This window comes from Scomber japonicus, chromosome 2 (genome assembly GCF_027409825.1).
Source record: "Scomber japonicus isolate fScoJap1 chromosome 2, fScoJap1.pri, whole genome shotgun sequence".
Taxonomy (NCBI): domain Eukaryota; kingdom Metazoa; phylum Chordata; class Actinopteri; order Scombriformes; family Scombridae; genus Scomber; species Scomber japonicus.
In genome coordinates, this window is record NC_070579.1 from 39,522,267 (window position 1) to 39,582,982 (window position 60,716).

The following is a 60,716-nucleotide window of genomic DNA, read 5'->3' on the forward strand; positions in this document are numbered from 1 at the left end:
GACATGCCTTTCAAAGACAGGTACGGTTTAGTACCCGGGAATAAACTTATATCATTTATACAATCATATTATAGTTGACTAATGTATACAGTGTATTTCATTTACACTCAAAGCACATGAGTGATGCTTGACTGTATCCATTTTAATCCTTCATCTTCCTGAGCTATACATAAACTCTCATGTTGGACAGATAAATACTGGTTCATTCTTTAGCTGTTTTTCACTACATAGTAAATCAACCAACATGTACAGCACCTTGATATATAGATGTATAAACTGAATGCACATGATTGGACATTTATACAAGCAATCACTAGATTATTATTATTATTATTATTATTATTTCTGAAAATGTAGCTGTGTGGTCGTGGAAATTCCTTGGAATAAAAAAACTGCTGTCCATTTTCTTGTCCATCCATTTAGCCAATATGATGAGGTAGACTGCAGGTTGATGAATCAAACTCATCTTCCGAGGTCCCAATCTGTAAGACATGGCAAAAATGTGGGGGGAAAGGCTGTTTTTGTTTATTACATCAATCAAACAAATAAGTTTAGTTTGGTTTCAGATAGGTTCTTCTAAAAGACAACACATGTCAATAATGTTTTGTGAAAGACAGCTCCAGTGTCAAATTTGATTACAGAGGACAACATACCAAAAAGAAACATACATAAAAATATAAATCAAAGTATTTTTCTCCATTTTTTATTACAGGCGTGCTCGCTACCTGGCCTACAGGAGTTTTGTGTCCTGGTGCTGGGGATACCTGGGAAAGGACAACCGGGTTGTCATCCCCTCCTGTGTTGTCCTCTGCATTCATCAGGAGTACCCTGATGAAGATGGGGAATACACAGGTTTTAAACCTCCCCTTTTGATTGATTTATTATTTATAGTTTATTGCTTACATATATTGTTATGTGTTTATAAAATGTGTCCAATATAAAATAAATGTATTATTGAGTAATGATATATTTGTGTGTGTCACAACTTACTTCTTTTACAATGGAGGCTGGTGGAGCTCTGGTCCTGAGATTGGCTGAGGCAGGAGTAGGCTTGGGCGGTATAAAGGTGTTGCAGTATACCAAGGTGCTTTCTGAGTGCTCCATACTGTTATAGTGGTTTAATTTCAAATGTTTTAGTCACCATGGAAATTAGTCGCCAGAAATGTGTAATAAATACCATACACCAAGGTAAATGTCTGGAAGCTATGAAGGCTTGAAAAAAATATATATACCGCCCAAGTCTAGGCACAAGGTAAGTCACAGGAACAGTGGCTGCCAGATATGCTGGAGGAAGACACTGAGACCTGTACATGGGAAAAGAAAACAGGAATAAGGAAAAGAGACATTAGGCTGTCATCATGACCACTGCATACATACATACATACATACCTCGTGGGTACCTCGGAAGCCACTTTGACGCTCATCTTAGGTGTCCCTCGGTCCATGTTTTACATTACACACAAACGTAAAACCTCAGTCTACATATAATTCCTTGTCATAGCTATATTGGTGCACATAAAATATTACCTGTCGATTATCATTGTGTTGTCAGATGGATGATGCTCAGGGAATACGGCGAAATTATGTCCCGATTACATGCATGCTAACATTACACGGGCATGACAGGGTGCATGATGTAAAATCACTTTCAGGATTTGCACATTCAGCAAAATGCATTTAATTGCCTAAATGTACAGTATTATAACTTATAAGCACATAACGTTACTTACACTCTCGGTGATGGCGGTGATGATGGTACCTGCTGTCGGCGGGATGGGAGGATGTAAGCCGGTGAGGGAGACGGTCGGTGGCGGGCACGTAATGCCAGTAGCACCTGCTGCCGGCGGGACGAGAGGACGTAAGCCGGGGAGGGAGACGGTCGATACGGCCCCTCTAACCAGACACAACGGACTGCTCAAAAATCCCGACTGTAGCTGGTAATAGTTGGTGAAACTATCGGGGTAAAGTGGACACTGCAGAGGCGGGTGGTGGAGTTGATTATAAATTCTCCACAGTAGCTCCTTACAAAATCGACCCACCGACTCTTGATGCCTTCATCAGTTGGAAACTTAAATAAACTAATGGAGCCACTACCCTGGACACTGTGGCATCCAGTGAAGATGCACACACAAGGAGTCATGACTAGTTAGCTAGCTGAAAATTACTGTAATTGATGCTATCCAAAACGCGAGAGCGAGCTGGAAAACGACTGAGGCTAATGTGCTGAATGTATTTATACTGCAACAGCAGCAGGGGCGGGTTTATGCTAATCTTGGCCACGTTACGTAACGCGGCGGAGATTTTCAGACCCGCCTACTAAATCCTGACACAGAAATGTTGAAACACAGTTTGTGAAGCCTAGCTCCACAATTCAAATCTAAATGGTTGAAATGCTTTTTACACCTTTTTTAGAAATACATTTATGACCTATTTAATGTGTTTAGAAGAAAATGTCTGATTTCACTTTATCTCCTGCAGATGGTTCATAATATCACATGAATACAAGTGTTGGAGAAATGTACTCTAAAGATCAACCACATCAAAATAAACACATTGATGGACAAAAAAGGTGGTGTTGGACAGTCAGGGGACATACCAGATAGAGAGTTCCCACTTACAGTATGTAGTATGTTACCCCTAACATGATGAGGATGCTGGCCCAATTTGGTATCTGACATGCATTCATATAGAAAAACAAAACAAAACAAAAACAAACAAATCATGACAGCTGTACTTACATTTTTCAATCCTTGCCTGGCCATCTGCTGTCTTGTTCCATGTAAAATTGCATACATCGAGTGATTTTATTCTTATTATTTATTTAGATTGGGAACAATGCTTATGCTAATGCTAATGGGCATTATACAAATGTTAATATGCCAGATTACAGCCATGCGTTTCTGTGTGTAAAACAACAAATTGTGAAACTTGCCTCGCCTACGATGAGTTCATCAGGCCTCAATCTCTGGAATTCAATGTGCTGGAGGTTGAAATTTATCTTCTGTTGTGCATCTCTTAAAACAGCTACAACAACCTCTGTTGGTTGCGCTGTCAAAAGGGCATCAACCTCCAAGGAAATTAACAATAAAACTGTAACCACTTTATCAAAATTTCATTCATTGAATATTTTAAATAATCTGTCAATTGATCTCTCCTTGAGAAGAAAGCTATTATAGAATTGTCAGACTTCTAGTCATAGTTTACAATTTTCACATTAATTACTAATATATTACCTCTGTTGCAGGATTGGACCCAGGATTGGATTTTTCCCCCCAGTGTCTTGCAATTTGCAGACGGTCCCTACGCACTCGCTCAGCTGCCGGCTGCTCATAGAGATGATTGTTATCCATCTAACTCGGAAGGCGGCTTATTATTTGTACAAATCGTGTTTTTGGTCATGCTATGACTATAGACAGAGTCATCATTTGTGTTTGGACAACGTTTTGCCTCAGACTTATTGATCCCGGAAGTCCGAATCTGTCAATATCTTTCCAACTTTACCGAAGTCAACTGATCATAAAAGCAGTTTAACTGTGCCTGTATGATTCAGTGTTATGAAAATATGAAGTGTGATTGTGTTAGTTAAATGTTGTCCTGTTGAGGGCAGTAATACACCTAGCAGCTTCCATACTGCCGAACCCTACTAAACGAGGAGGAAGCAAAAGGAGGAGAAGGAGGAGGAGGAGAAGAAGAAGGAAATGACGCCAAATGTTTGCGGTCGGAGGTTGTAGACAGAGAAGAAAGTAGTACTTGTAGCTTGTCATTTAATAGCTGCTCAAAGTTTCCATGACTTGCTGTAGCGCAGCTGTAATGGCCTGAACAAAACTACAATATTCCTTGAGCTTAAAAGAAGACTCAGAAGGTATTTTCCTAACGCAGCCAGCTCGTCACGTACTGGAGAAACAATGTCCAACCGTCTCGCTTTCCAGACTCAGCTGGCCTCCATCATGGAGGTCCTTGCTAATGCAGCGGTAGCAGAGATCTGTAAGCTAGTGGACGACGACTATGCTGTGGTGAGTTTGCAGATGTCTCAGTGCCAGAGGGAGAACAAAGCCCTGAAGAGGAAGCTGCATCTGTTGGAGCTTAAGATGGCTCGGGGAAACGCGGAGAGGAGACTCCGGGAGAGCGCCCTGAGCAGCAACGTTAGCAGAGCCAGGGTTCAGATCAACAACGACAGGCTCCGACAGCACCAGTCTGCTCCCGGTAAGAAACACTGTTATTCTCATTTCTTTTTAAAATGGTATAACTGTTTGTCCTATTAAGTTGCAGAAAATAAACAGACAATTGCAGCTAATGTATAATGCCGGGACCTACAGTTAGCTTTCATTGTTTGAATTGAATTCATACTGATGGTCGTTATACACCAGAATGTATACCATAACGTTGAGCTGTTATTGAATTTATACCGAATTGGTGCAAACTGCTGTCCCCCAACAAAAAAACAAATTGAAAAATCATTTAGGTTTATAAATCTTAGGTGTTTAGAAAGATCCTGCTATTATGTATTGAAACCCAAAATAATATTTGAGATAACAGAAAGTTTAATATAAAATCATAATTTTTAGGGTACTTTTTATTGCGAGGTGGCTGTCCTCAACCCTAACCCTTAAAGTCCGTGTTAAGTAAGAATAAATGTGTTTTGAGTTTGACATACCACAGAAACGTGTGCTGTTAACCACCCACTGCCAAGAAGTTTAGGTTATTGAATGCATTAGTACATGAATGTAGAGAGAGAATATCATAGGAGTGGGAGTCCCCTGGCAGTCTAAGCCTATAGCAGCATATACTAGGAGCAGGTCCAGGACAAGCCTCACTGGCTCTAATTATAAGCTTTATCAAATAGGAAAGTTTTAAGCCTATAAATGTAGAGAGGGTGTCTGCCCCCCGGACCAAATCTGGAAGATGGTTCCACAGGAGAGGAGCCTGATAACTGAAGGCTCTGCCTCCCATTCATCATTTTGAGGCAGGGTGTGTCTGATTTTTACAATATTACGCAGATGAAAAAAGGAAATCCTTGAAATTTGTTTTATGTGGGAATTAAAGGACAGATCCTGATCAAATATAACTCCTAGGTTTCTTACAGTGGTGCTGGAGGTCAACGTAATGCCATCCAGAGTAGTTATGTCATTTAGATAGGATATGTGTTTCTAAGGTGTTTCAATAGTGTCAAAGGCAGCACTAAGATCTAACAGAACAAGGACAGAGAGAAGTCCATTGTCTGATGAAGTTAAAAGGTCATTTGTAACTTTTACTACTTTTACTAGTGTTGTTTCTGTGCTATGATGAGCTGTAAATCTAGACTGAAAATCCTCAAATAAACTGTTACTATGTAGAAAGTTACACAGTTGATTGGTGACTGCTTTCTCTTAGAGATTAAGGGAAGGTTTGATATCGGTCTATAGTTGGCTAGAACCTCTGTATCAAGGGTAGGCTTTTTAAGAAGTGGTTTAATTACAGCTACCTTAATGGACTGTGGTACATAACCTGTTACTAAAGACAGATTAATCATATCTAATAAGGAAGTGTTAACTGAGGGGAATACTTCTTTGAGCAGCCTAGTTGGAATCAAGTCTAAGAGACAAGTTGATGGTTTCATCATTTTGAAGTAAATGTGTTGTAAAGTCTAAAACGTCAGCGTGTAACCTTAAGAAGCGTCACTACCAAACACACATTGTCTGCAATTAAACAAACTTTTATGAGTTTTATTTTATAAAATATAGTTTTCATGTGTGTACCACTGTTCAGAACTGTTCTAACTAACTGTCTAGCATCTATGAGATAGACTCAAAAATGTATTTTTTTGTCACAACCAAAACATATGATGACATTTTGGGTAGTGACAATAGAGAACACTTCATGCTTTATTTGTGGGAAATAATTACAATTTTAGTACAGTTACGCAAATCCAAAGTATTTTAGTCTAAACTACATGTAGTTAAAATTCTATAATGTGAAATATAACTTGAAGATGCCGTTTACAATGCTAGTGGAAGGTTGTTGATTTGAACTCAACAGCCAATCAAATGATCAGCCCTCCATTCTGTGCTCCTGGAACAGTTTCTGGTTCAGTGTTAGCTGCTTCTTTCCTATTTACAGAGCCAGGACTGTGTATGAAGCACACACTAGAGGATCAGACTATCAGAACAGTTTAACACAACCATGTTGTGTTTCCAGAAGATGAGCTGTGAATCAAATACTATAAATACTGTATAATGCCTGTCATGTATGTCTTTTATACTTAAAATGACTTGCAATAAAATAATCTATCTATTGATCTGTCTATTATTTGGACATACCTCTCCTCACTTACACCCTCCTCAAAGTGTATACCTTAGATATTATATGATTTGCACACATAAAAAGATTTGGGAAAAAGAAACTTTTTTTCCCAATATTTTTCCAACCCTGACTTTGCACCAGTTTGGTAGAATTGCCCTAACAGGCAAGGTGGTGTTAAATTGTGAGAATTGTCATTGGTGTAATATATGTGAGAGAACTAACTGCAGTTTATCTACCTAGAAATAACAAATGACCCTTAGCTGCCCCCTCAGCACCAACAATTAGTTATTATTGATCAACAGCAGCCTGAGCAAAATATTTAAAACATGTCACTACCAACCGTCTTTATGACAGTTATGACTTATCTTAATTACATTCAGAACATTGTATGTTTAAAATGACATCAGTCCGGTCACAAGCTCGCTTCTCTAACCTTTAGGCCACATCTGCCCACTTTTAGTGGATATAGCAGCTTGTTTCATTCTCTCTAATGAAAAAGCAGCTGCACTGAATGTAAATGCAGACACGATAAAGCAGCAATGTCTCATTCTAATATGAGTGATTACATCAGTGATGCATCGTTCAGCAGAGGCACCTGGACTGTCTTTGTTTATTTTCCCCAAGTAACATTTCTTTTCACATTTTATATACCCAGAGAAAACGCCAAATGTGAATAAGGCAATGATATCACACATTTTGATGTTTAGCGTTGTTGGAACATTTGGTGTGGTTGTAGAAAACATCATGGAATAAGAGCTCTATTTGTGTGACATAGGTTTTTTATTACGAATTTGTTATAGTTTTTGATAAATAATATAACAGAACCACCACTGAATGTTGAAAGAAATCCTCTTAGCAGTTTTATAACTCAGGGATGTCCAAGCAGCAACATGTTGTTTGAGCATTTTGTTGCATTGTCAATTTGAAATAATGTTTTGTTTTTAAATGAAGGGGTGGAAATTAAAGAAAATATTTTTTTATCAGATTCAATGATTTATCGAAAAAATTATCGACCGATTAATCGATTATCAAATAATCATTAGTTTCAGCCCTACACTGAACAACATTAGCATTTATTTCAAGTTTCTGTCTGTAGCAAAAATAATAAGTCAATGCAGTGAGCTTAAAGAGTTGGGTGGGTTATTTTCTCTTCTTTTTTACACTAGTGACCCATTTCACATTACACATCATTTGATTCAACTATTTTGATACTTCTTAAAAGACAACAATTTCTCTGCTCCTACTGCGGTGTCATCGTCTATACTGACCACATGAATCTACGTTGTTGTGTCTAAAAGGCTTTTGTGTTTTCATGTAGGTGGTGTGTTTGAGCGACAGTTGGATGTGCCTCTGTGGTCTGGCAGAGCTGCTGCAGGGGACACGACCAGTGAACCCATCCATTGTGACAACATCCAGAGTAAAGTAAGCATACCTCCAGGGCTGTGAAGGGGACTGTTGAGTAGTGCTGGGTGGTATGACCAAAAATGTATATCACAGTATTTTTCAAAATAAAAGCCGGTATATGACGGTATATTTTTTTTCATGCATAATCAGGTGTTCACTACATCTTCTACTAGTTGAGAGAGGAACTACTACTCTACTCTATGGCGGTACATTAAAAATTCATATCATAACGAAAATATACACCAGTATTTGGTGTGAACCGGTATATCACCCAGTACTACTGTTGATGTTAAGAGATGTGCAGACAGAGAGACTCAGAGGCAGAACCGGGGGAACAAATGCACTGTAACTGCTCGATTATTTACCAGATCTTTGCTGACCAAGTGACTAACATGGCTTCCTGTGCAGTCACCAGATGTGGAGTTGGTGGAACCGGAGGCACTGCTGGTGAAGGAGGAGAAGGTGGAGGCTAATATGTCACAACATGAAGAAATGGAAGATGATGACGTGCCACTCATAAGAGATGATGGTTAGTACAGACACAGAGACAAAGTGTGTGTGTGTGTGTGTGTGTGTGTGTGTGTGTGTGTGTGTGTGTGTGTGTGTGTGTGTGTGTGTGTGTGTGTGTGTGTGTGTGTGTGTGTGTGTGTGTGTGTGTGTGTGTGTCAGTGACGTGTGGTCAGGGGAGGCAGGTGAGGCCATGCCTCACCTGTTATCATGGAAAAAGACTTAGAAATGAAAAAAATAATAAATGGTTATATTTGTCCAGTGATTTGCACTATAACGTTATTTTCTATCTAACTTTACCAGTTTCGGATTATTTTTAATTCAAAATCGCTGAATTTTCACATGTACTGATCAAACACTGAAAAGAGACGCGCAGTGAGGCAGCAGCGAGACGAGCCTCACCATGGATTGCGCAATGACTCAGCTTACTGCGCTGGCATGCTATGCAGTGAGACAGTACAGCTGTACAGCTGTCTCTCTGTATGTCGCTATTAACATGTTCAAACACTTTTACTATGTGAACTAAATTTCCATAGTTTAGCTGATGATATAATGTACAGTGTTTGTAGCGTGTTTCGTGTGCTGAGCAGCATAAAACGGCTGCAAAAAGTCACTAAGTGAGGCACGCAGTTCTCCGGCCTCATGGCAGGGGGCGCTCCTGATCCCAGTGATTCTTATTACGACTCATTAGCTGCAGAATAAGTGACAGTAAGCTACAACTACAGTGAGCAAGTCGGCAAGTGTATGTGTAAAGAAAGCTGATATGAGATTTTAAACATAACCTGTTAATTGCTGCCAATCAAATGGTGAATAAGCTACTCTGTAGGGTTCATATGTTTGTAAATCTGATTGTGATGAAGTCAGTGCCTCACCAGACATGAACCTCACCGCACGTCACTGGTGTGTGTGTGTGTGTGTGTGTGTGTGTGTGTGTGTCTGTCTGTGTCTGTGTCTGTGTCTGTGTGTGTGTGTCTGTGTGTGTGTGTGTTCTACCCTCTGTGTATTAATATGCTGCACTATGTGAGTACTGAAGTCAGGTTCCTGTGTTCTTATTCTTTCATCACATTACTTAAAGCGTTAACCCACTCATTTGACTTTTCTCCAGTTAAACCTGATTATGTCATAGTGATTCTAGACTGTTTTAACACAAAACTCCTGTTTTTAAACTAGGACTTGTGGAGGTGGACTGTCTAAAAAAAACCCCATCAAATTGCCTCATGGGAAGTGTAGAATCCAGTTTGACCCATACTAGAGTAGGGATGTGCCAGTATCAAATTATTGTTTTGTTTTTCTTCCCAATATTTTTTTTAATTGTCATTTTCTGATGTTACCTCTTCCCATCAAGAAAACATACTGTGATGAAATAACAATTTGGGACCAGGAATACATACATTACAACACACACACACACACAGATTTTCATTGTGCTTTTCTCTCCTGTCTTTCCTTTCTCTCCTCTCTACCCCAACCGGTCGAGGCAGATGTTCTCCCACTCTGAGTCTGGTTCTGCCTGAGGTTTCTTCCTGTTAAAAGGGAGTTTTTTCTTGCCACTGTTGCTCATGTGGGAATGTTGGGTCTCTTTAAAGTTAAAACCTGAAGAGTTGGGTTTAGAACCTGCTCTATGTGTAAAGTGCCTTGAGATAACTTTGTTGTGATTTGGCGCTATACAAATAAAGATTGATTGATTGACACTCAACCTGCACCGAGTACAAATGAGTATTATATAACTGAGTATTTCCTTGCCTTGTTTACAGTTTCTTTTCAGATAAAGCCTGCTTTCTATCTTTCATGATATTCATGTATGATGATTGAATCTTTGGACATTCCTGTAGAAAGTAGAGACCTTTCTCATCCAAACATTTAGTACAAACTAGGGCTTTTAATAACGCGTAAACACAAATTCATTTTAACAGCGTTATTTTTTAAAACACGCCCGCACTTTGTGTTTGACCTTTGTCCCAGCCTGTAGTTTGGAAATTAGGAAGTGATGCAGTAACAACATTTAGGATAACAAGCAGAGTCTAAAATACAAAACATACAGCTGATACAGAGAGGTGTCTTCCTGCTCACCAAAGGGCTATTGAGTGAGTGTGTGTGTGTGTGGGTGTGGGTGGGTGTGTGCGTGGGTGTGTATGAGGCGCCGAACTGGACAAAAGCTGGGCAAAAAATTAAATGTATGCGCGAGCGAGGTTGAAAGTACGTGTGAGAGATTGACACAAAAATTAATTTAATATGAATATACTAATAGTCACTTTCTATACTTCTAGCTTTTGAATAACTTCTAATGTGTGATATGAGTCCAAACACTTCCTCTGGATGTAATTATAAAATGTACCCATCATTTAGTTAGATCAAAGTGTCAAAACAGCTGTTAAAAGGAACCAGAACACAGGAAATGACATCTACTCTGTTAAAAGTCAAATTTGACCATCTGCTTTGTAACACAAAAATGCATAATTAATCATTCACAAAACGAGCACTTACCAAATGAGATATACATATATACACATAGAGTTATAAAATGATATTTCTACTGAATATATCAAATATCTCATACAGCATAAATGCAGAGGTGCAGTTTAACCTCTCTTGTGCAGTAACCCAGTCTCTCTCGCCTGTGTAGAACCATTTTCTGTCACATTTGTCACCTGGCTTTTGTCCAGTTCGGTGTTATTATTCTTTTCTTTTTTTAAATGTGTCAAAATGATGTGTTGTTTTTTTTTTTTGCAGTATTTTATGGCTTTAAGAACATTGAGCAGATTATTTTGAGAGTTTTCACATTGTGATCAGGCAAAGGAAAGAGGGCCTGTGTTTCAAACAGGAATTCTGCATTCTATCAAAAGGCCACCAGGGGGCGACCGTCTCTATACAAGTCAATGGAGAATTCACCAACTTCTCACTTGATTTCTAACCTCAGTAAACGTTTTCAAAATGTGTTTATGATCTCAATCGCTATTAAAGCCTTCTTCAATGCAGTATGATGTTCATTTGGGACAGTTTGGCCTCCCTGATTTTATATTTGACGATAAAGCAGGGTATGCATTAGGGCGTGGCTACGCCGTGATTGACAGGTTGATTGATTGACAGGTTCAGGAGAGCGGACATATGGACTGCATGGAAATAGCCGTGAACTTGTTTCACACCAACAGTTTTCTCTGGAGTTTTGTGGTTATAGTTAGTCATAACAGCTAACTTGGTTAGCATCACCAGGTTGCCGGTGTAGACTGTGGTAGGTAGATGTGTAATTTCCTCGAGATCCAGCCCTCACAATCCCCCCCACTCTGTCCTCTTGCTCCTCCGGATGCCCATATAAGTCGAATCCATGTTCTTTTTTTCCTGACATGCCACCTCAAGATGCCGCTGCTCAGATCTGATACTATTGGCCTCAAACAGGCAGTCCACAAACCAATGGGTGAAGTCACGGCTGTTACGTCCATTATATATACGGTCTATGGCTATGATGAGCTCTAAATCCAGACTGAAAATCCTCAAATAAACTATTACTTTGTAGAAAGTTCCACGGCTGATTTGGTAACTGCTTTCTCAAGGATATTCAGAGAGAAAGGGGAGATTAGATGTAGGTCTATAGTTGGGTAAAACCTCTGTATCAAGAAGTGGTTTAATTACAGCTTCCTTAAAGGACTGTGGTACATATCCTGTTATTAAAGACAGATTGTTCATATCTAATAAGGAAGTGGTAACTGATCATTAGTGTATGAATGTGTGTGAATGAGACATGTAGTGTAAAACTGCCTTGAGTGGTGAAAAGTGCTGTACAGTGAACCCTTGTTTATCGCGGGGGTTACGTTCCAAAAAGAACCCGCGATAGGCGAAATCCGTGAAGTAGTCAGCTTTATTTTTTACAATTATTATACAATAATACAACAATAATACTGTACTATAGAATGAAACCAAAGATCAAAACCTGTTTTCAGGCCCAAGCATTTGTTTAAGAAATAAAAATATAAACGTTTTCTTACAAATAACTATGATAGTTTTTAGAAATACTGTAAAATAATCATTTTAATAATCAATACGAGGTTGGACACATTGTGACTGACGCATATTATACTGTGCCTCTTCGTCCTGACTCCGCTCGGTGGCACCACAGCCTTCAGTAGAAAAAAAAATCTGCGAAGCCGCGAAAGGCGAACCGGGTTATAGCAAGGGTTCACTGTATAAGTACAGTCCATTTACCATAAATCAACTGAGAAATAAAATTAAAAACACTTCCTCTCTGTCTGTCACTCAATCAATCTTTATTTGTATAGCGCCAAATCACAATAAAGTTATCTCAAGGCACTTTACACATAGAGCAGGTTCTAAACCGAACTCTTCAGGTTTTAACTTTAAAGAGACCCAACATTCCCACATGAGCAACAGTGGCAAGAAAAAACTCCCTTTTAACAGGAAGAAACCTCAGGCAGAACCAGACTCAGAGTGGGCGGCCATCTGCCTCGACCGGTTGGGGTTGAGAGGAGAGAAAGGAAGGATAGAGGAGAGAAGCACAATGAAAATCAACAATGAAGCTAGAAGATCCAGGACTGGAATCTGTCATCCGGACGTTAACAGGCCCAGATTACCTGTGAGACGAGAAAGCACAGACAACTCCGGGGAAGAAGTTTAGGTTATTGAATGCAATTAATGGAACATGAATGTTAATGGGTATAGATAGATAGATGGATAGAGAGAGAGAGGGAGGGGGAGAGAGGAGCTCAGTGTGATCATGGGAGTCCCCCGGCAGTCTAAGCCTATAGCAGCATAAGCTAAGAGCTCTAAGAGCCCTAACTATAAGCTTTATCAAATGGAAAGTTTTAAGCCTACTGTTAAATGTAGCGAGGGTGTCTGCCCCCCCCCCCCCCCCCCGGACCAAATCTGGAAGATGGTTCCACAGGAGAGGAGCCTGATAACTGAAGGGTCTGCCTCCCATTCTACTTTTAGAGATACTAGGAACCACAAGTAGACCTGCATGCTGGGAGCGCAGTGTTCTAGTAGGTACATAAGGTACTATAAGCTCTTTAAGATATAATGGAGCCTGACCATTGAGAGCTTTGAAGGTGAGGAGAAGGATTTTGAATTCTATTCTGAATTTTACGGGAAGTCAATGCAGTGAAGCCAAGATGGGAGTAATATGATCTCTCTTTCTAGTTTTTGTCAGAACACAAGCAGCTGCATTCTGGACCAGCTGGAGAGTCTTTAGAGACTTGTTAGGACAGCCTGATAATAATGAATTACAGTAGTCCAGCCTAGAAGTAACAAATGCATGGACTAGTTTTTCAGCATCATTTTGAGACAGGATATGTCTAATTTTTGCAATATTACGCAGATGAAAGAAGGCAGTCCTTGAAATTTGCTTTATGTGGTAATTAAAGGACAGGACCAAATATAACTCCTAGGTTCCTTACAGTGGTGCTGGAGGCCAGAATAATGCCATCCAGAGTAGTTATGTCATTTGATAATGAATTTCTAAGGTGTTTAGAGCCAAGCACAATAACTTCAGTTTTTTCTGAGTTTAATAACAGGAAGTTGCAGGTCATCCAGGCCTTTATGTCCTTAATACATGTTTGTAGTTTAGTTAATTTGTTAATTTCATTTGGCTTTATTGATAGATATAATTGAGTATCATCTGCATAACAATGAACATTTATTAAGTGATTCCGGATAATGTTTCCTAAAGGAAACATATATAAGGAGAATAGTATTGGTCCAAGCACTGAACCTTGAGGAACACCATTTCTAACTTTTGTTTGCATGGAGGATTTATCATTAACATTTACAAATTGAAATCTATCAGATAAATATGATTTAAACCATTTTAATGCTGTTCCTTTAATACCAATTAAATGTTCAAGTCTCTGCAACAGGATTTGATGATCAATAGTGTCAAAGGCAGCACTAAGATCTAACAGAACAAGGACAGAGAGAAGTCCATTGTCTGAAGTTAAACGTTAATTTGTAACTTTTACTAGTGCAGTCTCTGTGCTATGATGAGCTCTAAATCTAGACTGAAAGTTCTCAAATAAACTGTTACTATGTAGAAAGTTACACAGTTGATTGGTGACTGCTTTCTCAAGGATCTTGGAGATTAAGGGAAGGTTTGATATAAGCCTATAGTTGGTTAGAATCTCTGAATCAAGAGTAGGCTTTTTAAGAAGTGGTTTAATTACAGCTACCTTAAAGGACTGTGGAACATAACCTGTCACCAAAGACAGATTAATCATATCTAATAAGTAAGTGTTAACTGAGGGGAATACTTCCTTGAGCAGCCTAGTTGGAATCAAGTCTAAGAGACAAGTTGATGGATGAAGTAATCATTGAAGTTAATTCTATAAGGTCGACTGTAGAAAAACAGAAGATAAATCAGTGCTTATTGAGGGCAAGAGGTGATTGATTTTATCCCTAATAGTTAAAATGTTATCATTAAAGAAACTCATGAAGTCATCACTACCCCAACATATAATGCACTGGATTATAACACAAGACGAAACAAGAGCTTCACTGCAAAATAGAATGTCTTATTTTGTTTTGATAATCACCCGGTCCCAGCTACAAATATTGAATGGGACATGGCACGAGCAGTCATAGCCCTGAGATATGCTGTGCTGTATGATTGAGGAAGTAATTGTAATTAGTGTGTAGATGTTTCTTAGCATTTCTTATTAGTTTGCTCAGTTGTGACTCAGTAATTTGCACTTGACTTGTGAATGTAGCTGTTTAAAGGATCACAGCCCTGCAGCTCTGCTCTGTTCATGCTATTTAGAGAATGTCATTAATATTTCCCTCAATGATGTATTATTACACCACCAGTGACCCATCTGTAATGCTAATATAGTCATGCAAAGCCAAGGTAGCACTACGTTTTTCTGTGTTGTTGTCTGTTGTTTTCTGTGGGGTTTCTTTTTTTTAAAGGAGTGCCACAATATTTGCAAGATCCTGCCAGCAAGCTGCTGATGGACTGATATTGTGTCTAGTGCTCTGTTTGCCTTCCACCCAGGCCCACTGTACACAATTGATGAATAAAAAACTCACTTTCACCAGTTGGGCTAGGTACCCTCGAGGAATATGGCTCGTAGTCCCCATTTGGGGGCTTGACATAGGACCAGCCATCTTTTTTGTACTGTGACACCAGAGGGTGAATTTCTACTCACAGGCAATCTGTCTCTTGAGGGTGCTGAGTGAAAAACAGGGAAGAGCCGCATAGATGCTGGGGTGTTATAGTGGGAGGATGCTGCGTGGTTGGTACCTCATGATTGGTCGTTGAGTGCAAATATCTTTTCACAGTGCCTCACAAGGGTAATGTGACAGCAAAGCCTTCAGAGGGCTGAGCATGTATGAAATAGAACAGCTTAGTGATGTTTAGAAAATTAACTGCATTACTTAATCATTTAGGAATCATTTGGAAGTATCTTAAGGTGGCAGTATTTACTTTTTGTTAACTTGTTTTAAAATACTATTACTTATTATATTTTTCACATTAAAACGTTCCAGTGGGCTCGCAGGTGGTCGAGTGGTTTGAGCGCATGCCATATACCCTAACCTTTCTACTGTCAAATAAAGGCATCTATGCCAGATAAAATCTTTAAAAAAAAAAAAAACGTTGCAGTGGCTTAAAGTACATAATCCCGCTCTTCCTGTGAACAGCTGCAGGAAGTGCTGAGTGTCATGGATGGTATTACAATGCACACCTAGACAAAAGTTTATTGTATCGTGACACCAATAGTGCTTTTCCACTAGCACTATTGTTCTAGCACTACTCAACTTGCGTTTCCACTAGGGATAGTACCTGGTACCTGGTACTTTTTTAGTACCTGCTCTGCTGAGGTTCCAAGTGAGCCGAGCCGATACTAAATGTGACGTCAACAGACTGCTGGCCACTGATTGGTCAGAGAGTCACTGGAAGAGTTGGCTCTCTTCTCTTGCTTTGTGTGTGACAGAAAGCACAGACAGAGCACCAAGTACACCATCACCTCCATGTCCTCCATTGTTTATGTGTTTGTGTCACGTATAAAAAAAAGTCACGGCAGTTTCATGCAGCTGTGCTATGACGACCCCGCCCACGTTGAGTAGGTACTATAGTAATGGAAAAGGTCGTTCCAAGTCAAGCCGAGTAGTGCTAGAACTGTATAGTGGAAAAGCGCCACAATAATTGGAATCAAATCGAATTGTGAAATTCCCAGAGATTCCTTCCCCTACTGATTTTACCATGTGAGCCTTATTTGCTGCCTTTCTATGTCTTCTATCGTTATTTTCTTACACAAATCATCTATATCAAGAGACAAAGGTATTACTATTATTAACTGTCATATTTTTCTCCATCCTTTCCCCCACAATCTCTGAAGGAGTGGTGGAGTGTGTTCCCCATGGAGCTGCAAGACAGAGACCCAGCCCTGAACAGCCGGACACTCAATCCCCCTCCAGCCAGTCCCAGAGCAACAAGTTGAGGCACAGCGGCGGCAGCAGAGGAGTGGAGGTCAGTGGCTCCTCTCCTCTCCTTAAGTGTGAACTCAGTGCCTTTGTAAAGGACCGAGACTCTCTTCAGGGAATTATAAACTGTCACCAGTATATCGATGATGGCAGCAGTGACTCGCAGTTTGACGTGTTGTGTGACAATAAAAATGCTAACTCATTGGTTGAGGAGTTTTTTGACAAGACTTCAGTGACTGAAGTGGAAGGAAGTAAGCGGTCTTGTTCTTATTCAATGGCTGCTGATTTTCCATCAACCTCTTCTACTATCAATGGGTGGTCTTGTTACGGCTCCAGTTTCCCCCTGTCCCAGCCCCTCAGTGATGACAACAAAGCCTGCCATCGGGCCAGTACCAAGGAAAGACTGTTTGTTTGCAGCTGCTGTGGCAAAGCTTTTAACCGGCCCAAGAAGCTGGAGATTCACCAACGGGTCCATACAGGAGAGAAACCTTTCAGCTGTTCCACGTGTGGGAAGATGTTCTCAGAGGCTGGGAACCTGAGGAAACACCAGAGAGTTCACACTGGGGAGAAACCTTACAACTGTGGATTGTGTGGCAGGGGATTCGCCTGGATTAGAAACCTCAAAACACACCAGCAGAAGAGCCATTCTGAAATGTATACTGAAGAGGAGACATGGCAACACACCTGAATTGTCCTCTCATGTACATTCTAGAGCATAACAAGAAAAGAGAAGACCTCTTGACTCAGTGTTGGCAGTGGAAAGAAACTTTCTGCTCAGCACAATTAATTTTACACAAGACCTTCATAAGAACTTTCTGAACAGATTTCTAAATATTTCACATAGTAGTTAACAAGAAATGTTTTTTTTTTTTTGTTTTTTTAAATGAAACCATTTTCAAAGACAGAAATTCTAAATAAAAGGAATTAGAATTGCAGTCTGTTTCCTATAGGCAAACTTGGGTTGACCCACTGCACACAGCTTGAGTTTTGCACTGTGCGTTTTGGTCAGAGTGGATACTTGGCCTAGTCCTGGACCTTATTTCCCAGAAGCATCAAAGGAAATGGCATTGTATATTTTTCTCATTGTCAACTAATTCAGAAATGTGTTAGTCCGTCTTTCTCTTTCTGACTTCCCTACCCAGCCTGTGGTTCCTAGTGAGTAAGTTCCCAAAACAGCTGGTCATTTTTAGTTTTCAGCAAATATTATTCAAGCATGAGGAAATGGTGCATCTGTTGGGACTATTGTCAGTGGTGTATTAATCCATGTTTAATGCTCCAATAAATATTTCTGGCAGCAGCATGGTGTCTGTAGGACTGAATCAAAATAAACTTGTGTGTCTGTGTGTGTCTGTGTCTGTGTCTTCATGGTGAAGAAGGAACATGTGAGCCAATGCAGCGGAGTTCTGTGACACAGATGTAGCAGGATGTATCAGACACAATACTTGATAATAGGGTCAATTCATTGTACAGTAAAAAGATGTCGACTCTGTTTTATAGTATACTGCATAGTATGCATCTTAATCACTAGCCCCCCCTTCAGCTCTTACATGAAATAATACATATTCACAAGTATCCATCACTACAAGTCATAAAGCTGCTGACAGATGTTCAGCAAGGACCTGAGATAACTTCTGAGCTAAGTGAAGGGGCAGAGTTGATCCTGTTGCTATTATTGACATAGCACTATCTCCACAGTGATTGCTTGTAAGGTGACTTAAGAAAATATTCATCAACAAATAGTAGTGTGATTAGACATAAATAAACAAGGTAAAATACTTGATTAATACTTATTTGATCAGTAGATTGTATCTGACAAATTTATCTACATACAGATTGTGAGATTTTATTTTCCAGTTGACTGGAAAACATATTTCATTGATGGGATAACTCTTACTCTACATATAGTGTGAATTTAACCAGGTAGTCCAGTGATTCCCATGATTATTTAATACTGACTTCAACTGTCAAACAAAATAATAGAGATGATGTATTATTCTAACAGATGGTGGTTGTTTTATGGGTTCATCAGCGCCAAACCGTTTTTTCTGAGGGAGAATTGTTTAAGTTATTTTTTCTGGTCTTACTCTGTTTTTAATAGATCAGTACACTGATTAAATCCTTATTCCTGCAATCAAAATATCCTCCACAAAGTTTGTTGTGATTGATATTTACAAAGATCCTGAAGCAAGGAGGCTCACTACCAGCAGCTTGTAACTCATGAGTCCTCCTTCTCTCTGTGAGAAGCTAAAAACTTTGTGAATTACTCTGCCCACAAAGTTGAATTGTTCCAACATTAGGACTGACATGCCTATAAAATGTCAATGTTTCTCCTAACTCAGCCAGTTAAGTTACTTCAGTCTTACATGTTTTGCCCCTGGTTTGTACTGTGTTGTTAATAATTGGATATGTTTGGTATAAATAATAACCATATGTGAGGAGTTCAGTCTTGAACCAGTTTTCAGTTACTCTTACTGGATCTGTAAAATACCGTCCATATTTGTTTGAGAGCACTTTAAGGAGTGGCCATGTGTTTTCATCAAACATGTCACTTATGCTTATTAGACCTTCTAATTTCATGACCGTCTTATTTTTCTAAGAGGAAATGATCTTGTGTTGCAAGTTGCACTTTTGCTGGAACAGGTTACTAGAGAGGAGAGTGGACACACATTGCCTCACAAAGCCTTCAGTGTCAAAATCTCCCTTGTGATTAAAAAGCACCTTTCTTTACACTCCAGAAAATAATGGTCTGTCTTGGCCAACATGTCACCTCTTTACTGTATGGATGAAGCATAGAATGGCAGCCAGACAGAACACTACAGGGAATGAAATGCTCTTTTTTTAGTGGCCATCTCAATACTGAGGATTCTCAGTATTGTCTATTCTAAAGCAACATAAAACATAAAAACAATCAAATAAACCAGCAAAGCAACACAGCAACAGTACATTGCTCAAAGAGAAAGTTTGTTTGATTTATACAAATAGTTTTGTGCATTAGGAAAAAAAACACTGTGGTCTCACTAAGATACAGATTCCAGCATAGTCTGTTATATTAAGTCTTTATGATTTAATGTATAAGAGTATAACATCAAAATCAAATAATCAAAGCATCCCCCTACTGTCTAATCAGAATGACACTCACCAACACTTACAGATCAGATGTAAGTGTAATATCAAGTATCAACAGTGTGTTTGACATGTATTCTCTCTTATTCTGTCAGTGCTACTCTGTTGCCATGCTGTGTGTCTAACATCAGCTGTTCTCTCTTTCTTGTGTGTGCAAAAGGTGGAGGAACCAGACATGGTGCTGGTGAAGGTGGAGGAGGTAGAGCTAGTGACGGGAGCCCAGAGCCAGCCAGGCCTCAGCATACAGGAGGGTGAGCAAGTGGACCTTTTATTCTTACCACAGCTCAGTTACATCACCCTGTGGGATCTGTTGAAAAATCAGGGTTAAAACTTCAACTTGTTCAAAGTATTGGTAGTTTAGACTAATTATTAGGGCCTGAGCACTGACCAGCGCGAAGCCCTATTGTATCTGTAAAACGACATGCATGGGGGGACAAGGGCCCATTCACCACTGCTTGCAGCTTTAATTATTATTCTTACTTCTTACATAACATGTACTCAAAGATATTATATGATGTAATGTTGTTCAGTAGGTACAGTTTAAAGTGTCTGTAAGAGAAAATGTTTCTCTTTGTATCTAGGGTTAGTGGAGTCCAGCACAGATGACTACAGAGGAGTGCTACCATTTGATGAAACCACACAAACCTCCACCAATCAGCTATCTGATCTGCAGGACTGTGGGCAGGTCTTCTCAGAGGTCAGCTATGGCCATCCTTCACTGTGGACTAATGGGGGGGATATTTATTGTCATGATGACAGCCTCCCAGGGCCATCCTCGCACTGCGCCCCCCTTTCATACCTACCCAGCACAGTCATTGGTGCAGAGCCTGGTAGCTCTGGGAGGGGATTGGCTGTTGAGAATTCACCTGTTGAAAACTCTAGAGGCTTCCATACCTCTGTGTCCTTTCCACAGGCTCCTGTTATCGATCTGTCAGAGGAGTCCAGCCCCATTCAGTTGTCAGGTCAAATGCAGATGGTGCAGCTCTCAGGCTCAGGGCCCCAACAGTTTGTGGACCACGGTCAAAGTCAGGGCCAGAGCAGTTATATCAAAGCTGACACGCAGCAGAAAATCCCCAGGAAGAGGGTTTGCATCTGTAGGTTCTGTGGGAAAGGCTTCAGCTCTCCGGCAAATTTAGAATCCCACCTCAGGACTCACACTGGTGAGAGGCCGTATGGCTGTAGCATCTGTGGCAAAAAGTTCTCCCAGTTCTGGAACCTGAAGATCCATCGCAACATTCACACAGGGGAGAGACCGTATGCATGCTCACTATGCCCAGAGAGGTTTTCTGACCCCAGCAACCTGAAAAAACATGAAAAAAGACACCACCCACAAATGTAGACACGTAGTCAAAAACACTTGCTAGGAGAATGGTGTGTATTGCTTGTGCCACATTTCAAAACACTCCAAGGAATCACAATAACAACATTCTAGTCAAGTGTTTCCCTTAATATTTAATAATCAAATCCCAAAATCAATAGCAAGATGAGGAGTAAATCTAGTTTGCTCTCCTGTAGCCAAGACATTTCTTTATCTTCTCACTCCGAATGTCAGTCACAACAGTAAGTTTTCATGAACAGGTAAATGCCAAAATTTAAAGTGTGTATCCACCATAGCCCACACAAATTTCACAATTAAATGAAAAAGTCATTTCCATGAACACTTTCCTATAACAATCTCATAATGCACTCCATCTACAGCTGTCAATGATTATGATTATGAAGCATCAAAAATAACTATTGCATGTTTATAATATGGGCAGTAGAGATACAGCCTCAGTGTAGTTCCTGTCTACAGCAGGACTTCTATCAGTACAACAGAGTCTGTGAGTTTCTAATGCCAGGTAAGGATCAAAACTCAAGACTCAGAACTTACAAATCATATAGACTTCATTAACAATGTAACAAAGCTGTGTTAGTCTGCAGAGTAACCAAAGTACTAGTCTGCTTCTTTTATACATTTCTATGTATTCATTTGATAAGTGTACTTTGATCAGTTATACAAACATAATTACACATGACAAGACGTTCTGCTGCTTTACCATTAATACTGTTCTCATTCAATAATACTACTGTGCCTTTTTCTTATGATTTACAGCCAAGCTGCTTTCAGTGAGTCTTAACCCTTTCTGCACAAACTTTGAATCAAAGGCTGTCCAGAATTATGCGCTTTGATCATTAAAAGCCATCTGCTAGATGACTTCACATGAAACATCTGTGCTGGAAGTGTGTTTTCACTGATGGTAGCTTAACATCATATGAAAAAAACCTGCAAAGTAGAACTGAGAGCAGTATTCCTGTTAGAGAAGATATATTGAGTGTGTGGCATGTCCTTTTTTGGATTGCTGTTACTTTCCATGAATCTCACAACTCCTACAAAGATATTTCACATTAAAAACATACCAGGAGTAGCAATCAAAAGCATCAAAGTGGTTGGAAATAATTAGTGACTTTAAAGCAGTTGTGGTAATAAGAGCAGCAGAGGGGTGAGTACAACATAACTATTTTGAACTGATAGAATTAACGCCATGGAAATGTACATTATACTGAACATAATACTAAACAAGGAGGAAGTGAATTATTCAAGTTTGACAGTCTTCATCAAAGTGTTATTGACGGTTCCATATGAACCAAACTCTTATATTCACATTTGCATTAGTAAATTATAAGCTACTTGGTTGTATTTTAACTATCTTAGTGTTGATATGGAAACAAAACAAGCCAAACCGTAATCTTAGACACATTGCATGTATATAACACACTCTCAGTTCTCATGTTGCGCCACCTTTCGGGGGATTTTCAGTCAATTATATGTACATGTATTTTATTCCTGTTCTTCCAATGAAAATGAATCAAGTTTGTTGCTAACACAGGATGTTCAATCTTTATCTTATCTTTATCTACAAAAATTATGAATGTGTAACTTTACAGAGTAATTCTTATGTAAAATACAAGCAAGATTAAATGTAACACTAGACTACATTAAATGTAACACTAGACAGGCCTTTTCTATTGTGTCACAATTTTGTAAAATCTTGCTCAATGTTCAAGGTTTGAAATGTAAATAATTAAACTTTTTTAAAAATATAAGTGGTGAATTTGTGTTTTTATTATGAAATAATATATTATTCCAGAGTATAAGTTAGTATAATGACAAAATTGTGACACAATATTATCACAAAATCTATAATACAGTGCATAGATTAGGCTAACTGCTGCAGTAGCCACACTTAATATAATAAGTCATGGATCAAGCTTGTCTGCTCCTAAAACAAAGAAACATTTCCATTTTGGATCATTCATGAGCATTTCTCTAAAGCCACTCTCAGGGCAAGCTTCTACCCACTTTCCAAGCCAAAATAAGAACGTGCAGAGAGATTAAGAAATGAGGTATTTGCTGCCTGAGTTGCAGTAAAATAGTTTGGATGCTGAGCAGTATTCAAGGCTCCTGCAGTCCACATGTCCAAGTGTCTTTGGGCAAGATACGGAACCACAAATCCTGTGTGAATTTTCAATCCTGTACAAAAACACTAGCATACAACCACATAACCTGAGTCCTTTAATGTGCTATATTGTGTGCCAAAAGTTGGGTGAACATTCCATTGGAAGCACAGCATTCTTCATTCATTTATGCTTTGACCTATCAAGAGGCCCGTAGTGGTGGGATCAAGCAGTCATCACAAATCTACTGGTGACAAGCAACACCATTTTAACCCTGACCTTAGGGCTGCCCAATTATGGAAAAAAACATAATCACAATTATTTGGGTCAAAATTTAAATCATGATTATTAAAACGATTTTCTTAATTACCAAATAACTACGACAAATTATTATTTGTCGTAGTTATTTGGTATTTATCTTATTTATTAGTGTTTATCTTACTTGGTATTTATCAATCTCAATCAATCAATCTTTATTTATATAGAGCCAAATCACAACAAAGTAATCTAAGGCACTTTACACATAGAGCAGGTCTAAACCATACTCTTCAGGGTTCATTTATTTATTTATTCATGTTTCTATTTTTATTACAACAAAACATGAACATCACAGTTAAATAACTGTGGTAAAAACACATGTTACAAAAACACCAAAAAAAAAACATTGTCACATTTAAAGTTTGAATTCGGCTTAATTAATTTTCTCTCCCAGCAGCAGCCTATAATCTGCTGCTTAACGCAACACACAGCAGAACATGTGCAGAGATATTAGTGCTGAGCGGGTTAAGATGACGATAGTTCACACATCACATCCTGGTTTTTAATAATTAGTCAGTAAACTCAGCATTGTCTGACGCAGGCTGGAAACTGTGCACTTTTATTTACAGTAAAAAAACATTTCGCTGTGTGTTTCAGCTTCTGTCAAACCAAAGGAGCTGGGGCGGCTTCCGGTGGCTTCCGGTCTCAGCTTTCAAAATAAAACGTTATTGTGCGCTTCTCATTATTATTAACACACAAATTTGGGGCTTAAAATTAAAAAAAAGTAAAATTATCGGAGATTCCCGGAAGAAAAAACAAAACGGGAGGGCGGAGGGAGATGGGTCTGAAATACGGGAGAAACCCGGGGAAAACGGGAGTGTTGGCAGCTATGGTGTACATTGCATGCTGGGGGGAGGGACGGAAATACGCATGCGCAGCTTTTTGCTGACTGTAGCTGGGTCCAGGGGTGCATTAACATCACTGGAGGCCCCTGGGCTACAGAACTTTATGAGTCGTTGTCTTTCCTGTCACTTTGTGTGTCGTCTACGAAGCTGTGTGTTGGATATATATGGTGTGATTTTGTTACATTGTATGAACAGCGATGTGTCCTCCAAAAACAGGGAAAAGAAGGCCACATTTGCATTCGAAGGAGCCTTCGAATTGGGACGGCCTTTAATAAATATTAACATTTAAGATTGCAATTATCAAGTTTCCATATTTTCAGCAATTAAAACCCAACTGATGTTACTTGTTACTCCATGACATGAAAAATAAACCCTTTCAAAAACAAACAAAAACAATTTTGCCACAAATAACGTACAATAATGAACAGGGCCTGTTGTGGTTGTCTTCCTCCTTCCTCCTTCCTCCTTGGGTTTGCAGGCAAGGAGCACCCTGACGTAATATGGCTGGCCCATAAGGGTCCAAGAGGTCAGTGTGCTCATAACGGATCAGATGGCAGTTTTTTCTTTCTGGATCTGTTTTTGTCTTTACAGTTCTGAACCCTGATTTGGTGTGTGTTATTTACATGGTCTTAATGCATCTGTCTAAACCTTTTCTGTTAATTCTATCTGCTCTCTTCTGTCTCAGCAATCTGCAGCACCACAGTCGACCCACCGGATATCAGAAGACTTCAGCAGTAGAGTGGCAGTCCAGATGAGGGTACCAGACACCAACACACCAGCCAGCTCCAACACACAACTACAACAACAACAGCAACAACAGAGATCCACCAAAAGCAATCAGCTCAGTTCTGAATACTCCCTGTTTGAACTGGAGACCTTTTTCACTCGCTGGGCCCCTGATAATGACTCAGCTGTGGCCCCTATTGCTACTTCATGTTCTTTCACCTCTGATGACTCTGCAGAGTGTGACCAGAATGGAGTTATTATCGTAGACACTCAGCTGCAACCTCAACATGTGCTCCAATCACCACAGGGTTCAGCCTCTTCAGCATTGAGAAGTGGAGGGCAGAGCAGCCAGGGATTCCCCTCAGTGTCCAGCACTCCCAGAGTTGACATTCAGCAGACTGTCTCACATAGTAAGTGGTTATCTTGTGCCTTTTTTAGTGACATAGCCGCTAGATGATTTTGTAATGACTTGTCAAGTGCTTTCTCAGACCACCTCCATTCTAAGCCAGCACAATTTGAACAGCAGTTTCAGCTTTGTTTCTCTGTTGTGGCCTTCCATCCACACAAAGATGCTCTGCAGAGTGGATAGATTTAAAAGTTGTGCCCTTAAAACCTTGCCTTTAATTTCAAACAGGTTTCCAAACCTTGATGTGTTCCTTCCCAAACATGATGAGATGCTGCTGTATACCTCCCACTGTGCCCAGTTATGCTGAAACAGAATTTCACCAGCACTGTGTGTTTAACTCAACTGAAACAAAATATGCACTGTATTCACTACTGTCTCTGTAGATAATAGCTGTGATGTACAATTTTGTTGTCTTCCAACCATAAGACAAAGACGAAGCAGCGATTCAGCCATGTACATATGAGTGCTGGTACATACACCAGTTAGGAGATGAATCACAAACCAGGAGGTCCAGTTTAAAGGCTTAGTACACACAAAAACTGTACAGGGTTGGGAGAGTTATGGCAGCAGTGATCCATCTTGACTTTTACATTAAGTTGAATTTGCACAATGCCACAAGCATGGCCGTATCTACCATTGAGGTCTCCAGTATTTTTTCCAAGGCACATATAAGAAAGGTCGTGAAATAATTGCCTAAACATAATTTTATTTACTAAAAAACGTTGCTATGCCAGGAATAAATACTTTGTGAAGTATATTATCAGTATAATATATCAGTATATTATTGAGTCTTAATTTATTCAAGTTTACACAAATGTCACCAGAAATCAACATTTAAGGGGTTATTTTTCAAAAATGTCTTCCGGGGGAGCATACCCTAGCTTTGTCAAACACCATGTGGAACCAAATTTACTTTTGGACCTCAGTATTTCTTAAAGCTTTGCCAGACTATCTTCTATGACATAACCTGATTCTTTCTCTCGTCCTCTCCTAGCCTTGCCATCTGTGTCTATTCCAGCGCGGACGCAGGCTCCGTCTTCCCAGCTTCCATGGAGCAGAACACCAGCCATAATAAGAAGCACACAGGCACAGCTGGTGCATCGTAACAGCAATAGGATCTCCCAGCAACAAACTAACATTCACTCTGTACAACCCACACTGTCTACCACCATAGCTGCTGTTAGTAATACTAACAGTGCTGATAAAACAGGTATGTCTAGTATCAGTTCAACCAGTAGGGCAATGAGCTCCACTGTGGCTCCTCACTCCTCAGCAGTATTGGCAAGCATTGATGTGGCCATTGCTTCACAACATCGAGCCAGCCTCCTGGCTCACCACAACAAAAACCAAGCTTCCAGCATGGTACCCAATGATCGCCGCAGGAAGAGTTATATATGTCGAGCCTGTGGCAAGGCTTTCTCTGGTCTGTCCAATCTGGAGGCCCATGAGAGAGTCCACACAGGGGAGAAACCTTTCCGTTGTGACACCTGTGGGAAACGCTTCTCAGAGGCTGGGAACCTGAAGAAGCACCAGAGAGTTCACACCGGGGAAAAACCGTTCAGCTGCGACCAGTGTGGTAAAAGGTTTGCTTGGATCTGCAATCTGAGGACGCACCAGCAGTCTGCCACAGGCTGCGGACAACAGACCCGGGGAGGGTTAGGACTGGGCTGATCAGTGGTGGAGGACTGTTAATGTAAGGGCTGTAGTCAACCAAAGACAATCTTGGTCAACTGAAATCATCTTCAGGTTAGGCATTGTTGCTAACTTTGAAGCTAACCCCATTCAACCCCATCCCCAACAAACATTACTTTTCTTGGTCTTGGGAAGCTGCAGCATTTATTAACTGACACATGGTCGTCTGTCCAGCACAGTTACTGCCAGATTGACAATTTACTAATGCTTTCCTCTGCTCCACTCACATTCATCTCCCCTTTTCTGTTGCTCGCCTTTTCTCACTCAACCACTCATTTGCAATGCTCACTGCCTTATTCCTTAACAGAGCTAGAGAGGACCCAGAGAAACCATTGTCAACACACAAAGGTCAACTCACATTGCCCAAATGCTATTTATTTCAGAATGAATGGATATTGGCTTTATTTTTTTGTCATTCAATTGTATTTATTTATTTATTTTTTGTTGGACTGGTGGGGGTTTTCGTTGGCTTGGTGACACACCAGAGGCCTGTACTATGGAGCAAGTTCAACATAACCAGGGTTTCATCATCGAGTATTCTATAAATTATTCCATCGAGTAATCGGACTTAGAAGAGAAAGGGCTCTCTTAAAATGAACTACCTGGTTTCCTTTTTAAAAATCAGTGTATACATCTTTTAATCAAATTTGCTGGTGATATGTGGCTGCTACTAATACAAAAAGTAAATAAAAACAATCAATTGTTTTTGGCTTTTGGTCTATAAAATAGTGAAAATGTTGATCACATCACTGTTTTCCAAAGCCCAAGAAGACATCCTCAAATGTCTTGTTTTGTACAAACCAACAGTCCACAACCCAAAGATCTTCATGTTACTGTCATAGACTAGAAAAAGCAGAAAATATTCATATATAAAAAGCTGGAATCAGAGAATTTTGACTTTTTATTCTTAAAAAAGACTCAAAACGATTAATCAATTATCAAAATAGTTGACAATTAATTCAATAGTTGATTAGTCATTGATTAATCGTTGCAGCCCTACTGTAAAGCAAATGTATTCTTTCATGTAGTTTACCTCAGGTCTGTATTTCCTGAATACATTTTGTAGTTCGCATATAATTGCAAATTTTACACATCATGTTGTCTAATATAACAGATGTAGAAACACAAATATTAAAAGTACTTTAGGGCACAAGGAACAGGAATTAGTGTGACTTAAAATTTTCAGCAGAGTGAGTATTTTAAATTTTTAAGTATTTTTTAATAAAAATAAAAATCTTTCATTATTTCCAGTGATCATCACACAGTTGTTTCATGTTATTCTGAGCTGCAGTGATAAATCACTATATAATCATCCACAATCAGCTTCACTCACTGGGGATAAACTATACTTTGCACAATTAAAATGCAGCAAAATCATCATTATGTGTTTAATGTAGCTACAGTAATAATGGTCTCTGTTTGTTAGAAACTCTGCTTTAAAACCGGAATGGAAACAAAAAGCCTAGATGTTCTAATGACCTATAAAAATTTAGCTAGCCCATATTTATCTTTTTTTTTTTACTTGTTGCTTTATTGTAAACTCAGGACTTGTCCATGTCGGGATCCTGTAGGACTGATGACTTTTTTTCGGTGATGTGATTGGTTAAGTTTGGATCTTAATTTGGAATTTAACCTGCTCCAGAGCAGGTTAGCCATTCAGCATCAGTTGCCATGGTGATTTATCTCGGTAAGAAGTGAACCACAGTCACAGTACCCAGAGTTGAACCTGAAGTTACCTCGCAAACCCCAAATCCTGCTTTGTAGTACAGGCCCTGTGTTTTTATAACACACCCCTTTCATATGTCATTTGCTAGTCTGTCCCTCCTACTGCAGGAAATAATGGATTAATCCTGGAAGGCTATTGATGTAGCATGTTTCCCCTTATGAAAGAAACCCGATAATTATTCGACCAATAAGAATTTGGTCAGACAAGCGCATATCGACCAACTAATAGACCAGGAGACTACAGCCCTAGTTAATGCTAGTAATATTTTATTGGAAAAGCAAAAACATTTACACAGGGGCATACTTCATTTTCCTCATTCATAATTAGCGATATGCCAGAAATAAAAAATGTGAAACAACAGTGGCAATATTGACTGTTGTCATTTTTCCAGTTGTTTTGTGTCTGACACAGGAATCACTGTAAGACAATTAGCTCTCAGTTGAAGAACCAAACAGTTTTAGCTCATTAGCTTCATATTATACATACTTTTCTGCTGACCATTTTCCAAAGTAGTTGTTGAATGAATTCCAACTTTCCAGGCAGCTGCAGCTGTTTTGGTGATAACTAACCATGTTATGCACTGTGATAAATTGTTTGAATGTACTCAAGTAAAATTGTCTGACACTAAAGGTTGTCTTGGGGTTAAAGGAAGCACATTAAAACAGACTATGATATGATGTTTTGGGTAGAAACATTAATACTTCACTTGCAGTAAATGGGCCAAAATGTTGACTGGTCTTCCTTGAATTTGTTCTTGTTTGAACAGTTTTTGAATTTGGTTTAATTGTTAATAATGGTGCACCCTCCAACAAGCATTTGCTTCATTGCTAACTTTATTCCAATGAAACAATGCTACTGCAACCATCATAAACACACACACACATATGTATATGTATATGTATATCTATATATATATAGATATACATATATACTGTATATACACATACACACACATATATCACTGAAATCATCACCCCGCTGTGGACCAAAAGACTGTTTCCTGCCATCAGATCACATGATGGGGATGTCATGAAGAGGTGAACAGTACAGCAGACAATGGAATTTTCAATGGATTCTCATCAGCCTCCTGGAAAGAGAGAACAAAAACATAATTAAAGACCTGAAGATAGTGAGGTTGATTGCACCAGATGATTCCTGGTTGACAGGGTTCAGAGGTAGGCACCCCACAGATGACAATACCTTGTCCAGTTATTATAAGAGTTCAACATGTAAACCATTATATACAAAATTGGGAAGGACTCACGGAATGTTTATGTCATGAAGATGATGAATCTTCATATTGTTATGAGTCAACTAAGCAGGCAAACCAAAGTGCGAATATAGGCTGGAGACAAAATTGAAGTACACAGTATGTATACATACTGTTGTATATATGTAAGTATGTAAGTATAGCCAGGTGAGATTCAGGAAGTACTTCAGAGATGAAGCCAGTGGAGATCCAGAAGGTGAAGTGTGTAGCTCGGTGGGAAATGACAAATGGCTGATGTAGGTTAATGGGTTTGCAAAACTGTCAATAACTTCTTGATTAATATATCGATTTTATTCAGTAGCTGTCTATTCTTGCACTTGCTAACAATTACGATGATGATGATCAACTTTTCTTTCTACATCTTTCTGAAACATTTTACTTGGGTTTCTTTCAATATAATCTTCAACAGTTTCTCCCTCTCTTGACGGTGTAGGCTGTCATAAATTTTTTTTCTGCCAATTTTGGTCCAAAATTTAAAAAAAGAAAAAGAAAAAAAGAGTTGTTTATCACATCATACATATTATTTAAAGACCTATAATTGTCAATAAAATATTCAGAATAACTTGGGACTTAGGATAGAATAGTTTTTGTCATGAAAATTTTTAGAAATGTTTTACATGCTTTGTCAATGTCTTTTTCTTGTCAGTTTTGTGATAGTAATTCACTTCGAAATGCATTAATTGATTCTTCTGTTCTCAGTCTCCTGTATTTCATTTTATGCCCCCCTTCTCCTTCCCACAAAAACTGGCAAATGGTCACTAATATTGTTCATCATTAGCCTCCTCACTAAACTATTTTCCATATAATTTGTCAATATAGTGTCAATTATAGTGGGTTGGTTTAGTGAATAGATATTGTCACATAGTGGCGGAGCAGGTGCAGACCAGGTGAGACTTGGGCCCGAGGGCTGTTTTTACCGAAATGTCTCAAATATTAGTGTATAAACCGCAGTGACCACAACCCTAACCCTAACCCCTTAAACAACAATGGGTGATTTGCAATGACATCTCAGTTGGAAACCTCGCTAAAGGGACCCCATGTCAATCCCATGATCCCACCTCACGTTAATCTGTTTGATGCTAAATTATTGTTCTGTAAATTGGAAATGAAGCTGAAGGAAAATGAAGAGGAGCTATCCATCTGGTAGTGAGAAGAGGAAGAAAAAAAAAGAGGATGAAGAAAAAAGATAGCAGATAATGATATAAGCATAACTAACAGTAAATGACTGCTGTTATTGAACAATGCTGTTTGTCTAACGGGGAGACAGACTTGAATTGCAGCTAACATTAGCGTCAGACATGTTAATGGTGACCACTGCATTAAACTGACGCTAACGCTAGCTGACGCTAATAATAGTTTACACAAATGTTAGCTGCTGTTCAGGTGTCTACCCCATATATACGTAGACGCCGCATTGACTGTGGAGAGGCGTGCCTAAAGCGCCGCCATCTTGGTACAGGGCTAGCAGAGGCAGTAGTGCATGTATGTCTACGGAGGTAAGAGCTACTCCACAGTAGAATTATTCACTGAAATCTCGACCGATTTCCAAACGGTTTGATTTGTTAAAAACGTGTCTATCTTATCTATCTGTCTGTCTATCTGTCTGAAATTTGTAACAAACAACCCATGTGAATATATGTTGACAATTGAGCAATTTTATTTATTTATTTATTTATTTTTATTACAATTGACCGATGTATGAACACTTTTTAATAGTGCAAACACGTCATTCGTATATACACATAATGCGCTGCAGGAGCGAGTGGCCCTGTACCAAGATGGCCGGCGTGTAGGCACGTCGTAGTAAACACTCCCTACTTTCAGGGTTTCAGCTCACATCTGTATCAAGTGGTTGAAATATCTCCAGAGCAGACTATCATGTGAATAGATATTAGAAAAATATTTTCCAAATATCCTATAATATTAGATTAGATATTCTTGCTGTCCATTTTACTTTTAGTTCCATCTTCATACCACTAGGGTATGGCGAAATAACATCTCTGTCGGTGTAGTCCATATATGGATTGAGCATAGGGTTCAGTCTATGGTGTTTGTAGGAGGCAGAAACTATGATAAACATTATATAGGGATAAGATTTCACTATATTTGTCTTGGAGATTAGAATTGTGTTTGCTAAATATTTAGCCATTTTTTGCATATGCTGTCCTCTAAGCAAGAAAAAAACACAGAATGACAGAATGAAAATGAAAACATCAACTGTAATTTACATCTACCATCTAGCGTAATTTCAGGATGTCTCCTTTCAACCTGTAATTACAATTTCAATGAAAATATGACTAAGGGCTCAACTTGGCCCAGCTTAGGTGTAAATTGATCTGAATAAGTGGCCACCTGGAGGTAAATTGACCCATTTACTTTTTCCAGTTGAAATCTAAACTAAAAAGAAATCTAGGTATCTTTAAACAATAAATAACAACCCAAATACAAGTTTATTATTCAGAGCATTTTAATTAAAATAGTGAAACAATTTTCATACATCATTTGTTCAGTATTTCAATGATTCAACATAACACCCATCAAACAGAGAGGGTAAATAAATGTAGCATGTAATAAAAAGGGTTAAAATACAGTTAAACTAGTTGTTGAACCAATCTTGACCTAAAAGAATATTATTCATTCTTCCATGGTAGGCCTGTATTTACCTGCAGGACAAGATAAGTTAGTCTTAGTTGACCTACTTTATCATCTGATCTTTTGGACACCCTACCTGCAAAACCATTCTGTTTTTAGCTGTCAGGGACAGGGATCTTGTTTCTTTCCACTAATACAAATACCAGTTCACAGCATTTCTTTGAGGTAAAAGCGCTTTTACACTACATGTCACATTCACCCTTTCACGCACATTCATACACTGGTGAGAGGGGCTACCACATGGGGTGCTAACCTGCTCATCACATGAACACTAACATTCACACAACACTGGCGCAGCCATGGGGAGCAATTTGGGGTTAAGTGTCTTGACCAAAGACATTGATCTTCCAAATGATGCACAACCATAATGTAATGTTACATTGAAATGCCATTTAAGGGTGTGCAGGTGGTCGAGTGGTTAGAGCGCATGCCATGTACGCAGCCGACCCCGGTTCGAATCCTGATCAGAGGTCCTTTGCTGCATGTCACCCCCCCTCTCTCTCCCATGTTTCCTGTTGATCTACTGATTAACAAAGGTGTCGATGCCAACAAAATCTTAAAAAAAAAAAAAAAAAAGACCATTTAGACTTAAATTAACTTCTGCCTCATGGTGAGGCATTTGGCTCCTTTTACCCCACAACCACCATTTTGGAAAAAAACAGCCTAGCAATTCAGGCTTATCTTTAGCTAAATTAGTTACATGGTTTAAAATGCTGGGGCATCATCAACATGTACGATATATGTTTTTACACCTGGATAAATTTGTCTGGACATAACAGTCGTTATAGCTGGAATGTAGAAAAATATTTTATATTATTTACCACAGCACAATGAGCTTCTCTCCATCACAGTCAAAGAGGAACGAAGGGTGCTTCCAGAATTTATGCTCACATGACAACAAAACAAATGTGTACAGTTGCTTAGATACAGGGGGTGGGCCAATTTACCCACTGGCTCAACTTACCTCACTCTCCCCTGATACTTTTCTAATAGATGAAAAATGTCACACACATATCTTCAGAAAACTAAAAAAAGACATGACTTGACTGTCATGACTGTCAGTCAAGTTTCCTTGATCAGCAACTCTTTAAAAAGAAGAAAGCTTAATAAAGAACACTTTATTTCAAACACACTCATATAAAACCAGAACTAGTTGATGACAACTGTTCTGGTTGTCTACATTGCTTTTCACAATATATTGTGAAAAGCAATTTGGCTTTAGATGTTGCTGAGTTTAAGATATAATCTCTAAATACAAAGCCATTATTCAGTATATTTACACTGTATGCTACATCAGCGGCACACTGATTTTTCACAAAGCATAGTGTGTGTGTGTGTGTGTGTGTGTGTGTGTGTGTGTGTGTGTGTGTGTGCGCGTGTGTGTGTGTGTGTGTGTGTGTGTGTGTGTGTGTGTGTGTGTGTGTGTAATGAGTCCACAATGAGTCTAATGAGTCCACCACTACTTTTGTGCCCTAAGAGTTTAAAAATGTGATAGTAAACTCAAGCTTAGAGACAGGGAAAGAACAAATAAAAGCTTTATCACTGAGACAAAGACCTCACCTTCACAACTATAGTCTCACAGTCACATGAAGGTAAAATGAATGTAAGTGTACTTCGGAACTGGAACCCAGAATCCAGATCATACACATTTTCTGGTTCTTCCAAAACATTGAGCTTAGGACTTCCGTCATATGAAATGACGGAAGTGCAAACACAGCCACATCACAAAGTACTGCATCATGTGATGAACTCATAGTACACAGCTGACAAAACATGTGGTCAGAACAAGTGATCAATGTATGGTGGCTGATCTAGGCAGTAGTTTGCCTGAGGAGTTAATGAATATTGATAGCTGAAGATAGGACAGTGGTATGACCTAATATTTACACAGTGACTCAATCTATGATGACATGATCCAGATACTTCTACTGTTTATGGATACAAGTCAATAGGTTACATTTTGTGACTATTTCACAAAATTACTGGGTTGCCCTTGCATATATCAGCAAACGATCTCTACTTCTTTCACATCTTCTTTATTGTCCTCCACCTGTTCCTGCTTTGGCTTGTCTTCACCTTCAGTCTCCTTCCTGTCCTCTAACTTCCTGTCTACCTCTTTCTTCTTCTGCTCCTCTTCATCCTCCTCTTCTTCCTTTGTGCCTGCTTCAAGTTGTTGTTCTTCTCTCTCCCTCTCTACTATTTTCCTCCTCTTTTCACAGAGGGCGCAGGGGAGGCAGTTTGCCAGGAAGAGGGCGGCAGAGAGACAGAGCAGAGAAAGGATGGTGCCCACGCCGACCTCCAGCTCTCGAGCACCCTGCTCATCCTCCTCCTCTCTCTCTCCTGCTTTCTCCTGGCTCGGGGAGAAATACACAGTACCCTCCTCCTGGCTTGGCATCAGCACAGCTCTTTCCAGATTGTTCCGACTTACCATTCCTCCATTTCCAACTTTTTTCCAGTTTCTATTAGTTATACTCCCACTAACTTTGTTATAGTATTCACTACTGCTTAAATTCTCATTCTCTCCATTTTCTCCACCCTCATCAAAATTAGATGAGTAGACATCACTGTCTGACTCGACCAGCATGTCTGAAATGTCAAAGTCAAACTCCTCTTCTTCTTTATATTTGTTTCCTAGTGGCTGGAGGGAGCCCAAGTCCAAGTTAACTCTTATCCAACCAGATCCCCTAGCCAGCTTCTTTGTCCCACGCCCTCCTCTAGTGTCTGTCATATCCATTTGGCCCTCAGTGATAGAGTTTGAAGTGATCGACTGGTCAACACATGATGAAACCAGAAGCTCTGCACGCAGTAGAGGCCCTCCTCCATCACCCTGGGCGAAGACGGATTGGCTTGGGCCAGGCGTCACCCCGACAACGGTTTCAGCCAATGAGGAGAGGTGCAAAAAAAAGGGAAGGTCGCTGAAGGAGGAGAGGAGGGAGGCAGTGTCATCACTGAACTGGAGCCAAATGCTGATGGACGCCTCCTGGAGAGAGAGAGAGACATAGAGACGCACAGACGATAGAAGACGGATGAGGAGAAAAGGATTTTTGTAGACTGCATACTACGCAGTTTTACATTGCATAGTTACTTATATAAGATTAGCCCTGTCCCTGTATCAGTCTCAGCCTAATATATGCTATATAATGGTTTTATTATCTCAACAGCATAGAAAGACCTTTATTTGGCACAGCCCTTTTTTTAATGTGACAGAAATAGATGTGTGACACAATGACATGCAGCTCAAGCAGATATATAAACACAAGAAAAAACATATTTTAGCTCCGACAAACCTGTCTGACAAAACCTGTTTGCCTTTTGGGTTCGTGGTACCGATCTGAGGTAATATTTTTCCTCTCATGGTGGCATAGTTGGATTGTTTTGAGAATATTGGTTAATTTACTGCAGCCCCACTCTTGTCACACCAACATGGCCACCATTGGCACAGTGTGCAGTTTCTGATTTCTAGATGCATTCAAGTAGAACCAAACCTTAAGGTAAAAATGTTTTACCTGATTTTCTCAATTTTTGTAATTGCCCACCTCATTGACATGTGTCACAAATGTATGGCTACCTGTAGCCAACCAAACAAAAATCAGAACAACACTGCAGTGCTTCCAAACTATTGATTTCACAAATGAATAGATTTACAAATGATAGATACATATTCCGAATGAATAGATAATGATGCCACCCTGTACAATTAAAGTGAAAACACTGATTCAGTGCCTGTTCAGTACATTCAGTAAATGCTCAGTAAACACTGAATACATTTGGACCTAACAGTCTCCAGGATGGCAGGAAGAAAACACGGGTTTGTGAAAAGACTGCCCATTTAACATCTAACAAATTACACAGAACCACACTGTTTGCATTGTAAAAGAAAGATAGTAAGAGCAGCAGGGTGGGGAGTATGAGATAACTAATGATAATGATATTGATGGAATAAGTGTTATGGAAATGTACAGTACATCAGTAAATTATGCTTAGTTTACTATGTTAGCCATATAATGAATTCCATTTTACACCTTTTTAGTCAATCTTTACATTTCATTGTAATGCCACAGCTCAATGCTAATATTTGAGGACTGGCTTTTAAAAAATGTTTTAGTGCCTTTCCAAAAAGTTTTCCTATACACCTGCTCATGAGTGATATCATAAATCACCTGTTTCTCACCTGGTGATAGTTGTAGAGGACATTGTAGGCTGTCACTGTTGTTGTGATGATAGAGGGATGGGTGGGGCTGGCCTTGACTGACATGCCAAGGCCACTGACCACCTGCACAGACAGGTCACCGGGGGTAACAGTGTCAGAGGTAACACTGATGTCACAGCTGCCCAACACACCATCCCAGTGCTTAGAAACGACCTGAGAGAGAGATGATGATGATCATCATCATCATATTCAGAAGATAAAGATGTCCAGCTGATTTAATCTGTAATCATCACCTACATGGAGAGATGTCTTTCCAGGCCGTAAACCAATCAGGTTGTTCTCGGTGCCAAGAGAAGCCACTCGTGGGTCCTCTACTCTGAGCCAGTTCAGGACCAGCTCTGTCACATCCACAAACCAATCAGTTGAGCCAAGGAGGTGTGTGGTTCTGCTCTGGGAGTCCTGAGCCGTGAACTGAGTCAGAACCTGGACTGAGGAGCGCTGATACACTGGCACACACCTGAGGAAAATGGACACATGGGATTTATATAGGCCTATACACACACATGCATATATACTTTTATACATTTCTATTTATATATATATATACATATGTGTATATATATATACACACATACATATATATATACGTTTGCATCTTCCATCTTGCTGCTCTAAGTAAATGTGAATAAGTAACATCATCAAATTTGGACAAAAGTGTAATATAAATGCAGCCATTTACTATTTTTAGACCTTATAACCTATGGTGAACCTCTTTATATACACAGAAAACACACAGAAAAAAAGCCCAGAAAGAGGTCCATTAAAACAAAGTGTAATGGCTATCTCATACCCTTTGTCTGTGAAGTGGTGCCAGCCATTGATGGCATTAAGAATGGGGTCTGCCAAGGAGACACGCAGAGGCACTGAAGGAGCCCACACCTCTAGACACAGAGAGCCACTGAGTGCGCCCAGTAGAAACTCCACCACTGCACAGGTGTTGCCCAAACCTGATTCACTGCCGTCCACAAAGACGGTGGAGCAATCACTGGAGACCTGTGGTTAGGGTGGAGACCAAGGACAAGCAAGAAAGACTTTCCAAATTGGACTGGTAGAATTGGCATCTATATATAGTTACAATTGTCATATGTGAACAAAATGACACATTTTAATGTACTTCAAGACAACTTCTTGCAAACAGTGTGTTGCATGTTTATAATACAAAGCTCTTCCTCAGCTTGTCAGCTTGGCACAGCACAGCTGGCTAAGGGACCTGGTTTAGTCCCAAAGCAGTTCATATCATGCCCAGGGGCTAGTATGTTTAAGTAAGTTTTTTTATGTGGGGCTTTAAAGAATATGACACATAGCTTGACCCATTCTCTTGATATTGATATTTATGGTCACTGTTAGAAACCTAGTATGTCCAAAACAAAATATGGAGTTTCCACCCAATAGCAGTGTTATCCAAATAAAATAAAAGTTGTTTGGGGAAAACTAGGCTGAAATTGTCCTGAAGAAAGGTGATGTCAATCATAGAATACCTATATGTTTGTTGTTGTATTTTTCTTATATCCTTTTGGTTAAAAAAAAAGTACCTTGACAATGTTCTCATTAGTTGAGTGACACATGACTGCAGAGGTGACATCTGACACCTTCCCATCACGACATATAGACAGCACAATGACAGGAAGAGACACTGGCTGATTAGTCAGTATTGCTGTGTTGATGATTGTGTTGCTCTGGGGACACAGAGAATCAGAAAACACATTGGCAAACATTATTGACAATAATAAGATTAGATGACCCTCTAAAGATTTGAAAGATTCTGGGATTTGGGTAGGAATTGAATGAATGAACTACCTCTGTGATGGGAGCAATGCCATAAATCTGTCGATCAGTGAATGAGAAGAAACTCATTGCGGCCCCATGTGGCAATGTAGGGTTACTACGTGCAGAGTACTCCACCCACCAGTTAGCTGACACAGTCATTGCAACACCAAAACTTCGTCTCAGGCCATCAACTGATAGACACACCACTGGTTGGAGGACAGCTGGACTGAAAGAAGAAGAGATTTGAGTAGAAGAGATTCTACTCAAACCACAGTCATCAAAACTGTTATAAAGTTAGCTAATATATATATATATATATATATATATATATATATATATATATATATATATATATATATATATATATATATATATAATATATAGATATATATATATCATTCTCTCTCTGTTTTTCATACTTTAGGGTGCCACTTTGAGGAGCTATTAATTTTACATGGGTGTAAAATTACTGTAGGCCTAATTGTCTTATTTGTATTTGTATAATTGTATAACCGGTATATTTCATTAAACACTGAAAAGACATCACCAGCAGTGTTTCTTTGACAACCACTTTCACTTCAAGATGGGAATTGTGGCACTGTAGCCATCTCTCCCAAGATGAAAGTCTCTGTAAGTAGTGAAAGATACATTTTTAAACATGTTAAACTCTTAATAACGCTTCCATGTAGGCGCTTTATTTTAATTTTTGCAACAACACAATGTGCGCATATATCCTCTGGTATGTCGTGGGCCTCTGCATATCGTATAAATAATCATGGTGGTCCGCCATGGCCAAAAATGCCAGGGCCAAATTGTATTATGCATTAATAGCATATGAATGTAAATGGAAATAGAGAGAGAGGGAGGAGGAGAAAGGAGTTTAGTGCATCATGGGAGTCCCCCGGCAATCTAAGCCTATAGCAGCATAAACAAGCCTTGCCGACCCTAACTATAAGCTTTATCAAAAAGGAAAGTTTTAAGCCTACTCTTAAACATAGAGAGGGTGTCTGTCCCCCGGACCCAATCTAGAAGATGGTTCCACAGGAGAGGAGCCTGATAGCTGAAGACTCTGCCTCCCATTCTACTTTTAGAGATACTAGTAACCACAAGTAAGCCTGCATGCTGGGAGCGCAGTGTTCTGGTAGGTTCATAAGGTACTATGAGCTATATGATGGAGCCTGATCATTAAGAGCTTTGAAAGTGACAAGGATTTTAAACTAGATTCTAGATTTTACAGGAAGCCAATGCAGAAAAGCAAAAATAAGAGTAATATTATCTGTCTTTCTAGTTTTAGTCAGTACGTGTGTAGCTACATTCTGTACCAGCTGGAGAGTCTTTAAGACCTGTTAGGGCAGCCTGATAACAACGAATTACAATAATCCAACCTAGAAGTAACAAATGTGTGAAATAGTTTTTCAGCATAATTTTGAGACAGGATGTGTCTGATTTTTGCAATGTTACGAAGATGAAAAAAAGCAATCCTTGAAATTTGTTTTATAAATCCTGATCAAATGCAAGTCCTGGGTTTCTTACAGTGGTGCTGGAGATCAAAGTAATGTAATTCAGATGAGTTATATGCTTAGATTATGTGTTTCTAATTTGTGGGGCCAAGCACAATAACTTTTTGGTGTCAAAAGGACTTCCATCTCTAGTCAATGAGACAAGTCAATGGAGAATTCACCAACTTCTCACTTGATTTCTAACCTCTAACCGTTTTCAAAATGTGTTTATGGTCTCAATCGCTAGTTTAAAGCCTTCTTCAATGCAGTATGATGTTCATTTGTGAAATTTTGGCCTCCCTGATTTTATATTTGACGATAAAGCAGGGTATGCATTAGGGCGTGGCTACGTCGTGATTGACAGGTTGATTGACCAATGTTCTCGAGATCCAGCCCTTGCAACCAATCGCAACCTTCCTGCTCCGCCCATGGCCCCGCCTCATGCCCATATAAGTAGAATCTGTGTTTTTATTTTTCCCAGCATGCACCTGAAATTTTCAAGATGGCGCTACCTTGATTCGAAACTATTGGCTTCCAAGCAGCAGTCCACAAACCAATGGGTGACATCACGGATGTTACGTCCATTTCTTTTATACAGTCTATGGGCAGAACCAGACTCAAAGTGGGCAGCCATCTGCCTCGACCGAATCATCTATTTATCTATAAATGACAGGAACGTCTGTCTGTCTGTTATTCGCATATCTCTCGAACTGTTCATTCGATTGATTTCACACATGACAGGTGTCTTGCTTCGGGCATGAGTAAGTGCAGTGCCAAGTTTGACTTTGTTTGGATAAGAAATGTAAAAGATATAGATACATATATCGGTAAAAGAAGCACATATTTGCTGTTGCCGTTCTAGCCGCTGGCCACTCCCCCTCTCACACAGCACACTGACCACAGTGCAGGACCAGAGTTACCCGAGATTTCCACCGGGTCCGTCAGTGGCGCGAAATGGCTGTGCCACGGTTTTGCTCCGTCCTCTGCCTGGTGCTAACTCACACTGAGCGAGAATTCTGCTTTTTAAAATGAAATTGCACTGTTAATACAGTAATTGCGGCAGCCCAATACAATCCGAACGAGTGCCTTTAGGTTACCGTAATTATAGTAGTAGTAACACAACTAAATGGCCCAATTTTGTTAACTTGCTCAAATTTAGTTGATTTGGTATTTTTATTTGAGTTTTTGAATAAAAATTAAATGAAATTGGACTGGCAGAATTGGCATCTTTATAAGCTGTGACTGCCATTTGGACCATATATGTGAACAAAATGACACATTTCAATGTACTTCAAGACAATGTCTTGAAAACAGTGTGTTGCATGTCATGCGAAGAGCAAAACTACCTAAGTTGCTGGCAAACGATTCCCCAATTTAAGGATTTCTGTCTGAATGAAAAGGAGACAAAATTCAGTTAGAGCTGTATTGGACTAGTCAGCATTGTTATTGTGAGCACAAGTGAACCCAAACAAAAGGGTTCAGCATTCTCTTATTGCCTAGCTCAAAGTGTGTGTTTGTGTACTTACGTGCCGCATGTACAGGATTGGAAGTCATGCTGAAGAAAAGCCAATACACATGGAACAGGACAGGGATAAGGTTCAAATCAACTATGAAAGCAGCAATAAAGTGTAAATTTGGAGCCATGTGGCAGTTGCTCATTTTGCTCATTGCTCTTTCAATAGTATAACAATGGCTCAAACAGTGAAAAGCAATTATGCTGGTGACCTTGCATATACAGTGTAACAGTGTTAGTATGCTTCAGACCAGCTCTTACAAAGTGTGGCCTAACCATGTTCATTTATTTATTTTTTATACTGCTTATCCTCCCAGCTGACCTTCGGAAAGAGGCGGAGTACACCATGGAATGTACACCTGAATGTCCATACTTCAAAGCTGGGTGAAAAAACAAGGCGTGTTGAATGCATACTTTCAGGCAGTCTGTTCTGGCAAGCATTCATGACGGTGCTCTTAGCTGTGCTCTCAAAAAGTAGCATACATATTTGGGTGAAGAATGAAAAGAGAGAGCTCAAGGGAGAAGCATATGACAGCCCCTTCTTACACCTGACCAACTGTGTGATTGTGTGTTACCAAAACTGCTAGTAAATGGACTATACTTATATAACCCTTTCTAGTCTTTTTGACCACTCAAAGCATGACGCTGCATGTCACATTCACCCATTCACACACTGATGGTAGGGGCTACCAGTACACAACCTGCTCATTAGATGGAAGCTACTGTAACTTTCACACATCATTGGTGCAGCCATCGGGAGCAATTTGGGGTTAAGTATCTTGCCCAAGCACATGACATGGACTGGAGGAGCCAGGAATCAAACTGCTGATCTTAAGATTAGTAGAAGACCTCTCTACTTCTTGAGCCACAGAAACACACCCCCTCTCATCATCTGGCTGTCAGCAAGGTGTTTGGAGGATGTTTCAGGTGTGGTTTGACACTTTTCTGGGAGCAAAGTGAGGACTTAAAGATTACCATAAATGCTGTATTCAACACCAAGTGCTTACACAAAAAAAGTGATCTTTCTTTAATTGTCTAAGTGGATGGCTGCATTGTATTTCTATCTTTTGGTCTTTAAAAGTTACTATGATTGGAGGTGTTGTTCTCAGTCACTAAAAGATTTGCTCTACATTTTTGATTGTAAAGGTTCATGGACACACTGAACTGAGGTGAAATGAAACTCTTGACCTACTTGTGTATGTGTTTGATTGTGCTGTGTTTGTGGCAGAGGATGGACACCACATCATGTTTTGAGCCTTGACTTCTTTCCAGGGTCACTGCCCACAGTTCAGAGGTCAGAGTTTGCTGGGCCACCATCGACACCAATCCCTTTTTCACCTTCAGCCTGTGGAACAGTCGATGACAGCAAGCATTGTTAGTAACAAAATCCCCACAAACCAATATGTTCATATAAAGCATTTTGTGTTTACCTGATGACAACAAATTCAGAGCTGAAGTTAGCTCTCAGATTCACAGACACCCTGATTGGCTGTCCTATCAGGACTGGTCCCCTGTGATAGCGAATCAGGACATGTGGGTCCAAGTTGAGCTCTTCCTCCTCCTGCATGTCCAAACAGGCTACTTCTTCTTTGGTCCTACTCTGCTCCTTTTCCTTCTCTTCCTCCTCCACATCCTTCAGGGTCACTGCTTTGATATGGAACAGCTGCCTCTGAGACTGATCCACTCTGTCCTCTACACATCTGGATGGATAATCAATAGGAAGAAGGACACTGTCATGTTGGCAAATGACAGTCAGGCTGCAATACATTTGGGAGCTGCATAGACAGAAATCAGAGCCTAAATAGTCTTTCTATAATACAAGACAGCAAAATCTCCTCAACATACCCAGGTTGTGTAAGCTTTCGGTTGTCCATTGTGTTGAATGAGGAGTAGTACAGCTGTATTTGGTTTGTCACGGGGCCCCGTTGGTATCTGAGAGCCCGTGGAACATCCCCTTCGGTGCCCTCATTAACACTTGGATAGTATCTGAATGAAGGGATAAATTTATCTGTCACTCATGCAACTGATAAATGAGTCAATATTGCCTACAATTCATAGGAGAAAAAGAAGGATCTATAGAAAGATAGTTTAGTGTAGAGCCATTGTTTTAAACAGATTTCCTTGCCAAAACCAAAGTTATTTCCCTTGGCTGAAGACAGTTAGATTTATGCAAGTCCATTTTCTTCTTCGTTGTCTGTGAGGTTTTCTTGTACAAGTGTACAAGTTGGATTTGGAAAACTCTTCACTGGTTTGGTGACAAATAAGGGTTGAGCAATTCAAAAATATATGTAAAAATTGTTTTAAAAGTAGCATCAGGCTTATTACTAATTACTAACAGGCTTATTTTGTATTTCTGTTGATTTTATGTATTTTTATGAAATAACATTTACAACATTTTTTACTAAAAGTAAGACTTAGAGCTCCTGAAAATGTTTAATGATGTAACCACAAAAGAATGATATAGAATATAGATATATAGAATGATTTAATTTTGTCCACCTCCAGTGTATTTAAGCGTAATTATAAAAAATTATAAAAGTATTTCTACATTTAAATTTGAATGCATTTTGGCAATCCTGAGCAGAACATATCCTAAAAACATAAACATAAAATCATTTGTGACAAATTATGTAAAAATTGATACCATAGTGTGTGTGTGTGTGTGTGTGTGTGTGTGTGTGTGTGTGTGTGTGTGTGTGTGTGTGTGTGTGTGTGTGTGTGTAACCTTTTATTTAGTTTTTAATTGTATTGTTGTATACATTTTATTTTGTTTTGTTTTTTCTATATTACTATTTTTTGAGCTGCTGTAGCAATGGATTTTCCCCACTGTGGGATCAATAAATGTATCTTATCTTATCTTAATGCTGTTGCTGCTGTTTATGGCGTAAGTATATTAATAAGCCACACCTCCATCCCAACATCCAACTGTAGGCTCTAGAGTCTGTCACCACTAAGCAAATTAAATTTGTAAGTGTACCGTTTTCTCTCCGTTCAGCTCCATCCAGACTAAAACTGTGTATTTCTCCCTGCAAAAAAGAGTTTTTCCAAAGCAATTTGTGCATGAAGTGGAGTGTATAAAGCTTTTAATGGCAGCTTGATGTTGTGTATGGGGATATCTGAGCTTTGCTGCCCAGTGAGAGATGGGGGCTGTGTGGTAGTAGAGTTTACGTCACCGATTTTGTCACTACACCACAGTATCTCGAGAATATCTACTGCTTAAAATGTGGTATTTATGAGCTGCTATTAAATCACTATTTCATACCTGTCAGTTGTATGACAACTAAAAAATAGAAGAGCATGTGAATGAGAACAATTGTCAACACTTCCCACAAGGCTTTGCTGACCTTGTGGGAGGTTCGTGTTAAACTAACGTACTAGCTTGATGTTAAACTTTAAAACCTCACTTCAGTGAAGGAGAAGACACACGCTGACGTTTGACAAAGTTGACATGATGATGTCCATCCTTCTCCCGCCTCTGAACCCGCCGACGGGATTTAATGTTACTGATCCACTTGTCCAAATCTTGATTTGATTGGTTGGTGTGTCGATTTTTGAACCAGTCGCTGGGCAGTGTCAGAGTTATCACGCAAAGTCCTAGAGGAGGCTGGGAAACAGCAAAGTGATGGAAATAAAAGGAAGGAAAGACAAATGGTCAAAGGGATGATGAAAGAGAAACACTAGTTTGAGAAAAAACTGGGTCTCACCTCTGTGACACAAGAGGCTTTGTGCTCCTCTGTCTCCTTGAATGCATGCAGGGTAATACAGGTCCCTCTGGTGCTTGTGTCGCCATGGTTGTGAAACAGAGCCCTCACCCTGAACCTGTCCTGCCCTTGGTCATCCCTATCTCTCTCCACATGCTCTGAGAGAAGGGAGGCTGATAAGGGAGGAGACAGAGGGAGGGCAGGCTCTGATATGAGCTATGGAAAGAGACAGGCAAGCGTTTAGCTAGTTAGATTTAGCAGTTGTAGTAGTATTTGCATACAATGCCATTCTTGGTCAAGGGGGCCACAAATGTCATTTGTCCTGTCCTTGTCCTCTTACCTGCGTGATTGAGTAAGGGCCAAATGAGGCCTGAAGGCCTGGTCTGGTAGACTGGCTGGGTGGGGGCACCATGAAAATGCTCTGGGAGGAGGAGAAGGGGGTGGAGTTGGAGAAGAGAGGGCCCAGCTGTGCCTGGGACAGAGGGAGGAACTGCCAGGTAGGAGGGATGACCGACATGTGGACCGGCAAGGAGAGAGGTAGAGGAGGCTGGAGCAGAGTTGGAGGGACTGAAGACAAAGAGGAAAAAGAAGGTGAAGGAGTATAAAAAAAGATTTGTTCAAAAAACAGGAAACCTAGCTCAAAAAATTGGCACAAGTACCATACTGCCATCATCCTCTCCAACTTCACTCCCATTCTAAGTTATGAGCTACAGGAAGTAGTACAGTTACACAGTTACAACAGTTACAACAGTTAAGCTCAGCTACATGTGTTCTTGACCCAATGCCCCCCAAGTTGTTTAAAAGTGTTCTCAACTGTTTAGTAAAAATGGTGTCCTTGAAATTGTTAATACTCTCTGGAATCTTCCCCACAGCTCTCAAACACACTATTGTTACACCACTGTTAAAGAAGTGCAGTCTTGATCCATGTGTCCTAGAGAACTATAGACCAATCTCAAACCTACCATTCCTGGGGAAAATTCTTGAAAAGGTTGTATATATGTATTTAATTGCATTCAATAACCAAAACTTCTTCCCCGGAGTTGTCTGTGCTTTCTCGTCTCACAGGTAATCTGGGCCTGTAGACGTCCAGATGACAGATTCCAGTCCTGGACCTTCTAGCTTCATTGTTGATTTTCATTGTGCTTCTCTCCTCTATCCTTCCTTTCTCTCCTCTCTACCCCAACCGGTCGAGGCAGATGGCCGCCCACTCTGAGTCTGGTTCTGCCTGAGGTTTCTTCTTGTTAAAAGGGAGTTTTTTCTTGCCACTGTTGCTCATGTGGGAATGTTGGGTCTCTTTAAAGTTAAAACCTGAAGAGTTCGGTTTAGAACCTGTTCTATGTGTAAAGTGCCTTGAGATAACTTTGTTGTGATTTGGCGCTATACAAATAAAGATTGATTGATTGATTGATTGATTGATATATCAACAATTACACATGTTATATGTGTCATATAACAATTTATATTTTTTATATTTTATATATTGTTTACCAGTCTGGTTTTAAGTTAACAACAGCACAGAAACTGCTCTGGTCAGAGTTGTGAATGATCTTAAAATAAGCTCTGACAACCAACAAAGTTACTGTTCTAGTACTTCTCGACCTCAGTGCAGCCTTTGATACAGTTGACTACTTCTTAACTGGCTTACCTTACTGGTAGATCTTTTGGATGTTTTCTTGGATGCTGATCTTAACTTTCAGAAGAGCACATTTCCAGTATCTCTGAGTGCTTTTTATCATCTGAGAAATATATCCTAAAATGATTTGGGCCCTTTGGCAGATTATTTAAAGCCAACAGTCTCAAACTTGGGTTTTAAGATGGACAGTGATTTTAAACTGGATCGGCAAATTAGTGCTCTGGTGAAGTCCAGCTTTTTTCACATTACACAGCTGGCAAATGTGAAGCCCTTCCTCACACTACAGCACTTTGAAACAGTATGTCTTCATCACATCCCGGCTGGATTACTGCAATGCACTTTATTTTGGAGTCAGTCAGTCCTCCCTCGCACGTCTCCAGTTGGTGCAAAATGCAGCCGCTTGCCTCTTAACTGGAGTACGTAAGAGGGAGAACATAACTCCCATCCTGGCCTCCCTCCACTGGCTACCTGAACACTTTAGAGTCCATTTTAAATTTCTTTTATTTGTTTTTAAATCTTTAAATGGACTGGCCCTGCTCTACCTCTCTGAGCTCCTTCACCCCCACGCTCCTGCTCGGTGCCTCAGGTCAGCTGATCTGCTGCTCCTGGAGGTACCGAGGTCAAAGCGGAAGCTCAGAGGGGAGAGAGCCTTTTCTGTAGCTGCTCCTAAATTATGGAACGAGCTTCCTTTAAATATTAGACAAGCCTCCTCACTGTCCATTTTTAAAACTCGTCTTAAAACCCATTTTTATTCCTTGGCTTTCAACCGTGCATGAGCCTCCGCTCCTGTTTTAGTGTTTTATGGTTTGTTAGTTTTTTAGTTATTGTTTTTAATTTGTTTTAAAAACAATAAACAATTATCTTAGTATTTATTTCCTGTTAATTGTTTTATGTCCCTGTGTTGTTTTATCTATTTATGTACAGCACTCTGTTTCAGCTGTGGTTGTTTTAAAGTGCTATATAAATAAAGTTGAGTTGAGATCTTTCCTGTCACAGTCTGATTCTGAACAGTTGGTTCATGCATTAATTTCCAGCTTATTCAGAATGCTGCAGCCAGAGTATTAACTAAAACTAGAAGGTGTGAACACATCACTCCTGTTTTAATTTCTCTTCACTGGCTACCAGTAAAGCAAATCACTGATTTTAAAATACTTCTTATTGTTTTTAAAGCTATGAATGGCCTAGCTCCCTCTTACGTTGTTGACATGCTCTCTGAATACACACCAGCCAGACCTTTGAGATCATCAAATAAAGGTCTCCTCCCCATACCTAGAATACATACTAAAATCAGCTCATGGTGCCTTCAGCCATTATGGTCCTAGTCTTGAACTCAGGTCTGTTACAACAGTGTCTTCTTTTAAAAGCAGACTAAAAACATATCTTTTTTCCTGAGCTTTTAGTTAGGTTAATGGGTAAAACCTCCTTTTTACAACAGTATTATTATTATTTCTTTTAACAATGATAATAATACTTCTTACCCTACTCTCTTATTGTAATACCTTCTCACCTTGACATTTTTTATGTTGTTTTATATGTTCTTATATGTTTTTATATATGTAACATCTTCTTATTTTATGATTTATTGTATTTGTTTTATATATGTAATGTCAATGTAATGTTATATATTTTTGTCATGTATGATCTTTATGCTCTATTCTAGCATTTTATTTCTCTCTTTCTATTTTTCTGTACTTTGTTTTTATTATTAGTGTGGGGTGTGGGGGGTTAATTGTATGTTTTAATGTTTCTCAAATTACATGTTTTTCTGTTTTATGTAAAGCACATTGAGTTGCCATTGTGTATGAAATGCGCTATATAAATAAAACTGCCTTGCCTTGCCTTGTCTTTACTTATTTTTAAGCACATTGAGTTTATGCCTGCCGTATGAAATGTGCTATATAAATAAATTTGATTTGACTTGACTAAAGTTGAATAAACAAGAAAGATTTCCAAAAACGAACATGAGCTGTTGAACCCTTCCTTGATTTTCTAATGTAACACAGACAAAAAAAGCTTTAACTGTAAAGACTTACCAACTATGGAAATCCAAAAGAGCAGCAGCATCCTTACTCCTCCTGTGGGCCACCACACACACGACCAGCTGACATCTCCCATCACTACAGACCTATTATAGCACAGTTTCATGTCACAATGTTTCGAGTCTGCTTTGAATCAAAGCAATATTAAAATGTTCTGCATTTGTAATATTCACCAAGAAGCAACACTGAACACCAGAAGGGTGATAGTTAATCAAATGTTTCCACTGATCAGAGATGTTTCCACAACTTGAGTGGAGTCCACTTGTAAATTTAATTGACTGATCTTGATTTAGAAAGGCACACACCTGTTTATATAAGGTCCCACTGTTGACAGTGGATGTCAGAGCAGAAACCAAGCCATGAAGTCAAAGGAATTGTCTGTAGACCTCCGAGACAGGATTTTATCGAGGCACAGATTTGGGGAAGGGTATAAAAAATGTCTGCAGCATTTAAGGTCCCGAAGAGCACAGTGGTCTCCATCACTGGTAAATGGAAGAAGTTTGGAACCACCAGGACTCTTCCAAGAGCTGGCTGCCCAGCCAAACTGAGCAATCGCTCAGGGAGGTGACCAAGAACCCGATGGTCACTCTGACAGAGCGTCAGTGTTCCCCTGTGGAGATGGGAGAGAACCTTCCAGAAGCCTCTACTCAGTAAAAGGCACGACAGCCCACTGGGAGTTTGTCAAGAGGCACCTAAAGGACTCTCAGACCATGAGAAACAAGATTCTCTGGTCTGATGAAATGCTCGATATTGACTTTTCTACTGATATCCGATATTGTCCAACTCTTAATTTCCGATACTGATATCACCTGATACCGCTACATGCAGGCTTTTTACACCAAAACTGTTAGGTAACAACATAACATATCTCTTATTGTGGAATTAACACATTATGCCTAATTGTATTGCGACGCCCCATGCATTCCAGTGTGACGCCCCACTGGAATGCATCCAGTGGGGCGTCACAATACAATTAGGCATAATGTGTTAATTCCACAATGTTTACATTTGGAAAGCCATGTTGCATCTAAGTGCTCAACTTAAGTTATGGAAAAAATTGCCAATATGCCACTGCCATATTAATTCAATTTTTCTGTCATTGCAAATTGCAAATTCACTATCCGTATGACACACTTGGGAATAGTTCCAAACCACAGACATAAGCCCCGTTTCTGGAGGCGGGACCTTTACAGGCACGTCCTCTCACTCGCTCCTCTCAGCTGCTGTGTCTCCATAGCAGAGCAGGACCCAGATAGGACCCACTGGACTCTGATGGAAACATAACAGAGAAAATGACAACTAGGAGGAAAATGTTGTTTCTGGTTTGTGTGTTTGTGTACATGGCGGTGGACGCTATGAACTTTTTAGCCACGGTTAGCGACCCACGAGTCTAGTGCGTTGTTGTTGTTATATGTCATCAAGCGTGCGCCAGTAAACGTCTCATGCTCCGTTCATGCAGGCTCAGAAATGCTGAAGCCTACAGAACAAACATCGATCATAAAAACCTGATACGATACTTCCCAATATTATATTTTTAAGTAAATATCGGCCGATAATATCGAAGGGCCGATATTATTATACATCCCTAGTTATTACCCTACGGGCCAGCCCCTGCCATCAGTGTGTGAATGAGTGAATGTGACATGTAGTGTAAAAGTGCTTTGAGCAGTAGGAATATTAGAAAAACACTATATAAGCAAAGTCCATTCATTATTTATATACACACTCAGATGGGTATAATTACATTAAATGAACACACTGTGTGTTCTGCACAGCATCAAAGACAGTTCAGCAGAACATACAGCTAAATACATCGAATTTGTGGGTTACGTGCATGGTTGCATATGACAGTAATCACTCTGGACAGGTCAAATGACACATTACCATGAGGTTTTACACATCACTCACAATTCACCCTTTGCCTCACCCCTCCTCAGACATACACGTAGTATGCACTGACGCACCAAAACATTAAAAACCACTGACAGGCAAAGTGAATAACATTAATTATATTGTTAAATATAATGGGCTATATTAGGCAGCAAGTAAACCATCAGTTTTTGAGGTTGATATGTTGGAAGCAGGAAAAATGAAAGGATCCGAGTGACAAGGGCCAATTTGACATTTCCAGATGACTGGGTCAGAGCATCTCCAAAACAGTAGGTTTTGTGGGGTCTTCCTAGTATGCAATGGTCAGTACCGATCAAAATTCTCTATCATTTCGTTTTCCTCATAACCATACAAATGCATGCACACATACTTACACCTTGTTCTTTTACCCACCTGTATGCATTTCAGCTCCAGATTACATCTTTTCCTCAAGTGATTTAAATGTGTTGATCCCTCTGTCCTCACTGACAGCTGTATCACTACTCCCAACAGAAATTGAATACTTCACAGCAAAACTAATTAAAAAAAAAAAAGACGAAGTAAAATGAATTAATAAAAACATGTATGCTAATACATAATATATGCTTCAGTTCTTTTTTTTTCTCTCTTGGTCTTCATTGCTGGTCTACTGCTTCTTTAAACCTCCAATCTCCTTTCCGCTATGAGTCAGATTTACACAATACAGATTTATTCGCTTAAAACAGTAAATACCCGCCCACACCCCTCCCCCAACACACACACACCTTCTGTTATGTCCCTCCTCCCTCCTTCCTTACAACCTTTTTTTCTTATAGATTTTGCCTCTCACTGTCTTCCTCCGCCCTCCTCCCCTCTGAGTAACTTCTTTAATAAATGTCTCTCTGGCTTAGAGGAAACATTGCATAGTGGCTGTGCATTGAGATAATGTGCAAGCAAGTGCTTGTCAGAGCAGTCCAATGTAAATCCTCTAGTTTGCAAATCCCATATTAAACGCTGTCAGCTGGACTCAGATGAGCATGACAGCTCCACATTAGTGTTTACTTCACTGCCTGTCATGTGTCACATTACATGAATGAGATGGCAGCATTGACATTGCTTATAAATGAAGAGATACTGGTTTTAGGCTAATATGGCCTAAATCTTAAAACCCCTTTCAGGCATGTTGTAAGACGTATAGAAATACTATGCTTTAAATATGCAAATATATCTAATTTCAAAAGTTTAACTGTTAATCTCTAAGGCTGAGAGACACAGGCCCAGACACTCGTTGGACGAAACTCATTTCAGCCACTTGTATCCGCGATCTTATTCTTTCGGTCACAATCGGTAAATTGAGAGCTTTGCCTCCTTCACCAGGACAGTCCGGTGCAACACCCGCATCACTGCTGCCACACTGATCTGCCTGTCGATCTCCCGCTCCATCCTTACCTCACTCATTAACAAGACCCCGAGATACTTGAACTCCTCCACTTGGGGCAGTTGCTCCCTCCAAACCCTGAGGGGGCAGTCCACCTTTACCTTTACCTTCACCTTGATTTGTGAATATTACTGCTGACACCACAAGCTTGTTTTTGCCCATTTTGGATCTGTTAGGTTTTTGTTTGTAAAATGTATTTTTACAGGTTTGTACATGTGTGAATGTGTGTTAACCTCCTCACTGGCTGTTGACATGTTTACTGTAGTTATTTATTTATTTTTTAAATGTATTCATTTATTTATTTATTATAAATAACCTATAAAAGAAAAATGGATCTTCAAGAGAAATAACTAGACCTTTTGTTTCTGGCAAAACTCAAACCACTCAAATGGAACATCTGGCTTAATAACTCTACCAATCATTTAAGGGTCAGATGATGCTCCAGTCCAGCTTGCTTCTATCAGCAGATGGAGTTCCCTGTTTTACTTTATATCCACTGCCAAAAAAGCAAAACCCAAATGGTTAATAATTAAAGTCGAGCTATCACCTTGGGAACATTGTGACAAGATAAAAAGGGAACCACAGATCATGAACAGAAAAAGACAGGGATTGAAAGAGGATGGCTGTACATATTACTGCAGGAGACATTATATTCACTCGATTGTTATGATGTTGTTTTCTTTGATATTTCATAACTGCCTCAATTCTTTCATTTTACAATTCTATCCTTCCTCAGACACATCTCACATGCATATCTCACTCACTCCCACCGTGTGTGTGTGTGTGTGTGTTTGGTGAGAGTGGTAGTAGAGCAGCAGAAGGGGCTTAGAGTAAAATAGATCTGACACAGAGAGGAGCTTAACTGAAGAGAGAGAAAAAAACAGACCTCTATCTACTTACAGCACACTCTATATTTTCAATAGAAGCATTTCATCCAGCAAGATTCAGTTTGTTATATATAACTTTGATTACATTAACCAATGGGCCAATCAGAATGTTACAGCAGCAAACAAAAGATTACATAAGAAACAATGGTGTGATGTGTTTTTTTACCAATCTTGTATGCTAACACATAGTTGAGCAGTACTGTAGAAATAGTGATGAATGTATTGGTGGCTGATGTAATGTAATGATGAGCACTGAGTACACATACAACAAGACAAGACTGTATGTTGTCTAATGGGAAAATTTTACTCAAAGTTAGACATATTGCATTTTCAGTAGCAGCTGAAAGTGGAAAGTCTTGCATGCTGCGATTAACTGATACACATATTAGCTAGATTAGAAATAAGCCCTCATTGCAGGAAATTGCAAGTGTATGCAGGCCTGTGGCCCTGATGTGTTGCACTTACAGTAGTAGGTCCTGTTAGAGACTGTAGACAAAGGCCAAATGACACTGTTCCCCTTCTGGACCGGTTTTAACTACTCTAGGACTTAAAGGATCCAATTTGTGGACCTCAGTGCTAGGATAAAATGACTGAAATTGCAGACTTAAACAGGTTTCACCACTCACCCAAGAATATGTTTCCTCAGTTCCACATCAGGTATTTAAAAAGGAACATTTAATTAACTTAGATTTTTTTTGGCAGTAATGGTAAATATCAGTCAAAAGGGTTAAAAAAAGTGACAATACTATTGTGCAGGTTGACAGTTTAGCAAAATAAGCTAGCACATCTGAAATGTTGGTAATATCTCTATATATGGCACTATATGGTTTTCTATAGGACCCAAAAGCAATCAATCAATCAATCTTTATTTGTATAGCGCCAAATCACAACAAAGTTATCTCAAGGCACTTTACACATAGAGCAGGTTCTAAACCCTCTCTTCAGGTTTTAACTTTAAAGAGACCCAACATTCCCACATGAGCAACAGTGGCAAGAAAAAACTCCATTTTAACAGGAAGAAACCTCAGGCAGAACCAGACTCAGAGTGGGTGGCTATCTGCCTCGACCGGTTGGGGTTGAGAGGAGAGAAAGGAAGGATAGAGGAGAGAAGCACAATGAAAATCAACAATGAAGCTAGAAGGTCCAGATTACCTGTGAGACGAGAAAGCACAGACAACTCCGGGGAAGAAGTTTAGGTTATTGAATGCATTAATAGTACATGAATGTTAATGGATATAGATGGATGGATAGAGAGAGAGGAGGAGGAGAGAGGAGCCCAGTGCATCATGGGAGTCCCCCGGCAGTCTAAGTCTATAGCAGCATAAGCTAAGAGCTCTAACTATAAGCTTTATCAAAAAGGAAAGTTTTAAACCTACTCTTAAATGTAGAGAGGGTGTCTGCCCCCCGGACCAAATCTGGAAGATGGTTCCACAGGAGAGGAGCCTGATAACTGAAGGGTCTGCCTCCCATTCTACTTTTAGAGAATGTAGTCCCTCCTAACCCTCCTAGTAAGGAAGCACAAGTAGACCTGCATGCTGGGAGCGCAGTGTTCTAGTAGGTACATAAGGTACTATAAGCTCTTTAAGATATAATGGAGCCTGACCATTGAGAGCTTTGAAGGTGAGGAGAAGGATTTTGAATTCTATTCTGAATTTTACGGGAAGTCAATGCAGTGAAGCCAAGATGGGAGTAATATGATCTCTCTTTCTAGTTTTTGTCAGAACACAAGCAGCTGCATTGTGGACCAGCTGGAGAATCTTTAGAGACTTGTTAGGACAGCCTGATAATAATGAATTACAGTAGTCCAGCCTAGAGGTAACAAATGCATGGACTAGGTTTTCAGCATCATTTTGAGACGGGATATGTCTAATTTTTGCAATATTATGCAGATGAAAGAAGGCAGTCCTTGAAATTTGTTTTATGTGGTAATTAAAGGACAGATCCTGATCCCAAATATAACTCCTAGGTTCCTTACAGTGGTGCTGGAGGCCAGAGTAATGCCATCCAGAGTAGTTATGTCATTTGATAGTGAGTTTCTAAGGTGTTTAGAGCCAAGCACAATCATTTTCTGAGTTTAATAACAGGAAGTTGCAGGTCATCCAGGCCTTTATGTCCTTAATGCATGTTTATAGTTTAGTTAATTGGTTAATTTCATTTGGCTTTATTGATAGATATAATTGAGTATCATCTGCATAACAATGAACATTTATTGAGTGATTCCGGATAATGTTTCCTAAAGGAAGCATATATAAGCACTGAACCTTGAGGAACATCATTAACATTTACAAACTGAAATCTATCAGATAAATATGATTTAAACCATTTCAATGCTGTTCCTTTAATACCAATTAAATGTTCAAGGCTCTGTAACAGGATTTGATGATCAATAGTGTCAAAGGCAGCACTAAGGTCTAACAGGACGAGGACAGAGAGAAGTCCATTGTCTGATCAAGTTAAAAGGTAATTTGTAACTTTTACTAGTGCAGTCTCTGTGCTATGATGAGCTCTAAATCCAGACTGAAAGTTCTCAAATAAACTGTTACTATGTAGAAAGTTACACAGCTGATTAGCAACTGCTTTCTCAAGGATCTTGGAGAGAAAGGGAAGGTTTGATATCTGCCTATAGTTGGTTAGAACCTCTGAATCAAGAGTAGGCTTTTTAAGAAGTGGTTTAATTACAGCTACCTTAAAGGACTGTGGTACATAACCTGTTACTAAAGACAGATTAATCATATCTAATAAGGAAGTGCTAATTGAGGGGAATACTTCCTTGAGCTAGGGCTGCAGCTATCGAATATTTTTGGAATCGAGTATTCTGTCGATTTTTTCAACGATTAATCGAATAATCGGATAAATTAGACTTTTGTGTTTTTAAACACATACACACGTGTGTGTGACAGAGCATTAGACACAAGTGAGTGAGATTTAGGTGTTTTGCTAACGTTACTTATGTCTCATCACTATCAATAAATAACACACGTTACACATACTGCAATTCTAACAAGTGGTAGTGTTCATGTTAGTTAGCAATCGTAAAATACGTTACATTACCTTTTAGAGGTTCCGACTCCGCTTGAAGTGCAGTTCACATGAGGATGTTTTCTGTTCAGGTGTTGCAGCATTGACGAAGTGGTATTGTGATAAGCTAGGTCCGCTTTACAATATACACATTGTACTACGTTCTCTGCCTTCCGAAGCTTAAAGTGGTCCCAAGCTTTTGATATTTTCTGCCTTTTCCGCACAACGGTATCCTCGTTTTCTGCCATTGTGAGCAAGTTAGAGCACCGCCGTAAATATTTGAAATGTGTGTCAGTAATTGCAGTCCGGGGGAACAGTGATACTGGAGCCGTGCAGTGCTGTTGTGTACAATGTTGACGTGATACGATAGCAGCTGAATTTTAAATAGACATAATTTGGTGACATAAATTAAACGAAGCCTCGAGCATTTTTCGTACTCGAGTTACTCGAGTACCTCGAGTAATCGTTGCAGCCCTACCTTGAGCAGCCTAGTTGGAATCGGGTCTAAGAGACAAGTTGATGGTTTGGATGAAGTAATCAATGAAGTTAATTCACGAGCAAGGAACACATCACCAACGAGATACGTTTTAACAGATTTATTGACAGAACTTGAATGAATTGTGTATTCTTGATGCGGAGTGATTCTTGATACGGTGTGGGGAGGTCGGATGAAGGATCCGCCGCTGAGCCCGGGCAGCGACGAACCCCTAGGAACCTGTGAGAGAGGAGAGAAGAACAGAAGAGAGGGTGGGGGGGAGGGAAACTCAAAAGCAAGAGTGAACGAGGGGGAAGATGTTAGGTCTGTTTATATAGGAGCCGGAAGGGGTGTAATTGGTGTGTGTTCCCGCTCCTGAAACTGTGCTTATCAAGCTTCGATTCTATAAGGTCGACTGTAGAAAAACAGTCTAAAGTATCAGGTTTAACAGTGATTTCTAGGTACCCTGTGTTACAGGATAAATCAGTGATAAAGCAAATGCAGATACAGTGGAGTGGTGGGGAAAAAAGGAGTTATTACAAAAAGGCTCAGTCTGATGGATGAAAGCAGGCTTAGGGTGTAGGCTGAGGTGGAGAGGCTGGGCAGTGGAGTGAAGCAACAAAAACACACTGGAGTAATCAGTTACTAGAAGTATTTCTAGAAGTTTCACTAGAGGTTTGAGTCAACAGTTACCATATGAAGAAGCGGAAAGAATCTGACGATGAATCTTGAGAAAACCAGTGTTCTTAAACCAGTGTTCTGGCTGATGATAATGATGATGGTAAGTCCCACCCAGCCCCTAGAAGAGAACTCAAGCAGGGGTGAAAAAACCCCAAAAGCAAATGCATAATCCTGACAACCTCATTGCACAGGAAAACAAGATCATAATACTGTTCACTTTCTAAATTAAATTCCAAATTAAGTCAGTGAAATGTTTGTTATTTATTTATTTATTTTTGGGAGGGGGGGGGGTTGCAGTTTAACTGATCATCATCGGTCAATGCATTCTGATATTGTAGCAGCATTGAGTACAGTGCCACTATGTTACATGACATGGCATTGGCAAGATATCCCCAAGTCTACAATTACCATCCACTGAAAAATGAATACTGTCTTATATTGCACTACTCCCATAATCACACATTTGTGGAATTGTTGTTCGTGGTGAGAATGGATGAGGAATCAGGTAACAACTTATAATTTGGGGCAAGGACCATCAAGTGCAACTGGTCCAGAGGCCTGTACTACGAAGCTGGATTTTCTCTTATCGAGGTAACTTCAGGGTTAACTCTGGGTTTTCCGTACTACGAAGCTGGTTCACTTCTTACCGGGGTAAATCACCATGGTAACTTATGCTGAACGGCTAACCTGCTCCGGAGCAGGTTATGTTCTGGATAAGAGATCAGTGAGTATGAAAGCACCACCTCCTGACCAATCAGCTCTCTTAGAAAATGACCTGTCCATTCTTAAAAGATCCTGTCAACATTAGTGCGCGGATCGTGAGAGGAGCGCTTAGGAGAGAAAGAGTTTTTAGTGATAGATGCAATTTTTTAATTGACCAAAATATATATTTAAAAAATAATCATTGAGGCACGTGGGGGATATTATTCTGTAGGTTTGACATCCTGAGATCAAAGTGTCAGGGAGCATAATAACTGTATTTATTTATTGTAATTGTAAAAAATTGACGAAAATATATATTTGTAAAATAAGCCTTGAGGCACATGAGGGATATTATTCTGTATGTTATACAGTTGGTTTGAAATCATTCACTCAAATGGTTGGTTATGGTTCATAATAGGTTTGTATTTTGAATGTTGAATATTAAACTAACTTAATGTCGCTTATGAGAGGAAGGGCACTGAGGAAGCGCTCTGCCCCAAACGTAATTATTATGTGCCGTAATAAAGTGGCATTGTGTGATCAGAGTGCTGTCCGCTTATATTGTCCGATAAATTAATATTGTATGATCTCATGAATTTACACATTAACAGAGTCGGCAATTTTCTGCCAGCATTCCTTCCTGGCTTTTGCTGCAGCAACAGTGTTGCTTTTGGCCTGGATGATGTGTTTGAATTCTTCATATAGTTGAAGAATAATTGTCTGCTCCTCCATGGTAAAGTAGGCTGCTCTGCAGGGTTTCTGCATGTTTGTGATTGGTCAGACGCTGCAAACACCTCCCCTTTATGTGAGCGCGCAGAGATCCAGATTGGAAAACCCTGGGTTGATTTACCGAGTTGATAACCAGCTTCGTAGTACCGCTTATCCTAGACTGCGAATATCTGGATAAGTCAACCCAGGTAACGGAGAGATATCCTGGATAGGTTAATCCAGCTTCGTAGTACAGGCCTCAGGTGTGTCAATGGCTTTGTGATAATGTATAATAATAATAATAATAATAATAACAATAACAACAACAACAGCACTACATTTGTATGGGAAATATGCATATCGAAAGCATTTACAGTTGAACTGAGATATATACAGTGTGATAGAACATACAGTAGCGTTGGGACTCGGTTATTAGCAAGTTTACTTATTAGCAGTAACTAATTGTCATCAAAGATAATTATTAATTAAAAATCAATAAAAGTATGAATATAAATTAATAATAATGTACCAATAACCAAACAGTGGATATCATCTCAACAAAGGGTTGTTGTGTGAACATCTGAGAGACATTAACAGTTGCAGGATGAACAGTGAAAGTTTGAATTCAACACTAACTCCATCATCAAACTGTTATCACAGTATGTATGCAAACAATCACAGAACACTTCTCTTTAAATGGACAACAAAGTTTATGAACTTAACAATATCTATTATAATCAATATAAATCAATATAATCAACTATAAATCAATACAATTATAATAAATGGGCTGTGATTAAATGGTGAATGCCAGCCTGCCATAGGCCTCCGATCATCAAAATGGCATTGAATAATGCAGAGCATTAATTTCTCTTGTTACTCAATTGTTTCTCCTGAGAAACAGGTGCACAAAATCTCAACTTGGGCTCCCTAAGTTTCAAAGGAAAGCTCATCAAGCTCTCAATGGAGTCTCAGATTGTCTCAACTTTTGTGTCTCTTTCTGATCTCAGGCAGAGACATCAGAGAGGTCTGTTGTGAGATAGCCTTTTGTTCATATGAGGCTACTGTAGCCAGCGGGTGGCTGTGTGTGATGACGTTACCTGGGGGAGCCAGAAAGTTTAGCAGTTAGTGACTTTTAGCCGTGTTGTGTGTGCTAGTGAAATAAACAGAGTCACAAGAAACTTGTGTCTTGCCTCATACCATAACAGTCTCTTTATTAACTCAATCTACTCTCATCCCAATCTCCTCAATTCATGTATCTGAAGTTGATCAATCAGGTGCATAAAATCTCAATTTGGTCTCCCTGTAAGTTTCAAAGGAGATCTCATCAAGTTCTCAATAAAGTCTCAGATTGTCTCAACTTTTGTATCTCTTTGTGTTCTCAGGCAGAGACATCAGAGAGGTCTCTTTATGAAATCAATCTACTCCCATCCCAGTCTCCTCAATTCATGTATCTCAGGTTGACCTCAGGGCAAATAAAGAGCTCTCTGCAAGTGCTCAGTGAAGTCTCATCCAGACTTAAAATGTTTTTCTAACATGCACACCAGTTGATCCCTAGTCTATGGATGGATTATTCAGGTCTGCAATGTTCTCCTGCATGTGTAGCCTATTTTGTATCATTGCAACGCTTTAAAACTGTGATGTATTAGGTCTATTTTATACTGTCAAATCAAACTATTGGTGGCTGGAGCACAAAGAAAATACTATTTCAATGCATTATAATATCAAAATAAAACCCATATATATTTTCATCTCCTAAATTTTACTTTAATAGTTTTGTTTCTGAC

General features: G+C 39.5%; 2 protein-coding genes across 2 annotated transcripts; one reads left to right on the forward strand and one right to left on the reverse strand.

Moving 5' to 3' along the window:
- The first annotated feature begins 3,709 nt into the window (after positions 1–3,709).
- LOC128367111 (zinc finger protein 236-like) lies at positions 3,710–27,148 on the forward strand. Its single transcript, XM_053327919.1, has 9 exons — positions 3,710–4,203; positions 7,598–7,701; positions 8,092–8,212; positions 16,530–16,660; positions 17,165–17,167; positions 19,898–19,988; positions 20,319–21,073; positions 25,024–25,474; positions 26,465–27,148. The coding sequence occupies exons 1-9, from the start codon at positions 3,906–3,908 to the stop codon at positions 27,139–27,141; spliced, it is 2,631 nt and encodes an 876-aa protein (XP_053183894.1). The 5' UTR covers positions 3,710–3,905; the 3' UTR covers positions 27,142–27,148.
- A 7,664-nt stretch (positions 27,149–34,812) lies between these two features.
- On the reverse strand, positions 34,813–48,400 carry tmem132a (transmembrane protein 132A). The gene is given in 15 exon segments (XM_053327933.1): positions 34,813–35,255; positions 35,313–35,790; positions 36,982–37,173; positions 37,258–37,477; positions 37,811–38,013; positions 38,553–38,696; positions 38,818–39,013; positions 42,992–43,144; positions 43,230–43,499; positions 43,645–43,704; positions 43,706–43,731; positions 45,248–45,403; positions 45,504–45,716; positions 45,841–46,067; positions 48,358–48,400. Coding segments are annotated over 15 exon segments (3,024 nt in total).
- Positions 48,401–60,716: the final 12,316 nt, after the last annotated feature.

Bases quoted from the DNA above. Each gene is read 5' to 3' on its own strand.
- LOC128367111 (XM_053327919.1), top strand. From the start codon at position 3,906: ATGTCCAACCGTCTCGCTTTCCAGACTCAGCTGGCCTCCATCATGGAG. The intron at 4,204-7,597 runs GTAAGAAACACT...GTTTTCATGTAG, and splicing joins ACAGCACCAGTCTGCTCCCG to GTGGTGTGTTTGAGCGACAG. The intron at 7,702-8,091 runs GTAAGCATACCT...CTTCCTGTGCAG, and splicing joins GTGACAACATCCAGAGTAAA to TCACCAGATGTGGAGTTGGT.